Source organism: Heloderma suspectum, chromosome 2, assembly GCF_057233095.1.
Source record: "Heloderma suspectum isolate Gila_16-S chromosome 2, 16-S_ref, whole genome shotgun sequence".
Taxonomy (NCBI): domain Eukaryota; kingdom Metazoa; phylum Chordata; class Lepidosauria; order Squamata; family Helodermatidae; genus Heloderma; species Heloderma suspectum.
The window spans coordinates 364,300,409-364,361,384 of NC_139459.1; the positions used below are offsets into that span (position 1 = coordinate 364,300,409).

Here is a 60,976-nt window from a genome sequence, read left to right on the forward strand (position 1 = left end):
CTTCGATCACACGTACATGGGTGTGTGTGTGTGTTAGCCACTGTTACCTTCCCCAGAGCAGCTGAGGATGAGATTGGCTAGAAATGCAAATGCAGAAATCTTCCTCTTTCTTCCCATAAACCCTTACCTCCTTCTCGAACACTTCAGCTTGTTCAGTTCATTCTGCTTTTTGTTATGATCATGTTACGCCTCTTTTCTGTCACCTGTATAGGCTCCCTTACCTCCATCGCCCTTGTGTTCCATTTACATTTCTTCCGGTGGAGGCTGGTGACTCATATGTCAGTGAGACAGTGAAGGCATGCTGGGTTTCAGTCAGAACCCTAAGGAAGCTATCCAAGGTGCTGAACCCATTTTGGGGATAGGGCTCAGCACCTAGGATAGCTCCTTTAGAGTTCTGACTGACACCCAGAGTGGATTTACCACCCCACTAACATCAGAGCCACCAGCCTCCACTACTTTCTCCTGCCGCCCCTCCAATATCTTCTTATTCCTTGCCTTTATCTGTCCATTCTTTTCCCCACTTGTGCCTCCTCATTCTCCGTCCTCCTCTCATGCCCCTGTGTGGCGCTGAGATTAGATCAGCCTTCCCCAACCTGACATCATCCAGGCGTTTTGAACTACAATACCCATCAGCTCCAGCCAGTGTGTCCATTGGCTGGGGATGGTAGGAACTGTAGTCTAAAACACCTGGAGGGCACCACGCTAGGGACAGCTGGGTTAGGGTGTTGGGCTAGCATCAGGAAGACCCAGGTTCAAATTCTGCCATGAAGTTCACTGGGTGGCCTTGAGCCCCCACCCCCACCCCTCTCTCTCTCATAGCGCAACCTACCTCACAGGGTGGTTGTGAATGTGAGGGGGAAAATGAGTAGCAGGAGGAGAGCAACGTATGTAGCTTTGAGATTCTTGGAAGACAGGTGGGATATTAGTGTACTACTTAGAATACAATAAACCCAAAATTACATTCTCCATTTCCCAACTCTGCTCTTCCTCCCTCACCACTTTGCCATCTGGCTGCTTTTGACTGATGTATTCAGGGCAGCCAGGGGGTGGGGGACTAGCAGCCAGCCTAATTTCAAAAGCCCTGTGCATGCAATCACTAAGAACCTCTGGCAAAAAGCAGCCTACCCCTTCCCCGGCGGCTCACTGCTTGAGAAGGGAGAAAGAGAAAAGGGCAGTGGTGTAGTGAAGCCAGGGTTGGCAGGGACACAGCACCGGGACTTTATTCATTAGCAGGGATGTTGATGTTATCTGCAGCGGGGACTGGCTGCTCCAATGTCAGTGGGTGGTGAATCCACTCTGGGTTTGTCAGAACCAGCCAGAACTCTAAAAGAGCTATCCAAGGTGCTTCCGTACCTTGGATAGCTCCTTTAGAGTTCTGAGTAGTTCTGACTGAAACCCGGAGTGGATTCACCACCCCACTGACATTGGAGCTGCCAGCCTCCACTGGTTATCTGCCCCCACCCGACTTCCCTGTTCCCTCTGAGCTTAGCTGCAGTCCTCATAAAAGCTGAGGGGGATGGATGTTCCCAGCAACAAAATATTGTTCCCTGTTCTAATGCAAAGTAATTTGGGGTGGCTGGGTCTTAAAACGAAAACCCAGTTGCTTTACGAATAGATCTGCTCACGGAGATTAAAAATGCTAGAATTGGTTTGTTGATCTGGATCCACACAGCTGCCTGCATTTTGGGGCTCTCTTTGGGGGCTTGGCGATGAGGACTGTCATGAGTGCTTGCGCTTCAAAATCTATCCATCTACCACTGGAAAAGGGGGTGACAGGAGAAAAGGGGTGACCCATCCACTGTCGCTCTGGCCAAACCCACCATGGGCTTTGGCCCTGTGACACTGCTGACATGCAGTCCCCAGCAAATTGCTCATGAGGGAATGTGACCTTTGACAAAAGAAAGGTTGCCCACCCGTGGTGTTTTTAAACACCTACCTTAGGGAGGCCCGGCATTAAGGGTGGCATGGTTGGGCATCTCCTGGGGGCCCACACCCCAGCAGGGCCCACCGATAGCCCGCTGGACTTGCTCCTCACCCTCGCAACCTGCTTGTTCCCCTGCCTCTCACTCTGGCCCAGACAAAGGCGGTGGTGAGAAGGAGGTGGCAGAGCAGACGCCACGGCCTCCTTGCTCCCTGTCAAGCAAGTAAATGGGAGCAATGAGGAGAAAGGGGAGGAGGAGCAAGAGCAGCTGGCGACAGTGGCAGTGAGAGGGTCGGCTCCCTGAGGGAGAAGCCCATTGGGGGCTGTGAAGGGAGTAAGTGGGGGGTGCCCTAATTCCCGGCAGGGACAAAAGGTTGCTTGAACACCAACCCAGCAAGGTAGGCTGCCACTGCCCTTTACGTCCAACTCAGCCTCAGCCAGGGGACTCTAAGACCTTACAGGACACGCCTGAGGCTTTTGAAACAAAGGCCCCAGCCAGCACAATAACCAAGAGGCACACTCTGCCCTGAATACTACGGCTTATTTGAAATAAAGCACACGCATTCAGTTATGATAGGCAGTACATTTATTTACAGAACGGGAAAAGGGGCAACCTACAGCAAAGGGAGCAATATTTTGGAATGACTTACAAGGCAAAATAACAGAGCAGGCCAGAACCTGCCTGTATGTACCAAAGCACAGGTCTACAACAGGACAGGGCCACATGGAGACAGTGGAAGCCCAAGTTGTAGATGAAGACAATGGGCAGGCACAGCGCCTCCCCCCCCCCCCCGGTTATGTCCCCCAGCCTCTGGCAAAATCTAAGGTGATCCCCTTTAGCCAATCACAGGCTGGCCGGGACAGTCTTCTCGGGCCTCTCGTGGGGGCGAGAGCTCCCACAGGAGCACAGCTCAGATCGCTTGGTCCAATTATCCCGGGTTCTGCTTTGGCCTTGATGCCCGAGACAGCACCACACAGTGACACACACAGATGGCTTAATGCAGGGGTTCCCAACCCCCCGGCCATGAACCGGTGCCAGTCTGTGGCCTGGTAGGAACCAGGCCATACAGCAGGAGGTGAGCGCAGGGGTGTGCGAAAACCCCTTACCTTGGGTCCATGGGGGTGGAGGTGATCAGTCCCTCCCCCCCCAAATCTTTCCCGGCCCCGGCCGGCTCTGCTCCACAGCAAGTCCACAGAGCTGCCAGCTGGCTCCGGCCACTGGTGGACTTCCGGCTGCTGGGGTGCAAGCCATTTGCGTCCCTGTTCTTCAAGTAATAGGCTATGTAAATCTTTATGTAGCCTAATACTGCAAAGAACATGGGCGCAAATGGATGACACCCCCCCCCCCCCCGGGTCCGTGGAAAAATTGTCTTCCACGAAACCGGTCCCTGGTGCCAAAAAGGTTGGGGACTGCTGGCTTAATGAATACGTGCAGGCTCAGCCCTACAAAACGGAATCTTACAAGCTCCCAGGACACAGAAATAAAAAAAGGATTTCTTGATGGGGCATCTTGCCCCAAAGCCCTCAAATGCCTGAAGCCAGCAGTGTCTATAGGCAGGGTCTGCCATTGGGTTCAAGCCTCTGGAAAGATTCTCCTTCGCTTCATAGTCCGGGAAGAAAAAAAAAAAGGCTGCCAATGGCCCCATTATTAAGAACATAAGAGCCATGCTGGATCAGACCGAAGGCCTCTCTAGTCCTGCATCCTGTTCCCACAGCAGCCAATCAGGTGACCCAGTGGGAAGTCCACGAGCAGGACATGAGGACAACAGCACCCTCCTGCTCATGCTCCCAAGCAACTGCCCCCGATACCAGAGGTAATATATAGCCACCATGATGAGTACATCCCTTGATAGTCTCATCCATGAATTCATAAGGATGGCTTTTGCTGAAGGCGAGCATGCCTCTAAGCAGCTACAGAATGCATCCCCCAAGAGCTTCTCTAAAACTGAATTCAGCCCTCAGACCCTTCAGCTGAAAGAGGTTCGCCATCCCTGCCCTAAAGACTCAAAGGAGCTCCACACAGCGCTTGCTCCTGGTTTCCACCTGAACACAGCATATATGGGGTAGGAGCAAAAAGGGGAGCTCGAGGAGAGATTCCCAGATCTCCAAGATTCTTTTTCCTATTTTCTTTGCTTCAGTTGTTCTGCATATTCAGCTGGGAACTGGAAGTGTTGCTACAGTTTAGGAGTGGGCAGACAATCACGATCTACCTTGTGGGATCGACTAGATCCCCAAGATCATCCAATCACAACTGGGTGCAAAAGACATTCACGGAGAATTAAATAATTCTGAGGCCCTGAATCTAGTAGGGGGTTGTTGTTTTAGTACCACAACTGAATGGAGCTCACTGTCCTTCCACACAAATATCCACTCCAGTTTAACACCCTTATTCACTTCCCCACCCCTGCCTAAAGTATTGCACGTGTGGCACGCCCACCCCACAAAACAAATGGCCACCACCTGGAATTCAATATGGCAGTGGGGACAGTGTTGTAAAAAAATTACTGTTGCTGGGACCAGGCCTCTGACAATCACCAAAAGCAGGAGGCCCAAAAAGGATAGAGCTATTGATGCGCATGAACTGTGATAGCTAAAAGGAGATTCCATATGTGGGAGCAGCTACCAGATTATCAGACAGCCAGGACAAATGACAAGAGATAGATACCCATTGCCTCCTGCTTTGTGGAACTTTCAGACCAGGCCGGCCCTACCATGAGGCCAAGTGACACAGCAGCCTCAGGCATCAAAAGCTAGGGGTCAGGGAGAGGTGGTGAGCTTTTGGAGGATAGAGGTTTGTGTGCTGCATGACCTGCTCTCTGCCCCCTAAGCTAGCCTGCTGCCCTCAGGAGCTGAGTAGGGTGCCAGTGCTGAAGTAAAATTCAACTGCCGTGCCGGTTGGCTTCTGAATGTGGAATGAGGTGGGCACCATCTTGTCCTTTGCCTCAGGCAGCAAAATTACTTGAGCCTGCCCTGGTTTCAGAGAGCTGTGACAACCTGATATTGGGGAACAGTTTGGGGTGGCCTGCCTTGTGATCCAGCAAAACAATTCTTATGTTCCTAGGCCAGGTTTAGGGAAAAGACCGGCCCAGCTCACAAGTTTAATTGAGAAACAATTAAAACAGGGCACTGTGAACAGGTAAGGAATATCAAAACACAAAAGGGGGAAATGAAGATGCTCTAAAAAAAAAAATCTCTGCACACAGAAAGCTAGAGTGTGAGGAAGACTAGACTAGACCCCTTTTCAACACGCTAGTTTTCCAAGTGCAAGGGATTGTGTGTTTGTGTGTAAGATGTCCCCCACCTGCAACAAGGCTCCTGTGCCTTTAACAACTGCTCAACAGGCGGAAATTCACCATGGGAAGATTTTTGCCATCACTATCTCTGCATTAGAAAATACTTCCTGTTGATTTTCTGCCTTTTGCAGCCATCAAAAAGGAAAGGTGCCCCTGCTGAGAAAAAGGTGGCAATGCTAGAATCTAGCTACCTAAATCAGGAATGGATTTGGGGGGACCCAGGCATACAGCCGTCCCTTCTATGATCTCTTTCTAGGCATGTTTCCATCTCTCACAACTAGTAGGAGAATCCAGGATCTCTGGATAGTCAGGCACCCTTCTAAACCAATGAATAAGACAATAGTCCACACTGATATGTCCACCCACTCAAAGAGCTTGCTGGAGGTATCTAAGCAGAGGCTCAACAGCCATCAGCCAAAGATTTTGTAGTTGCAGCCTGCCTTGCAGAGCCTGCACTGAACGTAAGAACATAGAAAGAACCATCCTGGATCAGACCAAAGGCCTATGTAGTCCAGCATTCTGTTCACACAGTGGCCAGCCAGCTGCCCCAGTTGGAAGCCCAGAAGCAGAACATGAGCCCAACGGCAGCCTTGTGTTCACCAGCAAATGGCATGCTGTCTCTAATACTGGAGATAGCAGATAGCCATCATTTCTGGTAGCTGATAGCCTTAATTCTCCATGACCTTGTCTAATCTGCTTTTAAAGCCCTCCAGGTTTAACTGTGCCCTGTGTGAAGAAGTCCTTCCTTTTACCTGTCCTGAATCTCCCCTTTAGCTTCACTGGATGACCTCTCAGATTATGAGAGTTTCCCATGCAGTTTCATGCATAATTGCATACACCTCTATCATGTCCCTCCTTACTTGCCTTTTTTCAAAGCCAAACAGTCCCATTGGAACCTTTCCTTATAGGGGAGTTGCTCTAACCCCTTGATTATTTTGGCTGCTCCTTTCTTCACCTTTTCCAGCTCTGCAATACCCTTCTGGAGGTGCAGTGCCCAGAGCGGAAGGCAGCATTCCAAGAGTAGTTGCATCATAGATTTGTAGAAGGGCATTATGATATTGGCAGTTTTCTTTTCAGTTCCTTTACTAATAACCCCCCAACGTGCAATTTGCCTGTTTCACAGCATCTACAGGGTGGGTCAACATTTTCATTAAGCGGACCATTACAACTCCACCAACAGGGAGGCTAGACTAGAACAGGGGTGGGAAACCTTAGGCCTGAGGGCCAAATCCAGGCCTTTAGGAGTCCCCAGATGGTCCCAGCCCCTGCCCTTTGCTCCACCTCTTTTCCCCTAACCACTGATCCTTTTGGTGGTTTCTTGGGGTTTTTTTGTAGTTACCTCCCCCTTCCAAAAGGTTGAAATGCCTCTCCTAAGGCTAGGTTACTTGCAGTAGGCATGTTAAGCTACACTACACTGGTAGTTTTTGTAGTTTTGCCCCTACTCCTTTGCCTTTGGGCCCTGCTCACCATAGGAATGTGGCCCCCAAGATCGTCTCCCAAACTGAATTTGGCCCTCCAGCTGAAAAAGGTCCCCCACCCCTGGACTAGCTGAACTGCAAGGTCCCTTCCAACTCTATGATTCCTAGATGGGGAGGAACTCCAGGAATTTCTCTATCTCACTAGCCAAGCTCCTGGGCAGACCTGCAGATCCTCTGTCCAGATTCCCCCCTCCAAGACTATGTTCTGCTTGGGTTGTATGAATTCTCTGTTGCCCAACATCTCCCACACTGCATCCCTCACTAATTCTCTTACAAGGCAAAAAGTTCACATAGTTTGGCTCTGCCCAACACCTTCCTTCGATGGCTCTTGCCTGCTCTCTATCTGCGGGCTCTCTGTTCAATTTCTTTATTTATTTATTACGTTCGAACACCACCCAACTGGTAAATGCCCTCGAGGTGGTTTACAGTCATAAAAAAACCAAAGCCAACAATAAAATAGCTAAACAAATGAACAAGCCAACAAAAACAACAAAAACAACAAAAATATCAAAGGAATACAGTGAATTCTCTGATATAGCGTAGGAACTGAAGCTCCTCCCACATTCATTGCAAATGTACAGTGTGTGTCTCAACTGGGTTTTCACGTGCCTTGTGAGCTTGGAGCTGGAAATAGATGTCTTGCCACAGTCCATGCACCTGTAGGGCCTTCCCCTGTGTGGACTGATTGGGGCTGTTCATACAACATGCTAACCCACACTCAGTAGTTAAGTGTGGGTTGTTTTGAACTGTGGGTTGTTTGTTGAACTGTGGGTTAGCATGTTATCTGAACGCAGCCAGGGTGGCCTGTCAGCCATGCAGTGTGGCTTATTTTCTCAAACAAGCCACCTTGAGAATCCATGGTTTGTTGTTGGGTTGTTCAGGGTGGTTAACAAGCCACACTGCATGGCTAACAAGCCACCCTGGCTGCATTCAGGCAACACGACAGCCCACCCTGCAGAAAACATCCTGCATTCAGACAGCACTCTAACTGCACAGTTCAACAAACAATCCATGGTTCAAACCAACCCACACTCAACTACTGAGTATAAGTTAGTGTGTCATGTGAACAGCCCCACTGATACCTACTCTGGGCTGATAAGCGGCTGAAGCTTTTCCTGCACTCATTTACAGACTTAAGACTTCTCCCCTTTGTGGATTCTCTGGTGTTTACTGAGATTGGAGCTGTAGCGAAAACATCTCCCACATTCTGGGCAGCTGTAGGGCTTCTCCCCTGTGTGAATTCTCAGATGTTTATTGAGATCCGAATTCTGCTGGAAATGTTTCCCACAGTCCGGGCAGCCATAGCCTCCAGGTGCCTCTCCAGTGTGGACTCTCTTGTGAGCGATGAGGCCTCGGTGCTGGCTGAAACTTTCCCCGCACTTGGAGCAGACGTAGGGCATCTCCCCCGTGTGGGTCCTTTGGTGGATGAGGAGGTGCGAGCGCTGGGCGAAGCATTTCCCACACTCCTGACACCGATGGGGCCGCTCTCCTGAGTGGATTCTCTGGTGTTTGAGAAGGTTCGAGCTCTGTCGGAAGCATTTCCCACACTGGGGGCAGGGATAGGGCTTCTCTCCCGTGTGGATCCTTCGGTGAATCGTGAGGCTCGAGCGCTGAGTGAAGCGCTTTCCGCAGTCGGGGCACTGATGGGGACTCTGTGCCGTGTGGCCTTTCTGGCGCGAGATGAAGGCGGGTGTCCGACGGGCCCTTTTCCCACTCTCAGTGCTCTGCAGGTTCCCATCTCCTTGTTGGGTTCTTAGTGGGCTGCAAGACCTGTTCCCCGCACCACGATTAGCTCTCTTCTCCACAGCACCACTGCCAGCCCTGCAATGGCCTGAGAAAGAAGAAACCAGACCTAACTCCATTTCCAAAAATTCAAGAACGTGATTGACAAATCTAGCAACAAGGGGCTCCCCTCTTCTGCAGCTCCTTCTTCCCTAGTCTTCCATCTGGGCCAGGAATTCTCAGACTCTGTGCCACAAGAGATCTCCAAGTGTGCAGAGAGAAATACATACATTAAAGCAGGGGTCCCCAACCTTTTTGGGTCAGTGGGCACATTTGGAATGTTGAGTTAGTTTTGTGGGTGCTCTCACAAAATGGCTGCCATGGCGAGGGGCTTACCCATTCACAAAATGGCTGGAATAATGCCCAGTCACAAATCACTCATTTCCCACAAGGCAGACTTGTGAGGCTAGAAGGAAAGTAACTTGCTCAAGAAGCAAAGTATGAAGCAGAGGTGGGGATCTCAACTCCAAAACACAAAAACACGCTTTTGAATCCAACTAATTATGGCGCTGTTGGCAGCACTGTGCTTGGCAACATTCCAGCTTCCCACTTCTTTTTAGAAAGGTATGATTTAAAAAAAAAACCCTTAAGAAATAAAAATTAAAATCAGGAGGGACAGTGAGCCTGGCAGGTGGCAAGTGAGGCAGCACATTGGAGACCCCAAAATTAAAAGATCCTTGTAAGCCCAAAGCACTAATCCACAGAGGAGGCTGCCCACAGTATCTATGCATGAGTCACTGGTTTGGGCTTACATGATTCCAATCAGCCTCCACTCAGTTCTGCTGCATCTCTGCTTTGGGTATGATGGAACTGGTCTGTCCCTCCTGAAGCTATTACTCAGAGGTGGCGAGGACCCAAGTATCACTGGGCCCGGGGTGGGTGGTGGGTGGCTCAGTTCAAATTAGCGACACAGACATACACGATCTGTGGGCTACTCCCCACTACAACATAAACTTATGTCGTTATTACCCTTACAACAACCCTGAAAAGTAGGACCATGTTATCCCTCTCCTGCAGATGTGGGGGTGGGAAGGTTGAGGCTAAGGAAGAGTGGTCTGCCTAAGGCAGGGGAGGGCAGCCTGCAGGTCTAGGGCCCCATGGGGCCTGCAACCTAATTGCAAAAGCCCTCTGCATGAGATCAGTTCAGACCTCTGGCAAAAGCAATCTGTCTCTTCCTTAGCAGCTCACTAGGCAGGAATACAACAAGGAGAGAGAGAAAAGGGGTTGCCCACCAACCTCGGACTCCAGCCCTGATCACTGTTGACTTCGGCCCCGCTCACCACCCACACACAGCCCCGACACAAGGGAACACAGCCCTCAGCAGATAAAAGATTATCCACCTCTGGCCTACGGCCAGCTAGTGTGTTTGCAGCTGGATTTGAACCAGTAACTTCCTGATCAGTAACTCACTCTCTCACCCACTACGCTACACAAGTTCTCTAGCTCCAGCATGATCGATCCTTACCCAATGGGCTCACATCTCCACCACCCTCCAGCTTGGCCAGCTTTTGTCCAGTATCGGCTGAAACCCGCCGTGCCTTGGAGGGACCGACTGCTCCATCTTCAAGGGAACTTGGCACCTAGATCATCAATGAGATCATCATCTTCAACATCATCATCAAGAACGCACCTGCCTAGGGCAGATCCACCACAGGTAGGCAACAAGGAGTGGACACATGTGTTCCTTCCCAGACTGTGCCAACACTTATGCCTTCCCTTTCAGGGCCGAAGCACACAGGACTTTTTTTCTTTTTTACTAGTCCAGATCCATTTGTTTTAATGCAGGGATGGGGAACCTCCAGCCCACAGGCCAATTGGGCTTTCCAGGCTGGCCCACCCAAAATCACTCCTTGAAGCTCCATCCCCTGGAGGCTACCAGGGTCTTGGGGAGGAGGAGGGGAAAAGAATCCCCTGTGCTAACTCTGATGATTGCAGAGAACACTGGGGATTCCCCTGTGCACCATTCATTCTCCCCATCAGAAGGGTGAGCAATGCTCATGGGAATACCCCGTGTTACCTCCAATCACAGATCGGAGATAACAGTGGGATTCCATTTACTTAGCATGCTGCTCAGTGCACCAAGTGCTTTGCCCATCCCCTCGTCATTTTCCCCAAGCATTTTACATTGCTGTAATGCAATTCTATGCACACTTTCCTCAAATGTGTACGTTGTGTGCACACAGAGAAGGCCAGGATCTCTTCTTGATCATCCCAGAGTGCCGGACACAGAATAATGGGCTCAAGTGACAGGAAGCCAGATTCCGGCTGAATATCAGGAAAAACGTCCTGACTGTCAGAGCAATACGACAATGGAACCAACTACCCAGGGAGGCGGTGGGCTCTCCCACACTGGAGGCATTCAAGACGAGGCTGGACAGCCATCTGTCAGGGATGCTCTGACTTGGATTCCTACATTGAGCAGGGGGTTGGACTCAATGGCCTTGTAGGCCCCTTCCAACCCTACTATTCTATGATTCTATGACAGTTCCGGACATGTGCAACTTTGCACACATTTTCCCAGGCGTAAGCCACGTTGAGAAGCCCGCACAAATGCAGAATCTCGCCTCATTTAAAGGCTTGGGAGGTGCAAGTTGGGTAAATCAGGGAAGGGACCATAGGTCAGTGGTAGAGCTCCTACTTTGCATGCAGAAGGTTGCCCGTTTGATCCCTGGCATGTCCAGGTAGGACAGGAAGAACTCTTGCCTGAAACCCTGGAGAGCCGCTAGATGGACCCTTGGTCTGACACAGAATAAGGCAGCTTCTGATGTTCCTATGAAGAAAAATTCAGGCAGCGAATGTCTCATCCATCCCTACTAGTGGATCAGACCAAAGCTCTAGCATCATTCTGCTTCCATTCTTGCCTATACAAATCCCTGTTCTGAGCCCTGCGGGTTTGTCCATGCTACCCCTCCCCCGCCCCTCACCTGGCGTGGTCCTCTTCCTCTGGGCCCTCGTTGCCGTTTCAGCACCAAACCCTCTGCCAGGGCCACCGCCTGGGTGCAGGTCTCTGGTTCGCGTGCCCTGACACAGCTCTGCATCTCCTGGGGCAGGATGGTCAGGAACTGCTCTAGGATCACCAGCTCCACGATCTCCTCCTTGGTACGGCTCTCTGGCTTCAGCCAGTGGTGGCAGAGCTCTCGAAGCCGTCCACAGACCTCCTGGGGGGCCCCGGCTTCCTCAAAGCGGAACGCCCGGAAACGCTGGCGCTGCGCTTCCGCCCTCTCCAGGAGGGTTGCCTTGATCTTCCGGCGAGAGCCTTTCTTGCCTCTCGTGCTCAGGTTGCCACGGGCCAGTCTGGCTTCTCCTCGGGGGCCTAGTGGGGCGCCTGTCGCTCCTCCTCCTCTACTTGGTCGGTGATGGTGGCGGTGGACACGGTCCGCGGTCTGCTGGAAGCGATCCAAAGGAGTCTTCGCAGGCGGGGAGGAGGGCTCCGACGGAGCAGCCTGCATCGCCTTCAAGAATTCCCTCCACTGGGCCTCCCAATGCTCCGGCAGAACCTCCTCCGGTTCCTGTTTTATCTGCTGAGGTGCCGCCCATTTCAAAAACTCTCTGAGAGTCCCGGACTGGATGACATGAGGAGTTTTCTCTTTTTCCTCCGATCCTTCCCCCGACTCTGGCTCAGCCTGCTCCTCGGTTTTTATTCCTGCTCCTCCTCCTTCCTCCTGGACGGAGGGGAACTGAAGACCCACAGCCACTGGAGACCCTTCCTTTGTAGCCATCTTGCTCTCTTGAGGAACCGGGTCTCCCACTCCCACTTGCCTGGCTGTTCTGGGGCCCCCAAATCTTTGCGTTGGCACCTATGAATATAAAACGCAGCTCCGCACAGGCCGGGTGTCCACTTTCACACAGGACAGTCCTCTATTTGAAGGGCTGTCCTGCCCAAGCCCAGTTTAAAGATAATGAACCACAAGCAGGAAGGGCAGGATGCTGAAGCTGCCCACTCACAGTTGGCAGACTGCTCAGCAGACTGAACTGGCACGAGCTCACCTGGTCAGAGTTTTCCCCACTGAGGTGAAAAGGGCTGTATTTCTATTCAAATTATAATAATGATTTCTAAATGGGCATCTACATATATAAATTAGCACATGCAGATTTTATGGAAATTGGTGTCCTCTTTTGTGGTGATGCATGTCCTGTTTGGAAATTCACAACTGGCCACCCTAACCTAAGCTCTGTATTTTGGTCCCCGGAGCTTGATCAATATAATAATATATCAATATAATAAAACTGATCCTGCAGAAATCATGTGAGGCTTCCAGACAGAGGGAATACTCAGGAGTTAATGATGTTCTCAACAAGCCAAGAAGCAGCTCAGCTATCAAAGTTCTTCTCGTAAGCAACCAGAACAGCCCAGATCCTGAGCACAGATGGGAGTGCTGATCAGATGCAGCAAGGGCCTTCTTACAGTTCTAGCCAGGCAGCTCAGCCTCCTCCCTGCGGAAACAGGATGCAAAGAGAGAGGGAGAAAAGAACCAATTTGTGAGCACAAAATCCACACTGGCTTCCCGTGGAGGCTGGTGGCTCCGATGTCAGTGGGGCAGTGCATCCGCTCCGGATTTCAGTCAGAACCAGTCAGCACACTCCAGATTTCAGTCAGAACCAGCAAAGTACTTTGTATAGCCCCTTTAGAGTTCTGACTGAAACCCAGAGCGGATTCATTGCCCCACTGACATCGGGGCCACCAGCCTCCACTGCTGGCTTCATTCACACAAACTTTTTTAATATCTATTTGTACAGCGGTGCACTTAGATAATTTTAGACTCTGAACTTAATGGTCTTATGAGGACCCCCTTCTTTAGATGTACTGTCTACTACAACCTTTCCCAACCTGGTGCCATCCAGATGTGTGGCACCTTCAACACTCATCAGCCCCAGCCAGCATGGCCAATGGTCAGGAATGCTGGGAGTTATTGTCCAAAACATCCGGACAGCACCAGGCTGGGGAAGGCTGGTGTTATTATGTCATTTACTTTAAATGGTCTTACAGGCACCCCCTCTTTAGAGGGTAATGTATATTATGTCCCCTAACTTCAAAATGTGGCAAGCTGCAGTTAATTGGAAATGGAAGCAAAATTGTCCAAACTAAGCCAGCCCTGCTGCACATGGAAGTCCCTCCTGCTCATTCTTCTGTGTGGGGCCCTGGACATCTGCCCCAGAGTCTTGCCCTATGTATGCACTGCTGCCTCTCCTCATCTGGTGCGGCCACCAGGACGAGATCACCTGCAAATTCAATTAACCACCATTTAGCACATCTAAACTGTGAATAATCTTAACAACGGTTGGTTGAAACAAGCCAGCTTCATGAACTGCACTTTGAAGTTGGCTTATTCCACACAAACCATAGTTAAGATTAGCCACAGTTTGTTGGATTCATACAACACAAGAAGCTGCAGTTAATTGGAAACTGAAGCAAAATCATCCAAACTAAGCCAGCCCTGCTCAGTTTGGAGGTGATTCCATTGATTGGGTTCGCACAACACGCTAACCCACACTCAGTGGCTGAATGTGGGTTGTTGCTGAACCTTGGGTTGTTTGTTGAACCATGGGTTAGCATGTTGTCTGAACCCAGGATGTTTTGCACAGGGTAGCTTGTTAACCACACAGTGTGGCTTATTTTTCATGAAAAAGCCCCCTTGAGAACCCAGTTTGTTGTTGGGTTATTCAAGGAGGTTAACAAGCAGTGGTCCAGGCCCACCTGCCTGAATAAAAATAGTTGATTGTTCAGCATGGACAAGGTATGTCACATCCCGCAACCAGCCCACTTGGGATGCACAATTTGGGGGTGGCACATCTGAGCACCCCTCATTTAAATATTTCAATACTGAGATTCCCATCCCAGCCTTCCTCAATCTGGTGCCCTTCAGATGTGCTGGACTACAATTCCCATAATCCTCCAGGAGCTGGCTGGGGGTTATGGGGGATGTAGCCCAGCACATCTGGAGGGCGCCAGGCCAGGGAAGGCTGTCTTATGGCATATTATAAGTAGCTGACTGGAGGATGATGGGAGTTGTAGTCCAACGCATACGGTGGGCACCAGATTGGGAAGGCATATTATAAATATTCTGCTGTCTGTATCTTCCAGATGCAGGAGGAGACCAAACCAGACCAGCTTTTCTCTCCCCGTCTCCATTACCACAATTTACTCCCTCTTCATTACATCTCTCCCCCTTTTAAAAATAGTAATAATAATAGTGATCCCTCCCACCACTCCCTTTAGATGCTCCTGGAACTCACCCGCTGCCTTTGTCTCTAATAAGAAGAAACCTCCCATCTCTTCTCCATCTCTGTATGCTGCAGCTCTTTGGCTGGGAAGGAAGTTCAAAAGCCAAATTTCCCAGAGCGGAAACGGAAAGAGGCTCCTCTCCTTTTTTTTTTACTTCCCTTCTTCCCAAATGGAACAAAGTTTCCCACTCTAGCAGTAACAGCTCTGCTGATTTTAACCCTTAAAGCAGCCTTCCTCAACCTGATACTTGCCAGGAAATTTGGACCACAACTCCCAGCATTCCTGACCATTGGCCACACTGGCTCGGGCTGATGGGAGCTGAAGTCCAAGACATGCGGAGGGCACCAGGTTGGGGAAAGCTGCCTTAAAGCCAGGCATGCAGGAGAAAATTTGTCCAATTTCCGCAGGGTCCACTTGGCCCTGGTTCTCACTGAGGTGGTGGTAAAACAGTCTGGTGGACTGTATCAATTTATTTATTTAATTAATTTCTATACCACCCAATAGCCAAAGTTCTCTTCAGACTTTCTACTGGGACTGGGATGGATAAATGCTCTTCCATAATGCACACACACACCCCTTAAGTTTTGAATGCAGTACCTCTGTATCTTTGCCGTTATGCTTTTAAGTAGTTTTTAAGTAGTTTTATTTTTATACTTTTCGTTCATTTTCTGAGGCCTGTTTCTAGCCTCTGCGGCTTTTAGGGTGCAACCCCATGCATGTTTAGACAGAAAAAAGACCTACAACTCCCAGCATTGCCCAGCCAGCCGGCTGGGAAATGCTGGGAGTTGTAGGTCTTTTTTCTGTCTAAACATGCATGGGGTTGCACCCTGGATAATTTACTGTGCTGTTCGTGCTTTTTTAAAACATTGATTTTATCTTTGTTTTTATTGTCTGTTGTCCTGAGGGCTTTTACCTATAGGGCAACTAATACATTGGGGGGGGGGGGAATACCTGAAGAATATTTCAATGCGGATTTCTATCATCCTTTTATTTCTGATGTTCAGGCTGTGAGTGCTGATCCTTATGTAGCCAAAATAGCACCAGCCACACACAAGAGGGAGGTATCAGCAGGCACCCCCAAGCCTGTCCCATTACAAACCAGTCCAGTTATTAAGATACAGATACTTGATGGACATGCATTAAGGGTGCAATCCTATGCATGTTTAGCCAGAAAAATCGGAAAGGCACTTCGGCACTCCCCAGCCTGCACCGTTTTTGCTGCTCTGCGCTCCTCTTAGGAGCGCGGAGCCGATCTGCGCTGCCTACAAGGCAGCACGGGAGAGGGTGGTCAGTTCTCAGGGAACTGACCTATCCTATGGCCATCTAGCCGCTCACTAGCAGCCATAGGATTGTGCCCTTAAAGGACTTTATCCTGTGTTGTTTGAAAAATGTTAAATGTACTACCTTTGGAGTTGCAGTTGGTCCCCACTCTCTCTGCTTTTAGAAAAGGCGTCAAAATATATTTTGTAAATTTAGTTTTTACAAATCTTTTAAGTGTTTTTCTTAATGCTGTTTTAAAAATATTTTATGACAGATACCACTGTTTTAATTAGGGGTAGGCAACCTGGCCCCCTCCAGATGTTTTGGACAACAGCTCCTATCGAGGCCAGCCAGTTTGGCCAATAGTCAGGGATTATGGGAGTTGTAGTCAAAAACAGGGATTATGAGGGTTGTAGTCAGGGAATATGAGGGTTGTCATGCCATCCCTGGTTTAAATGCCTTATCAGTTTTGTTTTTTGGAATTGTTACCCCCTGTCTCGGTAGGCTTCAGAAAGGTGGAATAGAAACATGCTAAATAAAGACAAATAATAAATAATAAACCCCCAAGGTTTACAGGAGTGATCTACACACCCCTGCCCTATAAAATGGGCTAGAAATCCATATAACAATAACAACAACAACAACTTCTGGGGAGGCCCTTTTCTCAGTCCCAACACCATCAGAGGCATTTTTGTGAGGGAGGCGAGAGAAGGCCTTCTTGGTAGTTGCTCCCAAGCTCTGGAACTCCCTGCTGAGGGAGGCTAAATTGGCTCTTCTTTGTTGTCTTTCTGCCGGTAGGCAAATACATTTTTATCCAGCCAGGCCTTTGGCATATAAAATGGTCTGTTGCTGAAGGGTTGTTTTTAATTGGCTAGTGCTGCTTATTTCTTTTATTAATCTGATTATATCTGTGTGTTTAGTTTGTTTTTATGATTGTTTTAACCAAGTTTTGGCTTTAATCTTGGTCTTATTGTTGTTAGCGCCATGTTTTTAGCAGAAACGTGGGGTTTTTTTCACTTATTTATTATTACATTTATATCCCTCCTTTTTTTCTACAAGGTTCCAAGGTGGTTTGCATGATCCTCCTCATCGCCATTTTATCCTTTATCCTCCTATGAGGTAGGCTAGGCTAAGAGTCAGTGACCCAGTTCACACGATCACCGCAGCCCACTGTGATTTATTTATGCCATGGTGGGTTGTAGCGTGTGCCAGGTGACTTTTGAATATTCAAGCCATGACTGTGGCTTGTTGTGTCATGAGGGTGGGTTGCTGGTGTGGTTAACTAACCACTGTGATCCATTAATTATAAGTTAATGATGTTACCACCCAGAACCCATAGGCTGTTTTAGGGTTGGGGGTGGCTTGTTAACCACACCAATAACCCACCCTTGCTGGGTTCATATGACATAATAAGCCACAGTCACAGCTTGAATATTCAAAATGGCACCTCCATGCGCTGCAGCCCACTGTGACTTAAATAAGCTACAGTGGGCTGCTTGATCGTGTGAACAGGCCCAGTGACTGGTCCAAAGTGAGTTTCATGGCTCAGCAGGACTAGAACCCAAGTCTTTCAAGTCCCAGTCTAACACTCTAATCCAGGAGTTCCCAACGCGGCACCTCCAAGGGCACTCACGAAGCTCTCTGCTTCATGCCACTTGAAAAAATTTGTAAATAAAATCTGTGGAAGTGTTAGGGCAGTCTTCTTTCTCTCCATTTCTAGCGTCACTGTTCCCCACATCTTAGCCTCTAGCTTTACTCTTTCTCTACCCCTTTGTCTTGCTGTTTTTCTCACCCGCCCTCCCAGCAGCCTCTAGCTTCGCTATTTCTCTCCCCAAATCTTTACCTTGCTGTTCCTCCCCCCAAAAAAGCCTCTAGCCTCACCATTTCTCTCACCACCACCACCACCACCTCTTTAGCTCACTTTTGACTAGCCAGGCCCTCAGGGCAGCCATTGTGTGACTAGCCAGAGGAAAGGTTCCTTGTTCCTGGTTCCTTGCAAGAGGAAAAAAGGCGGGGTATAAATGCAATAAAATAAAATAAAATAAAATAAAATAAAATGCCACATCCTCCGTGGGAGCCATTTTGTGGTGGCGCCCACAGCACTTTCCCTGGCTCTCTGGATCTAAATCAAATCAATAGTAAAATAAAACCAACCCCTCGAATCATGATAAACACCCAGTTCCTGCTTCCCACGATCAAATGCAGGCGCCCCGAGGAGGAGGGCGAGCCTTCGCGGTCTCCTTCCGAGGTCTCTGCGACCACCAGATGGCTCCGGTTTGTTGCCTCGCCAAGGCGCATGGCCAGAAAGCAGCTCTCTCGCTCTCTCTTTCTCTTCCCTTCCTTTCCCTTCTTCGGTTCGGCGACCTCGGAGAGGGGCTGAGCTTCCTAGAGCAGATCCTGCAAGATCCGGTCAGCGGCGTCTATGGAGATGGAGATCTTGGACTCTCGGAGGCTGCTTTGGCACCCAGTCTAGGGGTCGGGGGGGGGGGGAAGAGACTCTGGGAGGGGGGACAAATCCGGAGGGAATCGGCGGTGGAGCGGGGGCTTTCCATTGCAACTCCCCCTCTCCACCCACCTTTTCCATCCTCCCTGCAGAAACCAAAGGAGTCCTGTAACATTTAGTTTAATGCGTCTGCAAGAGAGCTCGATCCAGCCTGCAAAAGGTAACTAACGCAAGGTCATGTTTTGAGATTTTTTGCTGGGGGATAATAATAATAATAATAATAATTATTATTATTATTATTAGAGATAGGATGATTTAAAAAAAAAACACCTTAAGTTTGCAAGTATGGGGAGCCCCGAACACGCTTCCTTTTGGGGGTGAGGCAGCCTGGGTCTCTCTCTCTTCCTAGTTGCCTTCTAGGAAAGGATAGGTTTTTTTAAAAGTGCCAAGATTGGTGCAGTGCAATAAAGAGGGAGGGTGGGTGAGCGACAGACGAAAGATGCTTGAAATGTGCGAGAGCTGAGTGGGTGGGGAGGCCCTGAAAGCAAAATATTACTTTAAAAAAATTGCACAGAGGAAGTGGTTGCAATGGTAAACAAGGAGGGATGAAAGCGGCTGCGGTTTATTTTTAGGGGAGATTTTTTCAAGACGTGCAAAAACCAAACTGAAAAAAGTTTTGCTTGTGTTTTTCTCCCCCCCCCCTCAAAAAAAAACAAAACAGGGAGAATGGCAATGAGCTCCCACCCAGAACATTGGCAGAAGTGCAACGATCTTAGAAAAATAAACGAAGTATACTGGGGTTTCACGCTTGGCGTTGAGCCCTGTGACCTGGAAACGCTTCCTTCTGAAGTTAAGACGGGATGGAGGCTCATTGTGGTTACTCGTGACTATTGTGGTTACTTGGCACATGGCCACAGGCTTTCTATTCATTTCCAGTGACATTATTTTATTTATGTAAAATATTTCTAGGCCACTTTTCAAGGCAGGAGCCTTCCCAGGGTGGCTTACAACAATAAAACAGACTGGTAAGAGTAATAAAACAACACAAAAATCATAAAAACAACAAACACCAGCAATAAAACATCTGGCCCGGACAGTAGTAAGGAAACAGCAAGAGGGGAAGGCACTTCTGTGTTCCAAAACAGGAGAGAAAATATTCTCAGGTGCCTGAAAAAAACTTTTATTATGCCCAGTGCATTTCGGAAAGGACTTTTCTTCCTCTGGGGCTGCTTATCTTTCTCCAAATGTGTCATAAAGAATCTTTCCAGCGCTGCTTCTGTCTTAAAATCTTTCTCCAAATGTGTTGTAAAGAACCTTTCCATATTTCTCTTAATTTTAGACAGAAGAAGCATTAGAAAGATTCTTTGCAACACATTTGGAGAAAGATAAGTAACCCTTGAGGAAGGAAAGTTCTTTCCAAAATGCGTTGGGCATAATAGAAGTTTTTTTCAGGCACCTGAGAATACTTTCTCTTCTGTTTCCAGACAGTAGTAAAAACAAACAACACAATTGCAGTAGCAAACTGGTAAGCATTATCAGGGGAAGGCCAGAGTAAACAAGTGAGTTTTCAGGGCCTTTCCCAAAGCCTGCAGTGATGGGGCTTATGGGGCTCCAGAGATGTGGGGTTACTGCAGAAAAGGCCCTCTCTCCTGTACTTGCCCATCGAACCACCCTCAAAGGTGGGCAAGTGAGACAGCCCTCTCTTGCTGATCATAATGTGCTGGCAGGGATACCGATGAAGGCGGTCCTTCAAGTAATTTGGTCCTGAACCGTTTAAGGCTTTAAAGGCCCGGAAACACACTAGTAACCACTGCAGAACTGGCTGTTTTTCTGTAATTGAGAGCTGGTCCTCATGTAGGCCTTGGGGTCAAAGTCCAGCCTCCCCTCAAATGACAACCCAGAGAGTGGCAAATGATGGGGAAGAGGCCCAGAGCCCTGGCAACAGCACTGTGGGCTGGCTTGGACTTGTCAGAGCCAGGCTGGCACTGTTTGCCATAGCAGCCTTCCTCTTTTTTTTTACGCTTTTATAGTCAGGGGGCAGCCAGCAGGACCTGGTTACAGAAACTTATTTTAAATCTTAAATATATTATTAAATATTTTAACACATTACCCTTTTCAATAACAAAATAGCACGTATTTCCAACTAAAGGCACAGTCCTATGCATATTTAGGCAGAAAACTGGCTGGGGAATGCTGGGAGTCGTAGGACTTTTTTCTGTCTAAACATGCATAGGATTGCGCCCTAAATGTGTTTAGCGTCAGAGCAGCAGAAACAAAAACTCCCATTTTATTCCTGTTTTCATGATGGTGCTATGACTTAAGTGAGTTTAGAATGAAAACTTACACATGCTCACGGTATTTTTTAATGTTTAAATCTGGCTGGCAAACACTTTTTTGTTTGTTTGTTTTTTGCTTCAACGTATCAGGAATGTAGACACAGTTGTAAAGCGTGGAAAGTACTTGAAAGGCTGTCACAGAGAGGAAGGCCAGGATCTCTTCTCGATCATGCCAGATTGCAGGACATGGAATAATGGGCTCAAGTTACAGGAGGCCAGATTCCAGTTGACATCAGGAAAAACTTCCTGACCAATGACCTAGGGAGGTGGTGGGCTCTCCCACACTGGAGGCATTCAAGATGAAGCTGGACAGCCACTTGTCAGGGATATTTGACTTGGATTCCTGCACTGAGCAGGTTGGACTTGATGATCTTGTAGGCCCCTTCCAACCCTTCTATTCTATGATTCTATGAATTGTGGTGGGGAGGGGAGATGAGAAATGTGAATTGTGTTGGGTGTTTTACAACTGAATGGCTTTCTAATGGCTGTTTTACTGAATGGCTCTTTTACAACTGAATACATACTCATGGCTGTCTAATACCACCGCCTACCCAGCCCCAGACCGTTAAGAGTACAGTCCTCTAAATGTCAACTCAGAAGTAATCCCCACTGAACTAAATGGGGCTTACTTTCAGGACAGTGTGTCTAGGATTGTGGCCTGAGCCCAGGATCTGAAAATACCTAGCTGCACCATTGGGCACCTGATTGTGGGGGGCTCAGGACCCTCCCCTATCCTTACCCTGGTGGTGGTAGCAGGTGAGCATGGCAACAGTAAAACAAAGCCTGTCGAGCCAGCCAGCACCGCTCCTCTCACCCACCATTTTTAATCCCCCACAATGCATTTTGGGGGAATTAGATTGGCGGCCTCCAGTAACAGCCATTTGAGCTCCAGCAGTCAGAAGAGCGCGAAGCCCAGTGACCCATTATGGGTCATATGCAGGGAAGGCAGTGAGTCTGGCTACCTGCAACTGCCTGACAGCACCAACCCCTGGTTCTGGGCCTGGCTGATTCAAATCGTCTTAGGTTAATATTGTATACATGGTTTGGGGCATGCATGTGTACCCCACTTGGAGTCACACATGCGCACGGCCAGGCATAGAAAGTCATACATGTGCGACATTTGCCTGATTTCCACACCCACTTCCAAGCTGGCATCTAACTCAGATATTATTTTTCTTCCTTTTACCCTTTGTGGGGTGTGTAAATAGTGAAACTAACAGAGCAGTCCTATGCACATCTGCTCAAAAGTAAGTCCCACTGAGTTCAATGGGACTTACTCTCAGGTAAGTCCATATAGGCTTGCAGCCTTAAGGCTGATTTTGAGGGAGAAGAGGTCTTGTTCTACACAGGAGTATTCCCATTTATTCTTGGGCAGATGCTCTTCAAAGATGAACGTGATCTGGCCTGGTTCACACATAACTCTAACTCGGTATGGGTTGTTGAATTCTGGGTTGTCGTGATGTGTGAATGCAGCTTCATTAACAAACCATGGTTTGTTAACCACAAACAACGGCTTGTTAACCACAAACAACCAGAAAGAGAATCCGTGGTTTGTCGTCGTCAAACTCTGGGTTGTTTAAACCATGGGTTGTTGTTGTGTGTAAACCCAGAACTGTGGGCTGTTCATGGACTTTTTCACCAGGCTACAGAGGCAGTGTGCAAGAGTGGTAAAAAAACAAACTCCAGCCACTCTACATGCCAGTACTATAGCACTGCAAAGGCATTTGGGATACAGGGAGGGAGTGGACAAAGGAGAAGAGAAACAAACAACTCAGGGTTGAGAAAAGAAACCACAGTTTGTTCCATTGTCTGTCAGACAAACCCTAGGTAGGACAACAAACTGTGGGTTAAATAAACCATGGGTTAGCATTCTGCCTTTCTGTTTCAGAAGAACCTCTTTCAGCATACTCTACAGCTCTCTGTTGGCTTGTTGTATGTAATTTTACTATGTTCATTGTTTTAGTGTTGGGAGGTGCTGATTTGCATTTGACTGGTTTGAATAGATCTTACATTACTGACTTTTATGTAATTGATTTGAATTTTTTGGAAAAGCAGAATAACCTGGAAAAAAACGTTCTTTTTTTTTTTTTGAAGGGTGCAAATAAAAAATATTTACATAAAATGAAATCCAAAACAAACATGTGAGCAGCTTATCATAAACCTGGCTAGAATTGCCCAGTTATTGTGATCTTGGGAATTGCTGCTGTCTTTTTCCATGATCGCCCAGTTTAGACATTACATCATCCATGCAGGCACGGGTCCAAGGATGCTGCCGAGGGCCGAATTTCATTTTGGAGAACTTCTTGAGGCCTGCATTCCAGCGGTGGATGGGGCTGAAGGCCAAAATACCACCATATTTCAGATTAAAGTTCTTATTGCCATAAGTGAAGCATTTCAACCTTTTAGGATGGTGAAAAAACGAAGCAAAACTCAGGAAACCACCAAATGATTGGTGGTTTGGGGAAAGGGGGTAGGGCCAGGGGAAGTGAGCATGGCCATCCCAGGAGCCCCAAAGGGCCGGATTGGGACCCCATGCAAAGCAGATTTGGCCCATGGGCCTGAAGTTCAACACCCCTCCTCCAAACTGGAGGAGGAGTAAATGTATCATGGGGTTCGTGCACTTCCTCTTCGCTTGGTGATTCCTTCTTCCACTTCTGGTTGCTCTAACCATAGTACACTGTGATGACCAAATCAAGCAGACTGTGGTTAGCACTAACCTCCAAACCGTGGTTTTGTTTGCAAACTGTGATTTGGATGTTAACACTAATCATAGTTACTTCATGGCTCATTCTGTTCAGAACAACCCAGAATGGAGGAAGGCACCAGACATTTGAGAAGAGAGAAAGAGTGTATCAGCCTGTAGCATGTTCCTAACTGAAGCACAGTAATCCAAAACAAAGCAAAACAAATGACCGGCAGTAGCACATACAGTGTATATATTTACAGATGGAGGGAGCAATCCTATGGCCGCTAGACAGTGGCTAGATGGCCATAGGATATACTGTTATCCGGGAACCGACCTCGGAGCCCATGCTCCGCCATCAGTTCCTGGAGAACTGACCTCCCTCCACTTCTGCGCTGCCTCAGAGGCATCACGGAACAGCCCCGTCCTCCATGCTCGCAAGAGGAGCGCAGCGGGGCCGGAAAGGGGCGAGTCTGGGGGCGTTCCGAGGCGGGGAGAGCATAGCTGCCTGTATGACGCATCCCATGTGTCATACAGCAGCCTCCTTCCCCGCTCTGTGCTCCTGTGGCTAGACAGCCGCAATCGGCTGTCTAGCAGAAAAAACAGGGCAGGGGGAGCGCGGAGGGAACGATCCCCTCCATGCTTCTCCTGCCTTGCTTTGGATAGGCGGTCGCCTCTGTGTTCGGAGGCGGCCGCCTGTCTAGATAGGATTGCGCCCTTAAAGATTTAAAATGTATAGATGTAAAAAACAGATTTTAAAATGTAAAACATTTCGGTATAAAACACCAGCTTTGTTCACAAATTAGAATACCACTTATAAGTTGTGCCAGAACCAATCAGGAACAGGTCAAAACCAAGTAAGGGAACGTGGATTAACAATCAGCACCAATATCCAATCAAGCCAGTGTGGTGTAGTGGCTAGAGTACTGGACTGGGAGGCAAGAGATCTGGGTTGTAGTCCCCATTTGGCCATGAAAGCTAACTGGGTGACTCTGGGCCAGTCACACTCAGCCCAGCCTACCTCACAGGGTTGTTGTTGTGAGGATAACATGGACAGGAAGAGGATTATGTAGGCTGTCTTGGGTTCCTTAAGGAGGAAAAAAGGGATATAAATGTAAAACATTTTTTGTGAACTGCGCAGAGAGCTTCGGCTATTGGGTGGTATAGAAATGAAATAAATAAAATAATAAAATAAAAATGGTACTAAAAATAAATCAAGCCACATTAATAAATATCATGGCTTGTTTCATCTCAGTCTTTACATTGCTCAGCTGATCGATAAACATTGTCTCCTTAATATTTCTCCTTTAGAGGCTCCATTCAACTGCTAGCACATACACCTTCACTAAAGTTGTTCTGCGCACTGAAGCATAGTATGATAAGTTCCAGGGGAGCAGCCCTGTTAGCCTGTTGCAGGGAAAAGAAGAAAGAGTTTTGTGACACCTTAAAGCAGGGCTGTTGAACCTCTTTCAGCCCAAGAGCTGAATTCAATTATATGTATACTGCCTTTCAGGCCTAAGCCCTCCTGAGGCAGCTTTCAAAAGATAATTGAAAAATGACCCCCTCTTTTTTATTTTGTTTTATTTAATTATTGTGCATAGTACAAAGAGCTTATAGTCACCAAATACAATAACGGTCAACTATTTGAACAAAATAAAAAGAATCTGTGTTCCCATTTTGTCTGAGTTACATTAACAGTAGAATGCTCTTAAAACACCCCTCATGTAATTAGATCCCTCCAAAATGATGTTTGGGGTATGAAGGGAAACAAGATTTCTATGAAGTGGTCATGTTTGGCCATCCCTCTCAGAACTCTGTCATGGTGAGTTAGTCTCTCTGAAAGTGCAGTTTTCCAGATATTGGGGAACCAGCCCTGCATTGTGCAGCTGGCATCTGTTTTCCATTATTGTACTATTTAAACCCTTTTGAAAATACCAGTAGAACAATCCAATTATTTTTAAAAAACCAAAAGAGCAGCAGTTTAAAGCCAAATTTGTGGCACGTTTAACAGAACACACTTTGAAACAAATATGTTTTAAGGTCCATTTAAATACTAACAAAGATAGGGGCCATCTTCTTTTGGAAGAGAGTTCCAAAACTATGGGGCCATCATTGAAAAGACCCTATTCTGTACTGCCCACCAGTTAGGTGGATCTTGACAGCAGACCTGTCAGCAGGCCCTTAGAGGCCAATCTTAAGACTTGGGCAGGTTTGTATGGGGGCAGGTGGTCCCTCAAATAACCTGTTCCAAACCTGGTAAGATTATGGCTTATTATTAATTATTCTTTGTCTTTTGTATGAAATACTCACTTTTTAAAAATTTCCACAAGGGTGTGTGTGAAGGGGAGGGTGTGGATAGGTGAAGGTTAGGGTGTTGTTTTTGTGTGTGAAACAGAACTATTAAAAACAAAACCCAAAAAAACTACGCCTTCTGACATCACCCTTTTCTCCCTGACAGATTTGGCAAAATGATGTGTGTGTTTCTCTTTGGAACATTCCCTCCTCCTGGGGGAAGAGAGATGGTTGCAACGGAGCCTGTTCAGGTAGAGGATGAATTGGGGGAACTATACCATTTAGCGGTTTAAAATAAGACAAAAGCAAAGGGGGGGAGTGATCGAGCAAGTCTTTTATTTCCTCCTCCTTTCAGGCCCCGCCGTTCTCCTTTGAAGAAGTGGCGGTGTACTTCACCGAAGAAGAGTGGGCCCTTTTGGATGCAGAGCAGAGAGACCTTTACTGGGATGTCATGCAAGAGAACTACGAGAACGTAGCATCCTTGGGTAAGGAACTTCCCCCCAACACCTTTGGTTGTTATGGTTATGTCCAAGTGGGACCAGCAACAAAAGCGTGGAGTGCTCCTGTTCAGTGTGCCAGCCCTGCCCTTTTCCATGATGCTCCATTACATTCCCCTTTCCCAACAGATGCTCAGCATTTTATGGCCACTGAGCATGTTCTGTTGTCATTGTGCTGTTCTGGGTTAGTTGTTCTTTGTTCGTTTTTTGCCCTCTTAGTTTTTCTTTTCTCTAAAGCTTTCTTTAAGACAGTGGGCCACCCCTTTTCTCTCTGTCTTGGCCACCCCCTTTTCTCTCTGCCTTGGCCACCCTCTTCTCTCTCTCTCCCTCTCCCTTCCTCCCCACCTGGCAGGCTGCTGGGAGAAGAACACATCACTTTTGCCATTGGTCTGAACTGATCGCTTGCAGAGGGCTTTTGAAATTAGGCCAAGGGCCACATGAAAATAGACTGAGGACCAGATGTGAACTTGGGGCAAAAGGTTGCCCACCCTGCCACCCCCCAAAACAACACAGGCTCAGATGCCATCAACATTCTGTAAGCTCACAGGTTCTTGTTAGGCAGTTTTGAATTTTAAAAAAAGTCAGTGTCTTTTAATTCACAAACATGTTCTTCTTCATACCTGGGGCATCCCTCGAGTATGCAAAAGCCACCACCTTGTATTTGGGTGGACCTATTTCATTTCCAAAATGATAGTCACTCACCCACCTGAGTTCACTGTTGGAGGGAAGGGGTGGGACCTGCAACAAAATCTTGCAGTGTATCCTCATTTCCTAGCAGGAGTACTCCTGTTCAGTTTTTTTTCTTTTAACGGAGTACTCTCAACACACAAATACTGTTATACGTATTAAGGAAGAGTCATTGCTCCCATTGCCAATTCAACCAGTGCAATGTTGAGGCATTTTATACAGAGCACTCGCACAACACATAATAAACTTGCAGTACTTGTTGTCCCAAGATGTGGAGACAGCCTACTACCTTAGATGGCTTTAAAAAGGTTGAGAAAAATTCATGGAAGAGAAGGCTATCCGTGGCTATTAGCTGAGAGCCAGTGTGGTGTAATGGTTAGCATGTTGGACTGGGACTCAGGAGACCCAGGTTCTAGTCCCCACTTGGCCATGAAGCTCACTGGGTGACTTTGGGCCTGTCACCGACTCTCAGGCTAACCTACCTCACAGGGTTGTTGTGAGGATAAAATGGAGAGGAGGAGGAGGATCGTGTAAGCTGCGTTGGGTTCCTTGGAAGAGGAAAAAAGGCACGATATAGATTTAATAAATAAATAGATAGATTAGATAGATTATAGATTAGATAGAGTGGATAGATAGAACCTCCATGTTCAGGGGCAGTGTATCTTTGTACATTGTTTACTGGGGAACAACAGCAAGATGTCCTGTTTGTGGGCTTCCCACAAACAATGTCATGCTTGTGGGCTTCCCAGACATTCAAGACAGCCCTTCAGAGATTTGAGGACTGCTACAATGCCTCTCTTAATTGTCTCTTCCCCAGGCGAAACATACCCAGCCCTTACAACCCTTCCTCATAGCAGTTGGTTCCCAGACCCCTCCCCCTCTCCCCACCCTGGCATTTTCCTTATATGGAGAGCTTTGAGGGGGGACGTATTGATTTTTGCAGGCACACTGTCTGTGTCTCTGTGTCCCTCTGAATTTCTAGTGAAGGTCCGGGATGGTTCAGATTGGATTCAGTCTGTTTCGGAGGAGCTCCTGCTTCAATTTGGACATTCTTCAGGGGGACTTTTCTTTTACAGGGACCTTTTCTCGGTCCCGTCGCCATCAGAGATGTGTTTGGTGAGGTCATGAGAGAGGGCCTTCTCAGTGGCTGCTCCCAGGCTCTGGAACTCCCCTGTTTGTTTGTTTGTTTGTTTGTTTCTGTGCTTCATTTATGTGCTTCATCCTCCAAGGAGCCCAAGGCAGCATCCAGGATCCTCACCTCTCCATTTGATTCTCACAGCGACCCTGTAAGAGGCTGACAATCCGTGACTGGCCCGAAGTCACCCAGTGAGCTTCCATGGCTGAGTGGGGAGTAGAACCCAGACCTCCCTAGTCCCAGTCCAGCAGTCTAATCGCTACACCACATGGCTCTCTGTTTCCCTTCCACGGACAGGCAAAGAGATTTTTACCCAGGCAGGCCTTTGGTGTGTTCGCTGGTTTGTTGCTGAAGTAGTTTTTAATTGGTCAGTGCTGTTTATTTCTTGTTGTGTTTTTAATTGTGTTTTCATGTATTTGTTTTTATGTGATGTTTTAATTAAGAGTTTGTTTTTAATCCAGATTTTATTGTTAGCTGTCTTCAAGTGCCGTTGTTGTTTTTTATGGAAAGGCGGGATATAATTTAAATGAATAAATAACCTCCCGAATCTTTCCAAATCAGCCTGATTCAGTACCGGGTTTGGGATTCGTCCGAACCTGCTGCACACCCCTAATAAACGCTCACAAGCTGCATAACAGTGAATCAGACTTGCATGTCTATCAGTGGCTACTAGTCATGACGGCTATATGCTGCCTTCAGGAACAGAGGCACGGCATGCCTCTGAAGACCAGTCACTGAGGAACAGTGGCAGGAGGGGGCTACTGCTTGTGGGCTTCCCTAGAGGCATTTGGTTGGCCATTGTGGGAATAGAATGCTGGACTAGATCGGCCTTTGGTCTGATCCAGCAGGGCTCTTCCTATGATCTCAATTATCCCCCCGCCCCCGTCTTAAAAGTCTATAGGTGAATTTCTACAGAATCTTGCTTATTGGATGCATGGATTCACATAGGCAGAACCGTGTGCGTTCTCACTGCGCAAGTGTAGATTTTAGCTTTAGACAAAGAATCCAGGCATCCTAAGAAACTCTGCTTCAGTAAAAAATACCATCAATTTTGGCCATTAAGGTTGAAAAAAATCATGTGGCTTGGGAGGGGGCTTCAAAGACTGGCAGACCATAATAAACTATACAGAGCAGGTGGGACCTGCAACAAAATGTTGCAGTATGGAATGCTGCTGTTCAGGATTCCAGAGACTCCATTCCCGCCCCCTGTGTTACCCATTTTTTCCCTGGCCACTGAACACGCTCATTCAGTGCACCTTATCCTCGCAGGTCATGTGACATCTGTGTTCTTCATCGATCCATGCTAATCCATGTGGACTCGGAACCAGGGAGAATTGCATAGTCCACCGCAAACAGTATGGTCCAAGCTGTGCAAACTCTGTACAACATGGTAGCTTGAGGAAGAGGGCATAGCTCTGTGTGACAGGCTGAATCTACACATGCAGCACAATGAGGTGGTAGAACCCTGAAGTAGTTAGTACACCAGACTGCACCGCTTCAGACTAAGATGGGGGATACCACTTTAGAATATCCCCCCCTGCCCCCCCGTCTGATTAAAATACACACACACCCAAAATTCCTTGCAAATTGAAAACTAGCACATCAGGGAGAGAGGATCTACCACTCTCTGTGCTTGCTTTGTATTGGCAAGGATGGTTGTTGTTTTTTCTTTAGCATAGGGGAGCATTAAAATATGCGATTGCTCAGCTGCAATCTGGTGCAGTCCATTCAATCCGCTTATTTTCCTGCACCTGTCGACCAAGGTCTGGGGGACGTGCTTTGCATGTAGGAGGCTGCAGGTTTAGGCCCAGGCAACTCCAGTTTAAAATAGGCCCAGGGTAAGTCACAGGGCTGGGAAAGATTCACCTGGCAATTACAGTAGGTACACATGGATCCTGCAGCAAAATGTTGCAGTGAATCCTCACCCGTGTTCCTGTTCAGGGTTCGAGGCGGCCACTATGCCCTCCTTCAGGGTACTTACTGTAAGCTCTATGGGGCTGAAGCAAGAGGGCCAATTCATTCCTCTACCCCCCGCACACATGCACACACTCTTCTGTTTTTTCATTTCCAATAGACACTCAACATTGGACTTTTTATTTATTTTTAATTTTTGTACTTCTGTAAAACTTGCTGTTCCCCTGAGCAAGGTGATACCTCCCTCTTGTTTCTCCGTGGGCCCGTTTGCGCTCTAATCCTGTTGGCACTCACCACCCGAGTTTGCTGTTAGAGGGAGTAACGCTGGGATGGGTGGACTATTGACCTAACCTGGTCTAATCCAGCGCTTCTCTATTTTTAAGGCAGGGTCCCCTTAGCCCATGTTGGAGTATACACTTTACACAGTAAAGGTGTATGCTTTATTTCCTTTTATCTAAGGACTGGGGGGTAAACCCTGCTTGAATCCTTGGAAGGAACAGAGGTTACATCTAGTTTTACCCTGAGCCTTTGGTGCTTGATGCCCTCTTTTAACTGAGAGGCTCCTTTGTTCTCATGGAATGTTGACTGAGGTTTACAATCTTGCTTTTATATTTAAAATTTAATTTATTTTTATAAACAGAGAGACATGGCCAGCATAAGCATGTTTTCAGTCCCTTGCTTACAGTCACGTCTAGTTTGGCACTTAGGTCTTGCAATGCTGCAGATGTGGTAGGTAGGTAAATATGTGCCACTTCAGACTGGGGGAGTGAGAGGTGGAGGGAATGCTAACATGATTAGCTTTCCCTCCAACGGAGGACTGCGCCTCCATTGCAAGAGAAAAAGTCCCTGTGCACAGAAAACTAGTGTATTGACAAGAATCGGGGAATGATAGAATTGGAGGGGATCTTGGAGGTTATTTAGTCCAACTCCCCTGTTTAGAGCAAAGTCTTACAACTACAGCAGGATGAGCAACTTCAGGAGGTCCAGGGGGCATTTTCACACAGACACACACCCTGTGGGCCGCAGTCTTGAGGGGCATTCCAAAACCAATTGTAAAAAAAAGTAACATTGGGAGGGGATTTACAAACCAAAATGGCATCTCTAGAACTACGGAGTGCCAAAATGGTCAAATTTAGCTTACTTGCAAGCTAAATTTGACCCTGTTGGTACTCCATATTGCTGCAGACACCATTTCCCCCAAAAAATGTTTTTTAAAAACAAAGGGCGCCTTGTGAATTCCAGGGGCTGTATGAGACTCACAGACCACCCCTGAACTACTGCATCCCCAACAGATAGCTGCCCAGCCTCGGCTTAAATGCCTGGGGCAAAGGAGAGCCCGCCACCTCCTGAGGTCGCCTGTTCTGCCATTCAACAGCTCTTACCCTCAAAACGTTTCTCCTTAATGTTTAGCCAAAATCTGCCATTTCTGCCCATTGCTTCTAGTGCTGCCCTCTGGAGCAACAGAAAACAAGTCTGGTCCATCGTCTGCGTGACTGCCGTTCAGACATTTGAAGACCACTATCACATCTCCCCTTAACCCTCTCTTTGCCAGGCTAAACATACCCAGCTCTTTCAACCATCCCTCATAGGATGTGGTTTCCAGACCCCATCACCATCCTGGTCATCCTCCTCTGCACATGCTCCAGCTTCCCGATGAATTTCTTCTAATATGGTGCCCAGAACGGGACACAGCGCTCTGCATGCGGCCCAACCAGTGCATAGTTGAATCCTGAGCTTTTCCCCTGATACGCTTCTGTTTTAGATGCTGGGTGTTTTTTTTAAAGGGACATGTATTCAGTTGAGCCCTTCTCCCCTGCAGCGTGAAGTGGTACCGTCAAGACAAAGGTTTATCATGTCCTTTTCTGTTTTGTAACAATTAAATCTAAACATCCATTCCTCCCCCAGCCCCTGCTGTTTGTTTGGCACTTGACAATAAACTTTATATATGCTTAGGGGAGCCTTCCCCGGATGTGTTGGACTATAACTCCCACTGTCTCCAGCCAGCACAGCCTATTATTAGTATTAGTATTATTTTAAAGTTGTACTCTTCAACAGATACAGATGTCAAAGTGGGTTCCAACAGAATAACATAGAACTATGTCCAGTTTTGGGTGTCACATTTTGAAGGAAAGTAGAGTAGCCGTCCTGATGAGTTGGACTACAACTCCATTTACCCCAAGCCAGGATGGCCTGTGGCCATGCTGGCTGGGGATGATGGGAGCTGCAACGTGATATACCTGGAGGGCACCAGGTTGAGGCAGTCTGCCCTAGGAAAATGAACATTCCCCCCTTCTCCACTGTGTTGTAGCAGAGTTAGCAGGGTGTGTCTGCATAGGTACATTTGTGGGCCTATTATGCAAAAGCACCCTCGCTGTGACAACATCTTCCGCTAGCCAATACGCAAAACCGAATGGGGGTGGCTCCTGTTTGTAAGAGCAGGGCAAATATTGGAGAAAGCAAAACAACTGGAAATGTATAATCAAAAACAACCCTTTTTATTCTGACCTTACAATCTCACTATTTCGTTTTTATCTCTCCTTATCCACCCCACCCCTCTTTAGTCTGTGCGTTAGGCAACTCTGAGTCCCATTCCCCTTTGAGTCCCATTCACAGCCATCATTCCCATAGTTAAATATGAAATTCACTTCCGCAAGATGTAGTGATGGACACCATCATGGTTGGCTTTAAAAGGGGCTTGGACAAATTCCTGGAGGACAATGCTATCACTGGCTACAAGTCCTGATGACTATATGCTACCTCCAGTATCAGAGGCACTATGCCTATGCATCCCAGTTGCTGGGAAACATGGACAGGAGGGTGCTGTTCCACTCATGTCCTGCTTGTGGGTTTCCTGTGGGCAGCTGGTTGGCCACTGTGTGAACAGAATGCTGGACTAGATGGACCTTAGTCTGATCCAGCAGGGCTTTCCTTAGGTTCTTCTGAAGTCATGTCTGGCAAAGTGGTTCTGTTGTAATCTATGAAAACTCAGAAAACACACGACGCTTCTCAACCTTTAAGGCCGGGCTGGGGAACCTCCAGATGTTGTTGGGGTCCAACTCCCATCAGCCCCAGACAGAATGGGATAATCAGAGCTGTAGTCCAACATCAACTGGAGGGCCACCCGATCCCTGCCTCTGCTTTAAGGTTCTATAGGATTCTGTGTATGATCTTTGCTGCAGCAGAGCTCTAGGAGCTGTAGCTCAGCGGTAGAGCACTGCTTAGCATGCAGGAGGTCCTGGGTTCAATCCCCAACATCTCCAGGTAGGGCTTAAAGCAGGGGAGACTGGTGGCTCCAATGTCAGTGGGGCGGTGAATCTTCTTTGAGTTTCAGTCAGAACCAGCCAGAACTCTAAAGGAGCTAGCACCTTGGATTGCTCCTTTAGAGTTCTGATTGGAACCCTAGGTGGATGTCCGGCTGGGTCCAGGAGGTTGTAAATTCCTCCTTGAGAGAGGGAGTGGTGCCTGCCGCTTTAAAAGAGGCAGTAATTAGACCACTCCTGAAAAAGCCTAACCTGGACCCAGAGGATGTTAACAATTATAGGCCAGTGGCCAACGTCCCCTTCCTGGGCAAGGTGCTTGAGCAGGTGGTTGTAGGACAGCTCCAGGCACTCTTGAATGAAACGGATTATCTAGATCCATTTCAATCGGGCTTCAGGCCTGGTTTTGGAATGGAAACTGCCTTGGTCGCCCTGTGGGATGACCTCTGCCGGGAGAGGGACAGGGGGAGTGCGACCCTGTTGATTCTCCTGGACCTCTCAGCGGCTTTCGATACCATCGACCATGGTATCCTTCTGGATAGGTTGTCTGGGTTAGGAGTTGGAGGCACTGCACTGCAGTGGTTCCGCTCCTACTTGGGTGGCCGATTCCAGAAGGTGGTGCTGGGGGATTATTGCTCTGTGCCATGGCAATTGTGCCATGGGGTTCCACAGGGCTCTATTTTATCCCCCATGCTGTTTAACATCTTCATGAAACCGCTGGGGGAGGTTATCCGGAGGTGTGGGCTGAGGTGCCATCAATATGCAGATGACACCCAGCTCTACCTCTCTTTCTCATCAAAACCAGGTGAGGCAGTGGCTGTTCTGAATCAGTGCCTGGGCACGGTAATGGACTGGATGAGGGCCAATAAACTGAAACTCAATCCAGACAAGACGGAGGTACTGTTAGTGGGTGGTTCGTCTGCCCTGCTAGGTGATATTCAAGCTGTTCTGGAGGGGGTTGCACTCCCCCTAAAGGATCAGGTTCGTAGTTTGGGGGTGCTCTTGGATCCAGAACTGTCACTTGAGGCACAGGTGAACTCAGTGGCACGGAGCACTTTTTATCAGCTTCGGCTGGTATACCAACTACGCCCTTATCTGTACAGAGATAGCGTAGCTACAGTTATGCATGCTCTGATAACTTCTCGTCTGGATTACTGCAATGCGTTATACGTGGGGCTGCCTTTGAAAACGGTCCGGAACTTCAGCTGGTCCAAAATAGGGCAGCAAGATTGTTAACAGGGACTGGCCTGCGAGCTCATATTACGCCAGTACTTTTCCAGCTGCAGTGGCTGCCAGTCCATTTCCAGGCCCGATTCAAAGTGCTGGTGTTAACATTCAAAGCCCTTAACGGCTTGGGGCCAGGTTACCTGAAGGATCGCCTCCTCCCATATGTGCCTGCCCGGACCTTAAGATCATCATCAGCGGCCCTTCTCCGTGAGCCCCTGCCAAAGGAAGTGAGGCGGGTGGCTACTAGGAGGAGGGCTTTTTCTGTTGTGGCACCCCGGCTCTGGAATGAGCTCCCTAGTGAGGTTCGCCTGGCACCTACATTGTATTCTTTTTGGCGCCAGGTGAAGACCTTTTTATTTCCCAGGCATTTTAGCATTTTAGCTTTCTAAATTTTTATCTTTGCTGTTTTAAATCTGTATTTTAAACTCCTGCACTGCTGCTAGGTTTTATTGTGGTTGTATTGTTATATTGTGGTTTTAATGTTCTATATATTTTAAATTGTTTTATTGTGTGTTGTTTGGTTTTAATTTTTGTGAACCGCCCAGAGAGCTTCGGCTATTGGGCGGTATAGAAATGAAATAAATAAATAAAAATGGGAGCCACCAGCCTCCACTTGCTTGAAGTACCCCTATCTGAGACCCTAGAGTGCCGCTGCCAGTCTGAGTAGACAATACTGAAGTAGGGGGCCCATTGGTCTCACTTGGCATAGGGCAATGTCCTCTTAAATTCCAGAGGCATAAAACCACGTTGGCCTGTTGTGACAAAAACAACAAGGGAGTCTTCAGGTATCTTAAAATGCCACAATAGATTTAGTAATCTTCAAGGTGCCACCAGCAGGGCAGGCATCAGCTCTCAGGCAGCTACCAGGCCTCAGCACCCTGGCACGGGCCATGGCTGATGCCTACCCTGGGTTCTCCTCTAATCTGTCTTCCTGGTGCTCAGAGCAGCACCAGGCAGCTGAGTCAGGCAGCCATTTTAATTTCCAACAATGCCCCTGACACAGCCTTGCTGTGGAGCACAGTGAGAAATTAAAATGGCGCCCCTCAGCCACCCAACATGGCTGCTTCTGCCGCCCACCACCACGGCCTGGTAAGTCCACTGGGGCCCACCAGCCAAGGAGCCCCATCCCCAGAGTATAGAATCATAGAATAGTAGGGTGGGAAGGGGCCTACAAGGCCATCGACTCGAACCCCCTGTTCAATGCAGGAATCCAAGTCAGAGCATCCCTGACAGATGGCTGCCCAGCCTCGTCTTGAATGCCTCCAGTGTGGCAGAGCCCACCACCTCCCTAGGGAATGGGTTCCATTGTCGTATTGCTCTAACAGTCAGGAAGTTTTTCCTGACATTCAGCCGGAATCTGGCTTCCTGTCACTTGAGCCCATTATTCCATGTCCTGCACTCTGGGATGATGGAGAAGAGGTCCTGGCCTTCCTCTCTGTGACAACCTTTCAAGTACTTGAAGAGCGCTATCCTATCTCGCCTCCGTCTTCTCAAGGCTAAACATGCCCAGTTCTTTCAGTCTCTCTTCATAGGGCTTTGTTTCCAGTCCCCTGATCATCTTTGTTGCCCTCCTCTGAACCCTCTCCAGCTTGTCTGCATCCTTCTTAAAGTGTGGTGCCCAGAACTGGACACAGTACTCCAGATGAGGCCTAACCAGTGCTGAGTAGAGGGGCACTAGTACTTCCCGGGATTTGGAAGCTATGCTTCTATTAATGCAGCCCAAAAGAGCATTTGCCTTTTTTGCAGCCACATCACAATGTTGGCTCATATTCAGCTTGTGATCGACAACAATTCCAAGATCCTTCTCGCTTGTGGTGTTGTTGAGCCACATATCCCCCATCTTGTCACTGTGCATTTGGTTTCTTTTTCCTAGGTGCAGAACTTGGCAATTAATCCCTGTTAAGTGTCATTCTGTTGTTTTGTCCAGTCTATCAAGGTCACTTTGAATTTTGTTTCTGTCTTCCCAAGTATTGGCTATCCAGCCCAATTTTGTGTCATCTGCGGATATGATCAGCATTCCCTGCACCTCCTCCTCCAAGTCATTAATAAAAATGTTGAAGAGCACTGGGCCCAGGACTGAGCCCTGCGGTACCCCGCTCGTTACCACTCCCCAGCTTGAGAAGTACACTTTGCCCAGGGCCCCCCTCAAAGCTGGAAGCAGCCCTGGCCACACGACTCTTTCTTGTCTTCTAGTCTTATGTGTATGATCCTTCTAAAGCAGGGCTGGAAAACCTCTTTCAGCCTGAGGGCTGAATTCAGTTTCAGAAAAGCTCTCAGGGGCCACATTGCAGTGGTGGGCAGAGTCAAAGGCAAAAGAGGCAGCACCAGAACACCAGCATATTTTAGCTTAAAGCTCCTACTGCCAGTAACGAAGCCTTAGGAGAGGCGTTTCAACCTTTTAGAATTAGGAAATAAACTGCACAAAAGCTGGGATACCACCAAACAGTCGGTGGTCAGAGGGAAATGGGTGGGCCAGATTGGGACCCCAGTCCTGAGGTTCTGCACCGCTGTCTAAAGTGTCTGACTAATACTGAAATCCTGGGTTCCAATCTCCACTCAGCCATGAAGCTTCCCTGGGTGACTTTCGGCTAGTCACTCTCTCCCCAAAGCTAGCCTACCTCACAAGGCGGTTGTGAGGTTAAAAGGGGCAAAGCACATATGCCATTTTCAGCTCTTTCAAGGAAAAGAGGGATATAAAGACTAAATTCTAAAATCCTAGTGGCCTCCTGTCACATCTCCCAGGAAACAAACTGCTTCTTGGGAAAGTGCTTTAATAATACTTCATTGTTTTTGCAACATGTGTCAGGTATTCTAAAGTTCTCCATCTAGGTTATAGCAGTAATCCTTGATAGGGAAACCTGTAAAGGCAGGTCAGTACGATTATCCCAGAGGACTAGAGTCAATGGGTGGGAATTTCAAGGAAGCAGTTAGGAGAAACTTCCTAATGGTGGGAGCTGTTCAGCAGTGGAATGGACTGCCCTGGGCTGTGTTGGACTCCTTTTGGCTGGATGCCCTTAAGCAGAGGCTGGATGCCCATCTGTCATTGACTAGATGACCTCTTAAGAACCCTTTCAATTCCATGATTCGTTTTTGGCAGTTCTCTGTGATGTTGTAGTGGGAGAGGAGCCTTGAGGAGCCTTGGTTTGAGAGACTTAGGGTATAATCCTATGCATGTTTAGACAGAAAAAAGGGCCTACAACTCCCAGCATGGCTAGCTGGGGAATGCTGGTAGGCCTTTTTTCTGTCGAAACATGCATAGGATTCTGCCCTAACATGGACGACTAACTGGAAGTTTTCTCCATACTTGGACATGCTTACACTGTTAAGGACTTTTCATCTGCATGTTATTAAACAATGTTTTCCTGCAAAAATGTCTGAGGAGAAATTCACTGAACAAAACATTCTGAAATGTGTCAGCACTCCTATGGATTGCAGTCAGGTTTTTGTTTCATGGACTTCTTAAATCTTCCCTTTTGTGTGTGCCCTAGCCATTCCGATTCCTAAACCTGAGTTGATCTCCCGGCTGGAACGTGGGGAGGAGCCATGGATCCCAAATCCTCAGGTGACAGAGGACAAGAAGACCCCTGTGAACATTTGCGAAGGTGAGAGCAGAATTGCAGTGGCCTTGTGAATCAAAGCAAACTGCTTCCGTTTCCATGTAAGCCATGGGGTGGGGAAACTGTGGCCCTCCAGAGCTTGTGGGGCATGATGGGAGCTGGAGTCCAGCAACATCTGGAGTGTGAAAGCTACCCCACCCTAATATAAGCCCTCATCACTTGATTCAGGCTTCCTGTTTCCTGTTGAACCTGACAGTTTGGGGGCTGAACAGTGCCAGGGAGTTCAGGAATACAGGGGACAGACTGCTTCCCCCTTTCTACATTCTGGTCCTTTACCCAAAATGGCAGCTTTCAAATAGGAATAGGGTGTGACTTGGTTTGCACGATATGGCAGCCCATCGTGAGTTAATTAACCCCTGAGGAGCTGTGGCACATGCATTATGAATATGTAACCCCGGACTGAGGGTTGTCGTGTTGTGTTAACCTGGCCAGCAGGGATTATTTAAAGGTTAAAGAACATTCACATAAGGTACAACCTGACAATCCCTGACAGCAACAACACCCCCGCACCCCGGTCAGGGGTTGTATATTCATAGTGGCAGCCAGCACGCACTCTGGCTCCTCAAGGGTTAATTAACCCAGAATGGGCTGTTGTGTCATGTGAACCGGCCCAGTGAGATCAGAAATCAATCTTGGGGAGGAAACTGTTGGGCATAAAGCATTTGAAAGGGGAGAATTAGATACAGGAAGGCCTAGACCTGGGTTTTCCAATGTGGTCACCACTGTGGGATCCACTGCGGATGCCTCTTTTTTAGATGTTGTAATTAAAAAAAAATTAACTGGGAGGCTGATGTGCTGCAAAGCAACGCACCCGTCTCTAGTACCATCTTGATATCCAAGAATGCCTCTGGGCCCCAGGTGACATTCTTGGCCAAGTTACTTGTTTCTGAGCCTCATCAGTTGCTGCAGAAAATCTGTGGGTTCATCAGAAAAGTGGTTTTGTGACCCTACCTCTGCCTTGTACTTAGGTTCTTAGGCAAGTTACTTTTATCCTCACCAGTTTTCCTTCTAGGAAATGGATGTTTTGTGACTGGCTACTCCCAGCATGGCAGCCATTTTGTGAATGGCCATCTCCCCCACCCCGACTCCCATGGAGCCATTTTGTGAGAGTGCCCACAACACAGTAAAAAGTCCAAATGTGTCCACCAACCACAAAAGTTTGGGGAATCCTGCCTTACACACACACTCGCGCTCTCTCTCTCTCTCTCTCTCTCCTCTTGCCTTCTGATTTCCCCCGCAGAAGACCACTCTCCAGAGGATTGTTGGAAAAACGTGGGCCCACATAGTCCTGCCCTAGTTGTGCTAGAACAACAAGTTCAACCACAGTTGTTGCAGGTCCCTGCCCCAAAGAATTTATAATCTCAGAGTAGATTAGGAATTTGGGCATGAAAGAAAAGCAACTGGTGGAGGGGAGGGAGACACAAAGGTAACATTTGAGGGATGAGGACTCAGTGGTGAGGCGGAAAGCCTCACAGCAGAGGTGGGGTTTGTGCTGGGTGTTTCCCGGGACTTATATTTGTGTATACAGTCCCACGTCTTACAGACTTATATTTGTGTATACAGTCCCACGTCTTACATTCCTCCTTCCCAAATGGCAGGCTTGTTGTTGGGGGGTTTGCCTTACCATTACTGAAGAGTGTGTGGGGAGGGGGTGACAACCCCATCTTAGGGAGCCTCTGAAGCTTCCAAAGGATTGCACCAGAGCATGCCTAGGATCCTTAAAGGGGGGGACAATAAACCCGCAGCAGCTCTCTGAATTCCAGTGGGCTCCTAATGGATGCAACTGGAAAGGGTGTTTTAGTAGCCATGGTCATGCTAATGAGGGGCAGGAGGTGACCAGCACACATTGAAATGCATGAGCTACCCCTGCAGATTCCTCCACTGGGGATTATGCAAAGGAGGGAGAAGATAGAGTTGTAGTAGTTTGCATGCCAAGCACAATTCCTTCTTATTTCCTTAAAGAAGAAAGCTGGCAATGTGTGTGCGCGCTTGCATGCAGAATTTAGAGTTTTACATGTTTGTATTAATGTACAGAGCGGCAGTGTGGTGTGGGGCTCAAGAGTCACATTTCCCAAGCTTTTGGTAGCAGAGGGACATTATACACACACGCGCACACACACACACACACACACCCCGAATTTAAACTGGAGGCACATTTCGTTCTGGCCACTGTGAAAAGGGCTGTTTCTGTCTCAAGCTTGTTGAAAGGGGAACGATTCATTCAAACATATGACGGGCAGCCTCTTCTTGTGGGCGGGTAATTACGACACATCTCTGTACCGGATATTCCCTTCACACCTGATGCAAGGTTGCCACAGGATGACATGCGTGCGCCCACCGATTCTGCAGAGACTAATCAGGAGGAGGCCAGTCCGGAGAAGCGACTCAGTGAAGGGTGGGTGGTTGTGCGGCGTGTCTTTATTGGGAGAGATGAAATGTTCCCATCGCACACCTGACGCGCAGGTCCAGAAGAACTAGTATTTATTATTATTTATTTAAAGTATTTTTTTAATCTCATTCCTCAGCCAAAAAGACTCCAAAAGAGGCTTACGTATAATCAATTAAACAAGACAATTCCTGCCTGCAGGCTTGCAATCTAAAAAGACACAGCGCCCAAGAAATGGGGAGGGAAGAGGGGGGAAAGTAAGTATTTCAGCAGGGCTGGTGGGATGGTTCGGCCTCCCCCTCTCATCTCCCTCTGCTCAGCCTGCTGGAACGGCTGCTGGTGGTGACAGTGGAGGGAGGAGCAGCCTTCGTGGGGGTCATCTTCAACAGGGCTGGTTTTATTTGTTGTGAATCACCCAGAGAGCTTCAGCTATTGGGTGGTGTGGAAAGATAATAAATACATAAATAAAGAAGTCCAGAGCAGGGACTCGTACAGGGTCTTTCTTCCAGGCCCCCTCTCTCACATTATCCCCCCTCCCTGTCTCCTGCAGGGAACGACATTCCTTTGACGTCTCCCTCTATCCCAGCAAGTGAGGTGATAGTGAGGGAGATCAAGGAAGAGATTACTGAACCTGACATCTCGGATCGGGCGGAACCCCAGTGGACGTTTCTGGGAGCGCCCCCGGGAAACACCCCCGTGGACTCCGGGGCCCGGTGCGGATTGCAGAGACAATGGGAAATGCAGCCAGGGACTGTGTGGCGAGAGCCCTCCAGGCACGTGCGGGCCGCGAATTCGAAGCGGAGCATGTTCCACGTGGGGCGCAAAAAGCTCATGTGCCCCGAATGCGACCGGTGGTTCCACTGCAAGTCCGAGTTTTTGCTGCACTGGAGGACTCACACAGGGGAGAAGCCCTACGAGTGCCTCGCCTGCGGGAAGCGCTTCATCCAGAGCTCCCACCTGAGTGCCCACCGGCGCATCCACACAGGGGAGAAGCCCTACGAGTGTCCCAAGTGCGGGAGGAGCTTCAACCGCCGCTCCACCCTCACCGAGCACCTGAGGATCCACACGGGGGAGAAGCCGTACAAGTGCCTGCAGTGTGGGGAGAGCTTCCGCTGGCGGCCCTACCTGACCAAGCACCAGAGGGTCCACATGGGAAATGCCGGCTATAAAAGTCTTGACAACGGGGAAGCCATGTTCGAGGGCTCGTCCCTTGCCGAGCAGCAGGGAATCCATACGGGTGAGGACGTTTTAATTCCTTTCTTTTTAACATCGCTGTCACTAATTTGGGCTGTGATTTTTATTCAGTTCATCGATTAATCGACTGTGGAATTTATGATCGATTGAAAGAGTGTCCCCAATTAATCAGGCAGCAAACTTTAAAAAAAATGATTGAGTATTTGTAACACAAATGCTTACAGATTGGTGGGTGGTGGGCATCTGTGTGTGTGTGTATATATATAATTTATATCCTAACTCTTTTCCTCTTGCAAGGAACCCAAGATGGGTTACATAGTCCCACTCCTCTCCATTTTATCCTCACAACAACCCTGTGAGGTAGGTTAGGCTGAGAGTCAGTGACTGGCCCAAAGTCACCCAGTGAGATTCACGGCCAGGTGGGGACTAGAACCCGGTTCTCCTGGGTCCCAGTCCAACACTCTAACCACTACACTACACTGGCTCTTCTCTCTCTTTCTTTCTCTCTCTCTCTCTCTCATACAGGAGAGAATGTCTCTTCTAAAATGAGCCTGCTATAAAATGTAATGTAGATACATACAAATCAATGGGTGGCAGGCATCTTCTTAGCATTCCTCTTTTCTCTAACAAGGTAAAGGAATGCCTCTTCTTAGATGGTGCCTGCTATGTATGTGTGCAGCATCTAAAAATGAAGACAAAAGGCCATAAAGCAGAGAGGCAGAATCTCAGGCTCAGGCCCAAATCTGGCCAACCTTGGATCCAATTCTGACCTTGCAGGTTTTCTTCTCCTGGCCCACCCCCTTTCCCCTGACTGCTGATCTTTTGGTGGTTTCCCAGCTTTCGTACAGATTTTTTCTAAAAGGTTGATTCTAGAATTTACTGGTGTATCTCCAAATGACCTGCACTAGGTCCATCCAATCATTTACCCCAGTATTGTCTAGTGTGACTGATGGCAACTCTCCAGAGATATAAACTATTTATTAATTTATTCTTAATTTATGTATTTAGTACATTTCTGATTCGCCCAATAACTAATGTACCCTGGGTGGATTACAACCAATTAAAAGCTACAATGCCATTTTAAAACACAGGTAAAAATATAAAATACAATACAGATATTTAAAAAGTATAAAATACAATATAATGCAAAACAATAAACAGCACAGGAATCGATAAAACAGCCATAATAACCTAGGAGTAGGCCTCTGAAATGCCTGGGAGAAAAGAAAGGTCTTTGCCTGCCTCCAAAAAGACAAAAATGTAGCTGTCAGGCAACCCACTTTGGGAGTTTATTCCATAAGTGGGGTGCCACCACTGAGAAGGCCCTCTCTCGCCTAGCTTCCTTTGGTGGGGGCACCCAGAGGAGAATCCCTGAAGATGACCTAAGGGTCCGAGCAGGTACATGCGGGAGGAGATGCACCTTTATTGGCCCTCCCTGCCTGCTCACCTAGCAGCATTCTTCACTCACCACAGGCAACCAGGTATAGTTATTTACAAGCTCGGATTCAAGGCAGGAACCACTGACCTTCCACCCACCCCTGACTTAGAGAGCCGCTGCCAATGACAAGAGACCATGCTGGCTAGTTGAACTGATAGTCTGCTTCAGTTTTGCATGCTGAACATCTCAAGTCCAGTCCCTGTTGTCTGCAATTAAAAGGATATCAGGTAAGCAGTTTGCAAAAGACCCATGTCTGCCTAAATCTTTGAGAGCTGTTGCCAGTCAGAGTAGGTAAGTGAGCTAGGTAAACCAAAGACCTGGCTAACATCTGTAAGTTCTTCTTTTATTTCTTTTAGGCAAAGAATGCTAATTAGGGCAGGCAGCTAGGAAAAATGTTGGAGGTGGGAATATAGGAACCGAAGAAGCTGCCTTATGCTGAGCCAGACCATGGGTCCATTTAGCCTGGCATTGTCGACACTGACTGGCAGCAGCTCTCCAGGGTTTCAGGCAGGATTCCTTTCCCAGCCCTACCTGGAGATGCCAGGGATCGAACCAGGGACCTTCTGCATACAAAGCAGGGGCTCGACCACTGAGCTACAGCCCCTCCAAAGAGAGCCAGTGTCTTCTCTAGTCTTATTGCATGGTATTCTCTCTCGCTCTTCCCCAGCAGGTGGTGCCATGGGGAGCGGAAACGCAGCAGGCAATCCCCAGCACGCAGCCTCCGAGTCAGCAGAGCAGCATGGCAGGGTAACGCCTCCCCCTGAGGCATCCGACACCAGGCAGGGCTTGGCGGGTCGGCTGCCAGAGAGGCCGATAAAGACTGAAGCAGAGCCCCTCCCTGAAGGGAACGACGTCACCGACGTCAGTCAGATCAAGATCGTTCAGGTAGAGAAGAAGCACGCCTGCCACGAGTGCGGCAAAGCCTTCCAGTACAAGTTCGAATTGGTGAAGCATCACCGGACCCACACGGGGGAGAAGCCGTTCGAATGCCTGGCGTGCGGGAAGCGCTTCTTCCAGAGCACCCACCTCAATGCGCACCTGCGCATCCACACGGGGGAGAAGCCCTACGAGTGCCCCAAGTGCGGGAGGAGCTTCAACCGCCGCTCCACCCTCACCGAGCACCTGAGGATCCACACGGGGGAGAAGCCGTACAAGTGCCTGCAGTGTGGGGAGAGCTTCCGCTGGCGGCCCTACCTGACCAAGCACCAGAGGGTCCACATGGGGGAGAACGCTTACAAGTATTTCGACAACGGGGAAAGCCTCTACGACAGCTCCTCCTTTCCGGAGCATCAGGAGGGAATCCATCCAGGTGGGGGGAAAACAGCAGCCGCAGTCGAGGGAGCCCCTAGCTCGACCATAGGCCACGTGCTGTGCGTGCGGAAGGGTTCGATGTGTTGGTAGGCCCAGAATTCAGCCGCTTCTTTTTTTAAAAGCAAGTTCCTAGTCCCTATGACAGCAGCAGGGAATCTGTCAGCCACACATAGCCCTCAGTCGCTCTCTCTGCGACCTGCGGAACCTCCAGGTGCGCCGCCCACTTTTCACAGTCGCCCTGCTGATCAGCCATCAGCTGGGCAGTGGGGAGAAATAGCAAACTTGGGGAGGGTCGCTGGTCGAAGAGGGAGGCTATAACCTTGCCCCTCCGCTCAGCGATCCTGCTCAAGATGGTCATTTCCTGACTGCTATAACTGTGTGTGCATGAGAGTCTGTGTTTGAGTTTGCGTGCATACACTTGAGAGTGTGTGTACACGTTTGAAAGTGTGTGTGTTTGAGAGTGTGTATGTGCTTGTGTGTTTGAAAGAGTGCGTGTGAGTGTGCGCGTGTTCATATGTGAATGAGTGTGTGTTGTATGCACACCTTGGTGCATGCAGACGTGCAGGTGTGGCCCCCAACGTGCCGCCCATTACCACATGCTGCCCTTGGAGGCAAAAAGGTGTCCCACCTCGGCCATGCTTTATTTAAATAGCACCATCTATATACCTAGCATTTTACCAAGAATGAGAGGATAGGTCTCTGCCCTAAGGGCTTACCAGCTAACGTTTGACACAGGGGCGATGGCAGAGGAAGGGGAGCGAAATGGAGGCAGAGGTAAACAGGAAGACTGGGCACTTCTATCAGCGGCACGTGCAGTGTGGACAGTGTGTGCGGAAATCTCAGAAATCAGAGCAGGTGGCTGAACGGATGTCTGGGTGGTAGCTCTGGGGCCTCTGTGCTCTATATATCTCCTTGAGTTTCCCTATGAATAGCAAAACCAGAATAAGTAATGCAAAATAGTTAAAATAACTTTTAGATGGATCAGTTGGAGCATCATCATTATTATTTTATTAAACACAGTCAACCCAGACTATTGATTTATAAATATTTATTATCAATATTTATATCAATATATTTATACAAATATACATATTTATTATTGGACCTAAAAGCACAACAAACCTCAACGCAAGAAGGGAGGGCACCAAACGCAGGAACAAAAGAGGAGACTTCAAAGGAGCACAGAAAACCCATTTATTTGCCCAATGTTTGTGCAGTAAACTCTTCCTTGGAAGCCCCCCCGCCCCCCTTCTGTTTTTTCAAAGAGAAACCAACAACATCTCAGAATAACTGTGTGGGATAGATGCTTCGAGGTTTTGTTTTAAAAGACTGAATCAGGGCCAAAACAGGCATGACTATAACTGTGTGTCTAGCAGCTTTGCCGTTTTCATTTTTGCTGTACAGTGTAGACAGAGGGTCCGATCCAGATCTTAAAAGACCCCTTACCTCCCCCCCCCCCCACAGATCAACAGCCCTGCACCTACTTTAGAGTACAAATGTGGGCGTGCGGGGGAGACATAGCTACTAGACACACATTTAACATCATGTCTGTTTTGGTCCCCAGAAGCCATTGTCAGGTGGTCTCTCGTCATGCCGTTACTGTCAGGTGAGGGGCCCGCCCCTGCTGTCATGTAAGGGGGAGAGCAGGGCCACGCTCATGGGCCCCACCCCAGCTGCCACAGCCTCAACCCCCCCCCCTCCACCCTCCATAAGTTGGGGGAAAGCTTTGGAGCAGGGGGCTACTTTATGAATGTAGCCAGGCTGGCCCAAGACATTTTGCTGCCTGAGGCAAGGGGCAAAATGGTGCCCCCTCCCCATTCCACCTACAGAAGCTGACTGGACTGCCATCTTACTTCAACACTTATGAGGGGATCGTATCCTCCACCACACCTGAGGGCAGCAGTCGAGTTTGGGGGGTGCAACACAAGTCATGTGGCACACACAACTTTGTCTTCCAACGGAGGGGAATGCCTGGGGGGTTCAGATGGCACAGCTGGGGGCCTAGCTGCCATCCTCCAACATTTACCTCCTCAAGCACTTGCCTCACTTGGCCTAACGGTAGGGCCGGCCCTGGTGCATAGGCGCTCCACATAATTGAGAACTCATGTATACGGCAGGCGCCCCACCTCAGACCTCTCACACACCCACATGGCTGGCAGAGGGGTGGAGTGGAGAGGACACGACATGAGGGGCGGGGCCAGCCAGCACAGAGCAGCGCTCCCCCCCTCATGATAATCCCCTGACAGAAGGTCACCCAAATGGGACTCAACTAGAGTCTCCTCTGAGGAAGCATTTTAATTCTTTCACCTCTCCTCCCCTTTTGTTTATTGTGCAGGAGCCATTCCCTATTCTGTCGCCCTCCAGATGTTGAGACTACAAGTCCCATCATTCCCAGGCAGTATGGTCATGCTGCCCGGACATGGTAGGACTGTAACCCAACACATCTGGATAGATGGCAGGCTGCCATCCTGGCTGGAGATTATAGGACTTGTAGTCCAACACTTCTAGAGGGCACCACAGGGGGGAAGGCTGCTGTACAGAATCATCTCTCAGCGCAGTTTCAAATTCTCAAGACTTTCTTGCACTTGTTTGCATTTAACTCAAGACAAAAGAACAGAGAGAACATCATAAGAGCCCTGCTGGATCAGACCCAGAGTCCATCTAGTCCAGCATTCTGTTCACACAGTGGTCGACCAGCTGCTCACAGCAAACCCACAAGCAGGACACAAGGGCAACAGCGCCCTCCCACCCATGTTCCCCAGCAACTGGTGTACACAGGTATACCACCTCAGGTACTGGAGGTAGCACATAGCCATCAGGACTAGTAGCCACTGATTGCCGTCTCCTCCATGAATTTGACCAATCCCCATTTAAAGCCTTCCAAACTGGTGGCCATCACTACACCCTGTGTTAGCGAATTCCATAGTTCAAAGGTGCACTGTGTGAAGAAGTCGTTCCCTTTATCTGTCCTGAACCTCCCACCAATCAGCTTCATGGGATGATTCTAGGTTCTAGTATTATGAGAATGGGAGAAAAATGTCTCCCTCTCCACTTTCTTCGCACCATGCATATATTCGTACACCTCTTATCGTCTGACCTTAAGTCACCTCGTTTCTAAGCTAAACAGTCCCAGCTGTTGTAACCTTCCCTCATAGGGGAGATGCTCCAGCCCCCTGGTCATTTTAGTTGCCCTTTTCTGCACTTTTTCCAGCTCTACAATATCCTTTTTTAGGTGCGGTGACCAGAACTGTACACAGTATTCCAAGTGTGGTCACACCATAGATTTGTTTAAGGGCAGTGTGATGTTGGCAGTTTATTTTGAGGTTTGGGTATGGCATTCTCACTGTTGAAGGGAAAACCGAAAACGGGGGTGGGCGTGGGGGGAGAGATGGAACAGAGTACCCTGAAAGGGGCATGGCTGGCTGGAACCCTGAGCAGGAGCCCTCCACACACTGCAACATTTTGTTGCAGGCCCCACTTGTTACTTCCTATTCTCATGTAATCTCTCTTCTCCTCCTGATTAGAATATTTGGGTTCCACACCCGACATAATCTCCCACATGCAACCGCAGCTACAGCCTTGGGCACCAGGCCCCCAATACTCTGAGGAAAGGAGCAGCTGCAGAGGCGAGAGAACAGTTGAGCCATCTCAGGGACTGTCTGAAGGGGAAGGCATGGAATCTCCTACAGGCCTCACTCCCCCTCCTGATGGGACAGGAGCCTGCGACTCTTGTAAGTTGCTCTTTGTTCCCTCTGCTCAGCCGGAGGCCTGCTTCTCACTACCTGCTGTTAGGGCTGTACCATTTTAGACTTGTGGATTCCTGGTTGACAGGTGGTTGGCCACTGTGTGAACAGAGTGCTGGACTAGACAGACACTTGGTCTGATCCAGCAGGGCTGTTCTTATGGTCTTATAATTGTGGCTGGTGGTGGGGCTCAGGTGAGTGAATGCTCTCCCCAGGGTGGGGTGGGGACAAACTCCCTGCACATAGAAAACTAGTATGTCAAGGATAAGAGTTCTAACCTAGCCTTCCTGGTGTGTTAGCTTTCTATGTGCAAGGAAAGATCTGTGTGGTCACTGAGTGGAGACAGACAGTGTGCCCCACCCTGCGGAATCTCTCAGTGAGGACTGGCCCCATCCAGTTTCAAGAGATGGAGGGTGGAATTTCTACTTAGCCATAATGTCCTCTATAGCAGTGCTTTATTTTCCTCCCATATGAATCAATGGCAGCCATTTCAAACTATATGGGAAAAATTAAACGGGGGGGGGCACTCAGGGACCCCACTGAGGTGGGGGCTAAGCCTGGTGACTATGTTCATCAAGTATCAGACCAGTTCTGATATGCATAGCCCCACCCCTTCATCTGCATAGCCCCCCCTCCAGTTCTTTTTCTTGTTCACCCTTGTGTGCCAGTGTTATGGATTGCCTTTTAAAAATTTTGTGCACACACCTGTCGCCCATTTTAAGATATCTTTGTCAATTAATCAGCTACAACTGATGCAATTAAATGTGTATAAATGTGTATATGATAAAATAATAGTTTAAAAGCAACAACAACATGCAAATACCTACCTGCTTCTCACATATGTGCACACACAAAGGAAAGCTTATGCCTGGATACATTTGTTAGTCTTTAAGGTTCCACAAGACTTGCAGGGGGGTTGCTGCAATAACAGTGGTGGGCAGAAAGTATATCTCCAGAAGTTTTGGCCTACAACTCCCAGCATTCCTGACCATTGACTACGCTCACAGGGGCTTCTAGGAGTTGGTCCAAAACATCTGGAGATCTACCTTCTGCCCACCCCTCCTGACTACGCTCTGGAAATGGTTACATGAGGGAATGTTTTTCTTACTAAACGTTTACATTAAAAATGTATCATGATCGTGTCAACCACTCAAGTCATCTCTGCGCTTCAACAGGAGCACCAGCTATACCAGCAGGAAAATTCCCCAGAGCCCTCTGGAATCCATCAGCGTTCATTAGCCTCCAGGGGCAGACCATTTTAATAGGTCCCCCACCCTAGCAGAGGGGAAAGGTTGCCAAAAGTCTAAACCTCAGTAGGAAGTGAGCTGACCATGACAAGGGGACAGACGTTAATTCCCCCGCTTTCAGATCACCATCCTCCTGCCCAGTTGAGAAAATCAGATCTTCCTGTCTGAATTTCTGTTTTTGCTAGGTGACAGCATGACAACTGAACACCCGGAGGAAAATCTGCAGCAGAGAGGCCTTGAGGTGCAGGAACTCAACATTGTGTTACCAGGCAGCTCCGACGAGGATGTTCCCCCCAAATCTGGGGCGGTCTCTGATAATGGACACAAACCATTGGAACACCCAACAAAGGGGTGGGATGAATCCGGTCAGTATGGGAACTGATTCTCATTTTAAAAGGAAAGCTACTAGTCTTTATGGCTATACAGATCGGCCTGATGAAATGTTGGTAGCCTGAGGCAAGCTGGAGTTCCAGTTGGTGGGGAAAGACCTAAATAACTCTTTGGTCCTCTGCGTGGCAAGGGTCTAGTCCTCGGTGAGGTAGTAAATCCTGCCTCTAGCTGCACTGCTTCAGAACTGCAGGTAGGGCTCACGGGATTGAATGATCCTCCATACAAATACAAAGATTCCCTGCACATAGAAAACTGTCACTTCAGGGAGAAAGGTTCTTGCTTTCCTGCTGGTGACTAGGCCATGCTGAGACTGTGGGCATCCAGACCGGCTTCTGAGCCTGGGCTGAATGGTTTCCATCAGAGGGGTCTCTGCTGGCCATTGCTGAAACTGCTGTTCACATTAGGTTCAGAACTTAATTGGGATGAGCCGAAAGTTTTTCTTTGAGAACCTTCCACTCAGAATGAAAGGGAGGGAATTCTGGGACAGCGGTGCCCCCTCCAAAACCCCAGCAGTGATTTCAGGGGTGGGATAAGTCAGGAGATTGACTAAAGTATCACAGGTGGGACACATCCCATGTTTTGCAGGGAGAGGCAGTGGAATCATGATTTAGTATCATTCCGACGGGGGCATTGCAGGGACATAAACAATCCCCCCCCCCCCCGAAGGCAATCCCTTGCAGCAGCATCAAAACAAAGTGAAAGAAAAGAGCCACAGCCACCTGTCTTTCCCAGGGACCTTGGTGTTTTTGAGAACTGAATTTGGGACATCTCATGTCCAAAGCAAGAATCGTACCACAAGAACAACAAGCCTAAATCAGAATGCCGGTGTGTCCATGTTCCAAAATATTCCTGTGCAGGTAGCGTTGAAGAAGCTTCTCTTTTCTCCAGGACATGATTCCAGAACTGGAGCGTTGAACTTCTTTCAGCTCGAAACCCAAGTTCCATTTCAGAGAAGCTCTTGGGGGCTGCATTCCACTAGTAGGAGGGGCTAAAGGCAACAGGGGGTGGGGCCAAATGTGCTAGCACATTTGCTAACCCAGTTACTCCACTGGAAAGTCGCCCTGGGGAAGGTCTCATCACAGGTCTCTTTGTCTCACCATATCTTAGTTTTACCTGATTTCCTTCCCCCCCCCCCCAGATGACTTAAAATAAAGTCATTCTGACCACCACCCCCAGCTTCTCAGTTCTTCCTTGAACAACGAAACCATTGGAACGCGGAAGGAGTCCGCATTTGGAAGATAATGGCGCCCAACATGAACTCTTTTGTACGGAAGCAAAAAGGAGACCTTCTGAGTCCAAGGGCATCTTGCAACAATCTTTTTTGAAAAGACTTGAAAACCCAACAGTGTTCTTACTTTCTCCTCCAGTATTAATGGCCACTTCATCCAATATGTATGAATCATGGAGGGAAAAGCTGGGTGGGGGTTGGCTTCCCTAACTAAAATATTAACATTTTAAGGTCCACGTTTATCTTTTTTAAGAAAAATAATTCGTATTGGTTAATCCATGTACATGTTTTGTGTTGTCACCCAGGAATATGCTAATATGATCAGAGGTCTGGGAAGGTCATTGTTATGTTTTAAAAGAGTTCATCGCAAGAGAGGTTGGTTATTTAGATTTTGTTAACCGAAAACATTTTAAGGTTAAGGCTGTGCATATTCCATGACTCCAGTGCAGAAGCACACCAATTAATGTCAGGCCCTGAATTCCAGCATCCTGAGAAACTCGGGCCTGACAGGTTTCTAGTCCTTAAGCCTGTAATAAGAGAGGTTTGGAATCTGAGAAGCCAGAGGATTGCGAGTGATCAAGAGGTTGGATTTCAGTTCCCTCCATAGCTGTTTGCCCCTAACCATGTCTAAGTAGACGCAGAATCAGTTATGCAAAAGATGCGAATGACTTCATTTGCGTGCCATATCTAGGTCACAGAAATCAGCTATCTTACTGCGCAATGTTGATTTATTAAAGGGCAGAGGATACATATCCTATTTATGGGGTTCAAATAAACCTTAGAAATTCTTGTTCTGAGGCTATGACGGATCATCCACAACAACCCTGTCTTAAACTGTCTTAAACAGTTTCATGCTTTTCTTCCTTTTTTCCAGTTTTGCTGACAAAAACCTGATTCTCACCATCATGTTTCACATGGTAAAGTCCCCTGACATGTGACCTCTTTTTTGGTGGTGGTGGGTGTGTGTTTCCTGTCAGCATTTCTTTTGTGAATGCGCTTCCCCTCTCAGCTGGAACTGCGAGCAACCATGTTGTAGAGAACTGTAGCTCACGCCACAGGGACACATGCAGAAGTGCTCACTATGCAGAAGTGATGGCAAAAGTCACTCTGTGGTGAATTCACCCTGTCAAAAGTGAATGACTGAACAGGAGTGTCAGGCCTTAAGGTACTTTGCAATAGCAGACAAAGTGTAATAGATTTTTTTTTAAGAAAAAACTAACACGGAATAATATAACTCAGCGACAGTTATAATGAGGGGCTAACGTTTTCTTGTACTGATTCCCTCAACTTTGTTGGTGGCTGTATGTGTGTGTGTGCTGATTTTAGAACTGGGTTTATAAATAAATTAATTTGTAGCATCCTGCGTTTCCAAACCCAGCACAAATTGTTGCCTTTTCAGGGCCAAACTAAACTTTCAGCAAATCATTTTCCGTATTCTCACGTAAGCATGTGCAGTCCTGACTTAGATCAGAACTACGGCACTCGGTAGGGGGGGATTAAACCTCCCCCGTACCTGTTTTTCTCCAAAATTCATCCCCCCTCATGGGGAGGGTGTTATAAAAAAGTCTCAGTTGGAGTCAGCGGAGAGGGTTTTTTTCTTTTTTAAACTTCCCAATGGGGAGGGCGGAATTTTGGTTGAAAATGGGTGGGAGGGAAAGTTTAGCCCCCCCGGCGCGGAGCACTGTGGTTCCAATCCAAATCAAGGCCACATGTGCTTACACAAGAGTAAGGAAAATTATCACGCCTAGCCATGATATGCATGATTAGCAGAACCTTTAGTTTGGCCCTCAGATTATGTGGACTGGATCGTGGAGTTGGGTTGAGACCTAACAAATTATTTGCACCAGGATTATCAGTCATACAGTTTTCCCATTCTAATCCCAATTTTTGCACTGTGAGGAGTGAAGTATTCCCCCCCCCCCATTTTTTAAATACTTCTGTTTGTTTCCAAAGCCTGGACTTGTCTCTTTGTCAGTTTAGGATTCAAAATCATGAAGGTCAGCTGCATAATTGTAAGAGTAGAGCATTGCAAAAGGGCAAAGGGTTGCAGATGTTCTCAGTTAGGTTGGTACATTTAAAAAAGAGCAGTGATAGAATCTTTCCACTCCCAGATGGGAGTCAGCAGTGGAGGCTGGTGGCTCGGATCTCGGCGGGGCAATGAAACCATGCTGGGTATCAGCCAGAACTAGCCAGAACTCTGAAGGAGCTATCCAAGATGCTGAACCTATTTGGGGGATAGGGTCCAGCACCTTGGATAGCTCCTTTAGAGTTCTGGCTGAAACTCAGAATGGATTCATAGCCGTCACTGAAATCTGAGCCACCAGCCTCCTCCTGTAGCCAGCATACAAATGACAGAACAGCTTGCATGAACTGATCTTTAATAAAAAATGTCATTGTACATAAGAAGGGTTTACCTGCATTAAAATGAGCAGAGTATAGGAACATAGGAAGTGATCTTCTGCCAGGTCAAACTATTTGTCTAGCAGAGGTGGGCAACTCCTGGGGCTCAGGGGGCTGCATTGACCACGGGGAGGTGCACCACATTGCTGAAAAAATCACAGCAAAAATCATGCCACTTTAAGCCAGGAGACCAGGTCTGTGGCACCAGATACAGTGGGGCTGCATGTGGCCCACATGTTGCCCACCCCTTGTCTACTTCAACTGGTAGCAGGTCTCCAAGGTTTCAGGCGTGTGTTCTGTTCTCTTTCCCACAGGGCCGGCCCTATCATGAGGCAAAGTGAGGCAGCTGCCTCAGGTGCCAAATGCTGTCTGGGGGGCAAGGAATAGCTGCAGAGTTGTGTGTGCCATGCGACCCACCCTGTACCTCCTCAGCTAGACTGCTCATCTCTGACATGGTGGCAGACACCTCTGTAGAAGTAAGATTCAACTGACAGTCCAGTCAGCTTCTGTGCATGGAAAGTTCAGAAGGTGGCAGGGATGGCACCTTTGTTGTAGGCAGCAAAATGACTTGGGCCAGCCCTTCTCCCCAACATTGGATCTTTTTACCTGGTGCCACCAGGGACTGAAGACCTGCGGGGAAGACATCTGCTCTGCCTATTTCCAAAAGAGCTTCCCTGAGGGTGGCGCATGCTCCTGGGGAAGGATATCAGAAATTCAGTCTCCTTTCTCTGTGCCCTTCACCCCAAAGGCAACTGAGCCCCTTTTCTCCTTAAGCCCTTCTTAGTACTGATATAATTTTTTGAGACTTGTTCCACGACATCACTGCATGTCAGCCAATGGCTAAAGAGACCTCACAGACTAGCAGGGGTTTTGTCCTGGGTTTTTGTTTTGTTTTGTTAAGTGCCTGTGGAGTCTTTTAGGGGCAACTTGGCAAAATTCCCAGCATTTCTACATCAGTAGCTCCCAGTGGGAACTACTCTTCATTGGCATCTCTGTGGCAGGGAACAGATGGCGGTGGAAATAGGGTATAGATTGTATATGGGCAAGAGAGGTCATAGATGGCTCAATTTACCTTGCTACTGAACTTTAGGCAGACAGCTCCATTTAGGGAGAAGGTTATGTCGAGAGGCTGGTGTATGAAGACAGAATTTGTCACTAACACCTAGGTGTTCTGCAAGTGCATGTATGGCGCCTGGGAGAGCGACACTGTGGTGTGACTTCTTCAGGACTACTTGGGGGCACTGTGCTTTTACCTGCGTTCTGTGCTTTTGTCTAGTGTCTGGGTGTGTCCAATGGAGGCCGGTGGCTCTGATTTCGGTGGGGCTGTGACTCCATGCTGGGTTTCAGCCAGAACTCTAAAGGACTATCCAAGGTGCTTAACCGATTTTGGGGATAGGGTTCAGCAGCTTAGATAGCTCTTTTAGAGGTCTGGCTGGTTCTGATGAAAACCCAGAGAGGAACCACGGCCCCACCAAACTCGGAGCCACCAGCCTCCACTGGTGTGAGTGTATACTAGAGCCGTGCGCAAATGGCCTCTCGGAATTCTCCAGCCTATTTGTGGGCAGAGAAATTGGGGGGACAATTTCATCGAATTTCTCCTAAGGGAGGAAAAATTCTCCAATAGTTTCTCAGAGATAGGGCTCACCATTGGCAGGGATTGTAGCACAGGTTCTTTCTTCTTTCCTCAGGGTTTTTGGTTTATTGCACTGCTTTGTAGGTGGCAACAACATCAACTGTGTTGGGGCTTCCACTTTTCTGAGGCAGAATTTTGAATTTCTTTTGGTGGTATTTTTGAGCTTACCTCATCACTGCGAGGTGGCTGAGGGTGCTGTGTGCGTTTTCTCTCTCTATTACACGTATTTCCATTGCTCTGAAGCCTCCCAGGCCACCTGCACTTCCTGAACTGAAAAGGCCCCATGGGAGGAATTGCCTCATGACATCTTCCTCATGATGGCTTTATCTGAAGTGTGGGAAGCTGAGGAGGCTACAGGCTGCCACAGAGATTACTGTACAATGACAGACAGGACACTCATGCACACTCCTCAGCCACCTCACAAGTAAGGTAAGCACAAGAACCCCAAACCCAACCCATGGGAATTTCTCCAAAATTTCTTCTCCTTTGAATTTCTTTTTGGAAGCAATTTCTTTTGTATGAGATTGAATGAGAAGGTTCAAAAAAAATGTGGGAGAAATTTTCGGCACAGCACTCCTGTATACTACTTGGCAGGAAAATAATCTGCATTGGCAGGGGTTTGAGTTAGATCGGGGTGGGAGATGTGGTGCCCCCAGACACTTTTCTTGATGCTCACCAAAGTGCCCTCCTCCCCCCAACTTTTTAAAAAAATTCACACATTTTCTTACTGGCAGGTGGGATTGCTGTGAAATAGGTTTCATTGGTGCTGAAAATTGCAGGTTCAAAGGAGTTGTTTAGTGCATTCAGGCTCAGACCCCACCTCTGCCTCGTACTCAGTCTTTTGGGCACGTTACTTGTCCTTTGCCACACCTCCCATGATAGCCATTTTGTGGTGGTGTCCAGGACTGTTTCTCAAGTTGCCATATGTGTCCACTGGCCCAAAAAACATTGCCTACCCCTGGGCTACATGACCTTTGGGGTCCCTTCCGACTTTATGATTCTATGTAAAAGGAAAGCAGCAACGATTCCAAACCAAAAAACCTAAAGAGGTGAATGCCACCTGGTGCTGGAGAAAACGCTCTCCAGTTTTCTTAATGCATTTCAAGTACGACTCCTGAGAGTCATCTAAAATGCAAATGGTGAAATCCAACATTTCGTGAATGGACTTCCCCTCCTACCCTTCCAAAAAATCTGCTCCAGAGTCCCCCAAAACTTCCAGAGAAGAGTGAGGGTATGCGGGCATCTGCAGGGGGAAGCATATTGTCCCTGTTCTACTAATGAAGCCATTCCATCAGCGACAGGTTAAATGGATACCACCCAGATTCAGAAAATATAATGCAACGTGCCATAAGAATTGATGACATTCAAGATTATGCTCAAGTGCATAATCCCTTGGAAAGCATCGATATGCCTTTTATCATTTTAATGTCATCGATGTTTTGGTATCTTGATTGATTTATATTCTCTGAGTTTGTGTCTCTGGCTTCTGGTGAACACTGGTATGCTCAAAGCGCATTGGGCATAACAATATAACACTGGCACGCTTTCGCAGATTAAATCATGCCATTTTTCTTCAGCGCCTTGTGAGGTTCTCCTCTTTGGGTTTTGTGGGCTAAACATACTACTCACCCAGCTGCAGGTCGCCTGTCGTTCAGACTGACTGTTTCTTCATTCAGGTGTCCTGGGAAATTACTCAGCTTTAGCGTGGGATAGTTGAATCCAGGGGTGCGCATCACCTGGGCCGCATACGGCCCTCAAAGGCTGTTTTTGTGGCACATCCCACCCCAAGTCGACCTTCATTTGCAAGCAGAATCGGGCTCCCAGGGGACTATTTTGCTGCTGTCACAGCAGCAATTCTGACAGCAGGGATTTTGGCAGCAGCAGGGGTGGTGTGTGGCCCCTGGGGGCTCTAGAGTAGGGCAGCGTGGGCCCCCAATTTCCACCCCTATGTTGATCTGTTGACTAGCTTTGAGTCCTACCAGCATAGGGACCTAGGAAGCTGCCTTACACTGAATCAGACCATTGGCCCATCTAGCCCGGGGTTGCAGGTAGGAATTTTTCCGTGCTGAGCTGGAGATGCCGGGGATCGAACCTGGGCCCTCCTGCATTCAAAGCAGGTGCTCTGCTGCTGAGCTACAGTCCCCCCCAAAGGGCAGAGGCTAGAGTGGGGAATTCAGCTCCCAGCCTTAGGACCTATATGCAGGCTCCTCTTCCTGCTGGGTAAATGGCAGACCATATGTACTACAAAGCCTTCAAAACAGCCTTCCCCAATTAGGCATCCACCAGGTGTGTTGGACTACAGCCCCCATCACCCCAGGCATGGGGACAATGGGAGTTGTAGTCCAACATGTCTGGAGGGCACCGGATTGGGAAAGGCTGCTCAAAAACAAACATGTTAAAAGGAGGCCAGCGTTCAGGTTGGGTGCAGCCAAAGCAAAGGTGTGTGTGTGTGTGGTGAAACCCATAAAAATCAATGGTAAAGTATGTGCTGAAGGGGTGTGTTCACACAAGGGTAGCCCACGTGATGACCACTAATTGCAAGCGAGGGCTTGCCTGAGCAAACTGGCTGCCTGAGCAAACTGGCCACCGTAGCTCTTTCATATCATTGGACATTTCCAAGGGTCATCACACGGTAAGGTCTCAAGGGATGTACCTCAGCCCTGTGCCTGTACGGTGGCCCATGAGGGACTCAACAACCTTAACCTGTTTGCAGCCTTTCTAAGACTGCAAAAAACGGGAAGGAGTCAAGCAGACCACAATATCAAGCTGTCTTCTACCGTGTCATGCCATTGGTCTATTTAGCCCAGTATTGTCCACTCTGAGTGGCAGCAGCGCTCCCAGATCTCGGGCAAGGGTGTTCTGCAGCCCAGCTGCCCAATTAACCACATGTGCCCGATACCCATGTCTTAACAACACAGGAAGCTGCCTTACACCAAGTTGGATCCAGTGGCTCTCTAGGGTCTCCGGCTGAGAAGCTTTCGCAGTTCTGTCTGGAGATGCTGGGGACTGAGCCTGGGTCACTACAGATGCAAAGCAAGTGACGCACCACCGAGCGATGGCTGGAGGGCCACATCGTGGATCACAGATCATGCAGTCCTGACGTGAATCCGTTTCATTTCCGGGGGGCTTAAATGCACTAACTTTTTCTCTGGATTGTGTACACAAAGCCGCTGCTTTTCATAGAAGCACAGAATAGTAGGGTGGGAAGGGGCCTACAAGGCCATCAACTCAACCCCCTGCTCAATGCAGGAATCCAAGTCAGAGCGTCCCAGAGCAATGTCATCCATCCTTTTTCTTGCTGCAAAACAAACACCATTAAGTAGGAAAATACGGAAAAGCTGCAGAATGTCTTTTGATGGGTAGCACCACGAGCTCTATCTGGAAGCACCCTAAACCGAACAGGGATTAATGAGGTACAATCCTTAAGGCACAGCTCAGAGTGGCCGAATGTACCGCTTCCTAGAATCATAGAATAGTAGGGTTGGAAGGGGCCTACAAGGCCATCAATGTACAAGAATAGTAGGGTTGGAAGGGGCCTACAAGGCTCAGTGCAGGAATCCAAGTCAGAGCATCCCCAACAGATGGCTGTCCAGCCTCGTCTTGAATGCCTCCAGTGTGGGAGAGCCCACCGCCTCCCTGGGTAGTTGGTTCCATTGTCATATTGCTCTGACAGTCAGGAAGTTTTTCCTGATGTTCAGCCAGAATCCGGCTTCCTGTCACTTGAGCTCATTATTCTGTGTCCTGCACTCTGGCATGATCGAGAAGAGATCCTGGCCTTCCTCTCTGTGACAACCTTTCAAGTACTTGAAGAGCGCTATCCTATCTCCCCTCAGCCTTCTCAAGGCTAAACATGCCCAGTTCTTTCAGTCTCTCTTCATAGGACTTTGTTTCCAGTCCCCTGATCATCTTTGTTGCCCTCCTCTGAACCCTCTCCAGTTTGTCTGCATCCTTCTTAAAGTGTGGTGCCCAGAACTGGACACAGTACTCCAAATGAGGCCTAACCAGTGCTGAGTAGAGGGGAACTAGTACTTCCCGGGATTTGGAAGCTATACTTCTATGAATGCAGCCCAAAATGGCATTTGCCTTTTTTGCAGCCACATCACATGTTGGCTCATATTCAGCTTGTGATCAACGACAATTCCAAGATCCTTCTTGCTTGTAGTGTTGTTGAGCCACGTATCCCCCATCTTGTAACTGTGCATTTGGTTTCTTTTTCCTAGGTGCAGAACTTGGCAGTTATCCTTATTAAATGTCATTCTGTTGTTTTCTGCCCAGCGCTCCAGTCTATCAAGATCACTTTGAATTTTGTTTCTGTCTTCCCAAGTATTAGCTATCCCACCCAATTTTGTGTCATCTGCAAATTTGATCAGCGTTCCCTTCACCTCCTCCTCCAAGTCATTAATAAAAATGTTGAAGAGCACTGGGCCCAGGACTGAGCCCTGCGGCACCCCACTCATTACCTTTCCCCTGTTTGAGAAGGTCCCATTGATAAGCACTCTTTGAGTCCAATTCTGTAGCCAACTGTGGTTCCATCTGATAGCTGTTCCATCTAGCCCACTTTGAGCTAGTTTGCTGCTCAGGATATCATGGGGCACTTTGTCGAAAGCTTTGCTGAAGTCAAGGAATATGATGTCTACAGCATTCCCACAGTCCACAAGGGAGGTTACTTGATCAAAAAATGAGATCAGATTTGTCTGGCAGGATTTATTCTTGACAAATCCATGTTGGCTTCGAGTCATCACTGCATTGTTTTCAAGGTGCTTACAGATGGATTGCTTTATAGTCTGCTCCAGAATTTTCCCAGGGATTGATGTCACACTGACTGGCCTGTAGTTCCCAGGTTCCTCCTTTTTACCCTTTTTGAAGATAAGGACAACATTAGCCCTCCTCCAGTCATCTGGCACTTCACCCGTCCTCCATGATTTCTCAAAGAGAATAGACAGCGGTTCTGAGAGTTCTTCTGCCAGTTCCTTTATTACTCTAGGGTGCAGTTCATCTGGCCCTGGAGATTTGAACTCATTCAAAGTAATTAGGTGTTCCTTGACCATATGCCTATCGATCTCAAGCTGCAGTCCTGCCCCTTCAGCCTTTACTTCGCCTTTGCCGGGGGGTCATAGACCCTGTTTTGAGAGAAGACTGAGCCAAAGTAGGAATTGAGCACTTCTGCCTTTTCTTTGTCATCTGTTATCATTTTTCCATCCTTATTTAATAGCTGAACCACCATTTCTTTCCTCTGTCTTTTACTATGCACGTAGCTGAAGAAAGCTTTTTTGTTGCTTTTAGCATCCCTCACTAACCTCAGCTCATTCTCAGCATTAGCCTTCCTGACGCTATCCCTGCAATTCTGTGCTACCTGCCTGTACTCTTCCTTTGTTGCTTGGCCTTCTTTCCACTTCCTATATGTGTCCTTTTTTGTTTTCAGGTCATCTCTTAGCTTTTTGTGAAGCCACATTGGCTTCTTCTGTTGTCTTCCATATTTTCTTCTTGTTGGAATTGTTTGTGATTGTTCCTTGAGAATTTCCTTTTTTAAAAGCTCCCACCCATCTTGGACTCCTTTTCTCGTTAGCGTCGCTTGCCATGCGACCTTACTGATCATTGTTATGAGTTTATTAAAATCAGCTTTCCTAAAATCCAGGGTACGGGTTTGGCTACACTCAGCTTTTGCTTCCTTTAGAACCATGAACTCAAGTATAACATGGTTGCTTTCCCCCAGAGTTCCTGTACTGCTACTTTACCCACTAAGTCATCTCTGTTGGTTAGGATCAAGTCAAGGATAGCCGATCCTCTCGTTCCTTCCTCTACTTTCTATAGGAGGAAGTTATCCGCCACACAAGTCAGGAATTTCCTGGAGGGGCCATGTTTTGCAGAATTTGTCTCCCAACAAATATCAGGGAAATTGAAGTCCCCCATTACTACTACATCATGCTTCCTTGAAACATTGGCTATTTGCTTTTCAAAAGT

General features: G+C 48.1%; 2 protein-coding genes across 8 annotated transcripts; one reads left to right on the forward strand and one right to left on the reverse strand.

Moving 5' to 3' along the window:
- Nucleotides 1-2,493: 2,493 nt before the first annotated feature.
- LOC146355740 (uncharacterized) lies at nt 2,494-18,593 on the reverse strand. 3 transcript variants are annotated; one of them, XR_014787204.1, is made up of 5 exons: nt 18,112-18,318; nt 11,399-12,908; nt 9,940-10,054; nt 7,629-8,523; nt 2,494-7,496 (listed from the first exon to the last, which is right to left on the reverse strand). XR_014787204.1 is itself a non-coding variant. In XM_084830937.1 (5 exons), exons 3-5 carry the CDS (start codon nt 12,191-12,193, stop codon nt 7,826-7,828), a joined length of 1,608 nt encoding a protein of 535 aa, XP_084687063.1. In that variant the 5' UTR covers nt 12,194-12,908; nt 14,709-14,779; nt 18,112-18,530; the 3' UTR covers nt 2,494-7,825. The 3 variants fall into 3 exon arrangements, 2 of the variants coding, with proteins under 2 accessions (XP_084687063.1, XP_084687062.1); XM_084830937.1 differs by adding an exon at nt 14,709-14,779 and having other exon boundaries at nt 2,494-8,523; nt 18,112-18,530; XM_084830936.1 differs by having other exon boundaries at nt 2,494-8,523; nt 18,112-18,593.
- LOC146355741 (uncharacterized) lies at nt 18,161-58,935 on the forward strand. 5 transcript variants are annotated; one of them, XM_084830805.1, is made up of 9 exons: nt 18,161-18,620; nt 25,878-25,962; nt 26,067-26,196; nt 37,917-38,030; nt 40,982-41,668; nt 43,731-44,372; nt 47,899-48,105; nt 49,550-49,729; nt 50,893-58,935. In XM_084830805.1, the coding sequence occupies exons 2-9, from the start codon at nt 25,888-25,890 to the stop codon at nt 50,904-50,906; spliced, it is 2,049 nt and encodes a 682-aa protein (XP_084686931.1). In that variant the 5' UTR covers nt 18,161-18,620; nt 25,878-25,887; the 3' UTR covers nt 50,907-58,935. The 5 variants fall into 5 exon arrangements, with proteins under 5 accessions (XP_084686931.1, XP_084686932.1, XP_084686929.1 ...); XM_084830806.1 differs by having other exon boundaries at nt 43,734-44,372; XM_084830803.1 differs by having other exon boundaries at nt 49,550-58,935.
- Nucleotides 58,936-60,976: the final 2,041 nt, after the last annotated feature.

Bases quoted from the DNA above. Each gene is read 5' to 3' on its own strand.
- LOC146355741 (XM_084830803.1), top strand. From the start codon at position 25,888: ATGATGTGTGTGTTTCTCTTTGGAACATTCCCTCCTCCTGGGGGAAGA. The intron at 26,197-37,916 runs GTAAGGAACTTC...TGTGTGCCCTAG, and splicing joins CGAGAACGTAGCATCCTTGG to CCATTCCGATTCCTAAACCT. The intron at 48,106-49,549 runs GTAAGTTGCTCT...TGTTTTTGCTAG, and splicing joins GACAGGAGCCTGCGACTCTT to GTGACAGCATGACAACTGAA.
- LOC146355740 (XM_084830936.1), bottom strand. From the start codon at position 12,193: ATGGCTACAAAGGAAGGGTCTCCAGTGGCTGTGGGTCTTCAGTTCCCC. The intron at 10,055-11,398 runs GTGAGGGGCGGG...TTGATGATCTAG, and splicing joins GAGGAAGAGGACCACGCCAG to GTGCCAAGTTCCCTTGAAGA. The intron at 8,524-9,939 runs GTAAGGATCGAT...CTTCTTTCTCAG, and splicing joins TGGAGATGTGAGCCCATTGG to GCCATTGCAGGGCTGGCAGT.